Source organism: Diceros bicornis, chromosome 9, assembly GCF_020826845.1.
Source record: "Diceros bicornis minor isolate mBicDic1 chromosome 9, mDicBic1.mat.cur, whole genome shotgun sequence".
NCBI lineage: Eukaryota > Metazoa > Chordata > Mammalia > Perissodactyla > Rhinocerotidae > Diceros > Diceros bicornis.
The window spans coordinates 3,123,448-3,194,468 of record NC_080748.1 but is presented as its reverse complement, the minus strand read 5'-3'; the positions used below and the strand labels follow the sequence as shown (position 1 = coordinate 3,194,468).

The 71,021-nt window shown below is 47.5% G+C and overlaps 2 protein-coding genes across 7 annotated transcripts; both read left to right on the top strand.

Moving 5' to 3' along the window:
- Positions 1-26,486: 26,486 nt before the first annotated feature.
- LOC131410029 (ral guanine nucleotide dissociation stimulator-like 3) lies at positions 26,487-58,439 on the top strand. Of its 6 annotated transcripts, none has more exons than XR_009221128.1 (8): positions 26,487-26,556; positions 28,442-29,565; positions 44,517-44,636; positions 53,390-53,492; positions 54,421-54,549; positions 55,829-55,900; positions 56,985-57,166; positions 57,708-57,975. XR_009221128.1 is itself a non-coding variant. In XM_058547765.1 (5 exons), exons 2-5 carry the CDS (start codon positions 54,514-54,516, stop codon positions 57,736-57,738), a joined length of 321 nt encoding a protein of 106 aa, XP_058403748.1. In that variant the 5' UTR covers positions 53,183-53,492; positions 54,421-54,513; the 3' UTR covers positions 57,739-57,975. The 6 variants fall into 6 exon arrangements, 3 of the variants coding, with proteins under 3 accessions (XP_058403748.1, XP_058403747.1, XP_058403749.1); XR_009221129.1 differs by lacking the exon at positions 26,487-26,556 and adding an exon at positions 26,908-26,957; XM_058547765.1 differs by lacking the exons at positions 26,487-26,556; positions 28,442-29,565; positions 44,517-44,636 and having other exon boundaries at positions 53,183-53,492.
- On the top strand, positions 51,947-53,167 carry LOC131410030 (ral-GDS-related protein-like). The gene is made up of 2 exons (XM_058547768.1): positions 51,947-52,030; positions 52,800-53,167. The coding sequence occupies exons 1-2, from the start codon at positions 51,980-51,982 to the stop codon at positions 53,049-53,051; spliced, it is 303 nt and encodes a 100-aa protein (XP_058403751.1). The 5' UTR covers positions 51,947-51,979; the 3' UTR covers positions 53,052-53,167.
- Positions 58,440-71,021: the final 12,582 nt, after the last annotated feature.

Below are 71,021 nucleotides of genomic sequence, written 5' to 3'. Positions count from 1 at the left end.
TCTCCTATAACTCAGGAGTGCATTTCTCAAGGTCCTGAGAGCCATTGGAGGACAGGGTGTCTGTCTCCCAGACTCTGTGAGAGCAGAGAAGTGAAACTTTGATCATTTCCAACTAGCAGACACAACTGGCCAGATCACATTGCACTGACCAACACTCTGTAACTTTCCCCTCCCTGACTCTACTGAGCCCCTGCTCACCCCTCTGCCTGCTTCCTCATTCTCCCTTTCAAATGCCCAGTCACCTCTGTACAAATCAAATTGAATTCAGTTCATCCTGTTCCTTCTTCCCTATTGCAGTGGTATATGCCTGATTAAAATCTGTCCTGACCACTTTAACTAGAGCCTGGCTTTGTGTATACTGTACATTTAACACACATACAGATAATCCCATGCATATGCATACACACGCATATACAAACACAACCTTGGGCCCTCCAGGACCAGTTAAACTGACCCCATCTTATCAACAGAGTATTTAAGAGTTTTCTTTCAGGAACTGAGACCCCTCGTCCAGTTCAGACCAGTTGGGACCACCAACTCATCAACTGGGAGTTCACAAATGCTTTATATGTGACGTTTTTGACATCAAGGAGCTAAAAACTCCATTCTCCGATCATGGTAACACTGCCAATTTGTGAACACACATCCGATGAAGAGCCATGAAGCTTGACTTTGCTTGTGCAGATCATCAATTCCCTCACTTCTCCTTACTTCCAATCATGTACCTCCACATGTCAGACCACCCTGCCCTTCATCCCATAAATTGTGCCCCAAGCCCTGGATCAGGGCTTGAGATCTGAGACAGACACATGCCCCCTGTCTCCTTGCAGATCAATCTCACAAAATAAAGCTACACTTCATTTCCCAAAAGCTGATGCCAGAATAATTGGCTTTTTTAATGTGCATTGGGCAAAAGAACCCCAATATTGTGCAGTAACATCAATACATATATATACACTTACTGGTTGTTTTCTCTTTTTTATTTTCTTTGCTGAGGAGGATTCACCCTGAGCTAACATCTGTTGCCAATCTTCTTCTTTTTGCTGAGGAAGATTCACCCTGAGCTCACATCTGTGCCAGCCTTCCTCTATTTTGTATGTGGGTTGCCACCACAGCCTGGCCACTGATGGGTGGTGTAGGTCCACGCCCAGGAACTGCACCTGGACCACTGAAGTGAAGTTCTCTGAACTTAACCACTAGGCCATGGAACTGGCCCATCTCTAATTGTTTTGAAGATGTTACTAGATATGTAGTTGAAGTTTCACTATGATCTCTGGATTTTCTTGCTGCTCCTTTAGTCCCTCACTTCAGTGTATGTGTTTTTTGCTCCATCTTTCATGCTAGAGAAATTCCTCAAATATCAAGTGGTCCTTGGCTACCTGTTCATATGTTTGTGATGGGAAGAAAACAGCTGAGTAGGATCTCTGTGGGCCTGATGGAGCCTGTGAATGTCTGGACTCAATGTTTCTTCAGGGGTGTTGAGTGTTGAACTAGTAACAGGCAAACAATGTTGGTGCCCACACTGATCTCTAACAACTTACTTATTCCACACATTCCCACAATGACAGACATCCTCTGAACATGTGGAAATGCTGACAACACACACCCACACCCACATACACACTATTTGCAAATGACCAGCAGCATTCACACTGTAAACTACACGATAATGAACACTGATACTCAGAAGACACACACAGACACATACAGACCACTCACTGTCTCAGAGACCACAGTGACTTGAACTCTCTAAACACACACACATCAACAAAACACACTTTCACATAGATGCCATAATAGCCATGCACCCTGTGACCATACAGAATTGCTGAACACACACACATCCACACAACAAGGAACGTGGTTGTGCACGAGTGGGCTTGATCAAGAGGTTTTTCACACCTCAGCATCAACATGGACACCCCAGGGCGAGAGAGAGGGGCAGAGGGCACAGGGAAAAAATGTGGGGAGCTGTCAGGAGGCACTTGCATAAAGCACATATGATACCTACAAAGCTGGTTGCTAAATGACATATGACTCAAGGGTATGAGGACCCAAAAGGATCTGAAATGGTACAAAAAAGGTGACTGATACAAACCCATCACAAGATATTTAAATGTAAGGAACAGTGATATTTTAAAAGGCACTGAAGAGAGTGCATCAAAGCTTAGATATAATTCCAAACAATGAATGACATGGAATTCTGGCCAAAGAACAGCCATTATTGCTGTTAAAATTCCTATTTAAATGTTTCTTATAAAATTATAGAAATATTCCTTGAAAAATGACAAATATTCATTGGTTTAAAATATTTAAAACATTTCAGGATAAAATTACTGCAGGTTCCACTTTTTTTTTTAAAGATTTTATTTATTTATTTTTTCCCCCCAAAGCCCCAGTAGATAGTTGTATGTCATAGCTGCACATCCTTCCAGTTGCTGTATGTGGGACGCGGCCCCAGCATAGCCGGAGAAGTGATGCGCGCCCGGGATCCGAACCCGGGCTGCCAGCAGCGGAGCACATGCACTTAACTACTAAGCCACGGGGCCGGCCCCAGGTTCCACTTTTATTGAGTAGCTTTTCTTGGGCAGCTATAAGAGCTGGACAAAGCACACAACAGCTGTTTGGAGGGTTGTAGAACATCCTGTGCAAACAGGACTTGGGGGTCTACAATCTCTGAGACAAAGGAAACACAAGATTGTGAGCACCAGCTCCATGCGGCTTCTCCCCTAAGGCATTTGCTATTTCAATGGTGAGAGAAGAGAGTCTGAGCAGAAAGAGGAGGAAAAATGAACTGAAATTTGGTTCCAGCCAAGTCCAGTAACTTCTGCTTCCAGTCAGATGTGGTAAAGGCAGAGCAACAGTTAAACATTGATTTAATAAATACTATATGTTTGAAAACACCAAAGGGATGTGGAAGCAAACAGGACTAGATGAAATAAAATTTCAAAAAGGAAAGAGCCTTTTTAGGTGAGATTGCCAGACATGCCCTCACCCGGGGGAATTTGCTTAATCTGGACTCTGATAATCAGACCTGTCTTACCAAAAGACAATTGTAAGTACAGTCTGTCAGAATTGATCTATGTTAGCTTTTAAATAGCACAAGTTTTCTTTGACTGTTAATTTTTACTGCCTCCACTAGGAGACTCTATGTAGGGAAAGACATTGTATCATTTGCCACATGATCTCCAGAACATTCTTCAGTTTGGGCTGTATGACTTCTATAAATATTTGTTAATTGTTGGTTTCATGAATGCTATGGACTGAATGTCTATGTAATCCAATTTCATAAGTTAAAATCCTAATCCCCGACGTGATGGTATTTGGAAGTGGGGCCTTTGTGAGTTAATTAGCTTAGATGAGGCCATGAGTGTGATGCCCCCATGATGAGATTAGTGCCCTTACAAGGAGATGGAGGGCCAGAGCTCTCTCTGCCAGATGAGGGTAGAGCAAGAAGCTGTCCTTCTGCAAAACAGGAAGAGAGCTATCACCAAAAGCCACTCAGCTTGAACCTAGATCTTGAACATCCCAGTCTTCAGAACTGTGAGGAATGCACTTCTCTTGTTAAGAGTGCCCAGTCTAGGGATGGCCCGGTGGTGCAGTGGCTAAGTGCGGGTGCTCTGCTTCGTGGCCCCAGGGTTCATAGGTTCAGATCCCGGGCATGCACTGATGCACTTCTTCTCAAACCATGATGTGGCAGCGTCCCATATAAAAAGTAGAGGAAGATGGGCAAATACGTTAGCTCAGGGCCAATCTTCCTCAGCAAAAAAGAGGAGGATTGGCATCAGATGTTAGCTCAGGGCTGATCTTCCTCACACACACACACACACAAACACACACACACACACACACACACACACACACACACACACAAGCCAAAGATGCCCAGTCTAGGGGTCTGCCCCATGGCCTAATGTTTAAGTTCAATGAGCTCCTCTTCGGTGGCCTGAGTTCGGTTCCTGGACACAGACCTATACCACTCACCAGCAGCCATGCTGTGGGCATGACCCATATACAAAATAGAGGAAGACTGGCAAGGATGTTAGCTCATGGTGAATCTTCCTCAGAAAAATATAAATAAATAAAGTGCCCAGTCTATGATATTTTTGTTACAGCATCCCATACTGACTAGGACACTGACTGTGTGAATAAGTTCATTTAGATTGACGATCCTTCTTCTACATGACACGTTATTGTCAATCATTCCTAAATTGATGTGAGTCAAATTTCCCTTAAGATCATAAAGATGTTAAGACCCTTCTCCCTAGTTATGCACATATTGATACACATGAAAACATGTTGCGTCAAGTGCTTTATTGACAACTTAGTCTCACACTAGATCTTATTGGCCTTCAGTGAACCTCAGTGTTACAGTCAGTGTATTCCCCAAAGGGCAATAAAGGAAAGTCCCTGGACTGAAGAGGAGTCGGTATCCATCGTGCAGCTCCTGCCCTCTGCCCAGTCAGCTCCAGGGCAGGGTCAATTTACAAGATAGGCTTTTTTCCAGGCAGCTCTGTGTTTCTCCCAGCCTGTTCTCATTTAGGATGATCTCACCAGGAGGAATGAGTGGAAATTTGGAGGGAAGAGCTACAGAAGGCATCTCCCAGGGGAAATTCTTTGTGGTTACATGACCTAGAATATGGACACCTGACTGCTCTAATGTGTCCTGAAAATGGAACCCTTCCCATGTCTGCCATATCCTTCCATGTCCTCTTTCCCCTCCATCTCTCTGTTCTTGGTGGAAAAATTCCCTTGGCAACGACAATAAAAAAATGAAGGTAGGGAATGGCCCATTTCCAGTCTCAGAATTCTGTGAAATTTTACTGCCTATCCCCAGTCTCCCAGGACTGACACTCTTTTTATTCTTTTAAGATTAGATTACATTTTAATCTCCTTTAATCAGAGTTTTCTCTCATCCTTGTTATGTATATACATGTTCTAATACATAATATTGAAAACATTATTTTTGGCCCTACAATTTCCAGATTCACTCATAGTTGTTTTCTGATGGAAGCATGCATTTGTAATTATGTTTATAACTCCATTAACTATAGAAATGACTAAATGATGAGTAGTAATGTACTAATACAGGAAAATGGTCCATTTTTATTCAACATAAAGTTTCATGTTTTCATCAAGACAAATACATGAATACTTAATTGTTCAGCAAAAACTCTGTGTACAAGTAAGCAATTATAAATCTATTGGAGTTGGTTTACCTTGTCGATTATTCCTTGTTTCCGAATTGTGCATTCAGCATTTCCATGAACCCATTAGAATCCTGCATCTTTATCCTACCATTTTATTTTTTTTGTTATAATTTTTATTTATTTATTTTTCCCCCAAAGCCCCAGTAGATAGTTGTGTGTCATAGCTGCACATCCTTCTAGTTGCTGTATGTGGGACTTGGCCTCAGCATGGCCGGAGAAGCGGTGTGTCGGTGTGCGCCTAGGATCCGAATCCGGGCCACCAGCAGCGTAGCTCTCGCACTTACCACTCAGCCATGGGGCCAGCCCTATCCTCCCGTTTTAAATACTAGGTAATTGACAAAAGTCCACATGACTTGTTCAGTTGTGTGCTAGTGGATCCTTTGTAGGGTGTCTTCCCAGTTACGTTTTCAAATGATCATCGACAAAAGTCCACATTACTTGTTCAGTTGTGTGCTAATGGGTCCTCCGTAGGGTGTCTTCCCGGGTACGTTTTCCAATGTGAACTCCAGCTGATGGCCTTGTGACACTGATATAAATACTGGTGTCTCCACAGATCATGGGGCCAATGATGTGTGGTCCTTTACATAGTCATATATAACCTAATACTTTTCATCCTATTAGTGTAAGGAATTCTATGGAAGGTAGATTGGTGACAATTAACAAAAGATGATTGATTATGAACATGCTGTTAGGGAGAAAAATTGAACCTCTGGGTATAAAGGTTTACTTTTTATGCAATTAATCAGCCGCCCTAACAAACCCTGTTTATAGGCAGGTCTATATACATATATATATTAGATTAAGATTATGTCACCTATTAGTTTGAATGTGCTTTTGTAAAGTATGCCTTGTTTCTCTTGCCCTTTCGTACTGGGAGAAATATGGAATAGCTAGAAACTGACTGGATTACTCTGGTCTGAACTCAGATCATGTAGGGCTTGAATCGTTTAACAAATGAGCGATTAATGGCGGCTACACCACTGGGATCTCCTGATCCAACATCGCGGTCATACACCCTATAGTGGATATGGACAGTAAAATAGGACTGTGCTGTTTTCCCGAGGGTAACTTGTTCTGTTGATCAATATTTTGGATCAATAAGTGATAAAATATTTTGACTAGCTGGTCTAGATTTTAATCACTCAGAGGTTATTTTATTCTCTGAGGTCACCCCAACCAAAATTGTTAGTCCCTTTAAGTTTTGTTAGCCCTTGATTTGGCTTACCTTTGATTTTTTTTAATTAATTGGAGCTCCATAGGGTCTTCTCGTCTTTGTCATTCCCGCCTCTTCAGGGAAAGGTCAATTTCACTGATTAAAAGTAAGAGAGAGTAAAACCCTTGAGTGGCCGTTCATACAAGTCCTCATTTAGACAACAAATGATGATGCTGCCTTTGCAGGGTCCAGTCACTGTGGCCTTTACACCGTGTCACTGGGCAAGCAGTGCCTGTAACACCAGAAATGCCAGAGGAGATGCTTTTGGTAAACAGGTGGGGGTTGTGTTTGCCGAGTTTCTTTTACTTTTTTAAATCTTTGCTTGAATGCCTACCTGTGTTGGGTTAACAGTTAATGTAATAAATAATTATTGGGTTGAATTTATTTTATTGTTAACTTTCGGTGATTATCTATCTGTTCTAAGATTATGCAAGGAGAAATAATTCTTGTTCCTCATAGTAACAGTACTACTTCTATGAATTAATAGATTAATGCAGTATTAGATTAGGAGTTAGTTTCTGAGATTGAAATTAAGATAAGTATATTGTTGCACCTGAAGGCTTTCTTAATTGGTGGCTGAATTTAGGCCAACTAGTGTATTGTTTGTACTCCCTCTCTAAGGAAGGTTGTATCCTGTATCTAAAAGGCTGTACCTCTTTAGGGCTGAGTCTGGGGAAGGCAGGAGGCTGGACAAGTGTGGAGCTGGCTCTGGCCCAGAGGGATGAGCAAGAGACACAGGACACCTGCTGCCACACACAGCCACAGCAGACATCACCAATCAGTCACGACATGCTGGGCTGCAGAGCCCAGAGAGCCCACCAGTCCTCAACAAGTTGCACACGGAAGCCACTCCCGGGCAGAGCAGGGGGCAGTGATGAACCCATTTGCCATCCCAGCTCCCCTAAGACGTGCTCCAGGCCTCCTTTCCCCACTTACTCCGCCAGCTCCTCACTGTCCTCGGGACTCAGGCCTTCAAGGCCCGCCAGCAGGCTGCTCCAGCACTTCTCCTTCCTTACCATCGCCTCCCCTCTCTGCTCCCACTCTAGTTCCAGGGCAAGTTACCTGTGGCTCCTGAGTGCTGCTCCTTGGCCTGGAAGGGCCTTCCTTCACGTCATCCACCCTGTGCATGCCTACTTACCCTTCAAGACTCGACTCCAGTGATGCCTCCTCAGGAAGCCCTCCCTGACGCTCCATCTCCCTAGGCCTGCTCTGGGCCACCACTCTGCCTCCTGCCCACATCTGTCACTGCCTGGAACCTTGCTGGGCCCCATTCTCTGGTCTTCACGTGTACCCCAGCCCCTCAGGTGGGAAGGAAATTCTTAGGCTCAGGGCAATGGAGCAGATTCCTGGACTGTGGTGACACTGCCCACCCCAGGAGAGGTCATTCTTTGGGCCTTTTCCAGCTTTGGCCCATTGCAGCTCAGCTGGAGCCAGGACACAGGGAGGCTGGCTCTGGGCCCAGCAGATCACAGCGTCGGCTTAGGGAAAAGTTACAGGGGGCCACACAGAGGGGCTCGGGACAAAACTCCAAGTCGATGATACCCTTGCTAAGGGCAGCAGGGGCCAAAGGCAGCTGCACAGGCCACAGGAAGTGCTGGCGAGCTTTTCATCTGCTCCGAGAGTCCCAGGGCTGGATAGAAGGAACTCAGGAGGCCCATCTGAGGTGCAGGTCACCTCGGGGGCATGCAAGCAGAAGCTGAGGGTCCCACAGCAAGTGGAATCTGAAGAGGTGACCCTCAAACTCCTTGCGGCACTAACGTCTCTGAGTTGGAAGTCAGTCCCCTCAGTCACAGCCTCTAGCTGCCCCCTCACAGGGCTGTGCCTCACAAACACCGCTCCCAAGGAGAGTGGAGGCTGAGGGTGAAGGCAACCTCCTACCCGTGAGAACCGCTGTGATCACGGCCTCCCGCAAGGGGCCAAGGATGATGAGCAAGGGACAGAGGGACTGACCCACATGACTTCCCCTCGGATGCTGAACATGCTTGTGATTCACCAGGCCAATCAGTATCTGTCCTTCTCCTCCACTCCTCTCTCCCCAAAAGGACATGTCAGTGTTTACTATGACATCCAAAGACACATCAAGGGCATCTGGGAAGAATCATGTGTACATCTGGAGAGAAGGGAACTGTGAAAACCAGTAATATCTGCATCCATGTGTGCAGATACCGACATCTACATACAGCTGTCACATTCTTCCAGCAGCCCTGGAATACTCCACAATCATGCTGGCAGGTTTTGGCACATAGTAGCCAAACGAACTGGTGGTGTCCCCAAGTGCCACCACTGCTGGGGTCTACCTTGAGATTTGGGGGAGGCAGGGTGCCATGCCCCATCTCACAAAAGTCTGGCTGGTGTCCAGGAGGGTCTCACAGCCTTCGACAATCATGCCCTCCATGGCTATGTTTTCCTGGATGCTCTTTGTCTTGTTTACTTCATTGTACATTATCCTGTCAGGACAGAAAATGTCAGAGACAGGCTGCCCCCGTCTCTCAGGGAGAAGGGAATGCCGGGCGTCTGGCCAGACCTAGGAAGAAGGCCCGGCACCCAGGATTCTCAGGTGGAGCCTGTGGTCACAAAGGGGGAGAGAGCATGCATATTGAATGCCCGCTCTGCCGGGCACTCTATGGGCATGGTATCACATCATCCTTCTCATAGCCCAAGGAGACAGGTGTTGGAAATGGAAATGGAGATTAACAGCTAGAAAGCAGGTCTGATTTAAAAGTTTGAACCACGTGGAACTGAGACGGCAAAACTGGGAGGACAGGAGTATAGGAAACAACCTTTCTTCATTACTCTGCCCCCCACACCACTACTGGCCTTATCTCCATCCATAGAACTCCACCCACCCATCCTTCCTCAGGGCCTTTGCATTTACTGTTTCCACCCCTCCCTCAATGCATGTTATATAGCTGCTTCCTTAATGTTCAGGTCCTGGAATGGCTTAGTTTTGGAGCACCTGGCAATCCAGCTGGCTCAATGAAAGTCTGACTCCCGTAGGCTACAGCATGTTTGGTGGGAGCAAGACACACCTTGTCCCTTAATGTGAGAATAAGGACAACTCTCCTATTTGTCCTGTTCTGACTGCCGCAACACCCCTCCTCCAGGAGGTGACGCCATTTAACTGCTTTTTAAAAATAGCATTGGTGGTGGGGCCGGCCCCGTGGCTTAGCGGTTAAGTGTGCACGCTCCGTTACTGGCGGCCCGGGTTCGGATCCCGGGCGCGCACCGACACGCTGCTTCTCCGGCCATGCTGAGGCCACGTCCCACATACAGCAACTAGAAGGATGTGCAACTATGACACACAACTATCTACTGGGGCTTTGGGGAAAAAAAGGAGGAGGATTGGCAATAGATGTTAGCTCAGAGCCGGTCTTCCTCAGCCAAAAAAAAAAAACAAAAGGATTAGCGTGGATGTTAGCTCAGGGCTGATCTTCCTCACACACAAACAAATAGCATTCGTTGGAAAAGAGGCCTGTGAGTTGCCAACTTTGTTAAGAGCCTTGGTGGGTTTTCAGGAGTCTTAGGAAGATAGTAATTTTGTGGGGATGAGCATCTGGAGAAAGTACCCCACTTACTCCAAGAAAAGCACAAATGTCTTATTTGTCTGCTGATGCCTCAAATTCTACAACCACGACCAGATCACCAAGAGGGCTGCTTAATATGCATGGCTTCCAAAGTTCTCTAGTAGACACTGTCCAATTTAACCCTCCCAGCAAAGAGAGATGACACTGGTCGAGCTGGATCGGTGATTAACGAACTCAGCGATGAGCCAATTACTGGGCCCCTCTGACCCTCAGTGTGCTCACCTGTAGAATGTCGGAGTGAGGATGGAAAAGAATGCATTTCACGTGCTGACCTCAGGCCCAGCACACACGGCAGGTGCTTGAGTAAAGGGCCGTGATCACTGTTGCTAGTATCACTGGTTGCAAAGGTGTTATTATCCAACTATTATTACCCTTTGTTTTCTGGCTATCAGACTGTGGCATGGAGATGGAGTCTCTTCCTTAGAATCCTCAGTCCCTCCCTCCCAGCAATGCTCTTCTCAGCAGCCCAGTCCCTAGCCCTCTTCTGGAAGGGTCGGGGCACAGGGAGGCACCATTCAAGGATATGCTAGTTCTCTGGATAGGGATTCATTTTTGGAAGTTAGCAAAGGTAAACAGAACCATTTCTTTTGACGATGGTGGAGATTTTGCTGAGGAGGGCTGTATTTGCTACAAACAAGGGGGCGATCCCACAGTAGCAACACTAGTTTCACTGTTAGACAAGTGCCAGCTGCAGCTGCTCAGGACCCCTGCCAGCCCCGGCTGGGTTTTGTGCTGAAAGCCACACCGTCCAGGCAGCTGGGGAGGAGTTCCCAGGGCCGCAGTCTACCGGGGCAGCTGGAATTGACAACCTGGGTTACAGTGAGCCCAAGAGATGAGGTTCAGGAGAAAAAGCGGGACAAAGGCCAGAGGTAGGAGAGAGTCAGCCCCAGGGCAGGAGTGTTTCTGAGCACAGCCAGGGAGGGTTTGTTATCTGATGGCTTCCTGCAGGGCTGGGAGCTTTCCTCAGTCCCCCAAGGGAGAGAGAGAGGAGGATGAAAGGGCTGCTGTCAGGGCTATAGGAAAACCCTCCTCTGTGCCACTAGGGGTGTGTTCAGGCCAGATGCAGGGGATCAGGTGATCAGATGAGTAGGCTTCGGGAAAGGGGATCGGGATCTTAGGATAAATGCCTTGGCACTCATGTGCCTTCCTTGCTATGGCCCGCACCGGTACAGGGCATGCCACAGGGATGAGGAGCCTCGTTGGAGTCCCAAGTCTTCTCCTTGGGGAAGTGTGCAGGATTTGGCTCCTTGGGTCATGAGAGGACTGGGGTCTCCACCCCACAATGGTTTTTGTTAGTCTACAAACACACTCTGATTACATCTGCTCCCTGAATGAACCCCCACTCCGCGGCCTGTGCCCTGCCCTAGTCCAGCCTGGTCCTCCCTCTGCCCAGCTGGGAGACGTGGCCCTACTGGCTGCCTTTTGCTGGGCTCGGGAAGCCATTTAGGGCACTGAGTGGTTGGCAGGGCTGGGTACTGGATCCTACATGCTGCAGACCGACCCTCCTTTGCAGATTCTGGCAGCCCATCGTTGAGTACAAGGCTGCTCATCATCTCTTAGCCTCCATAAGGTGCAGACCCCAGGGCTCAGCTCTTGGTACGCACCTCGTTCCTGCCTAAACCTACTCCCTTGGTGATCTCACCAGTCTTGTGACTTTAAATACCATCTCGAGCTGATGGCTCCTGAATGGCTCACTCCCTTACACTTCAGACTCAAACGCCCTCCTCCATCTTGTCCCCTCCACCACTGTTGTCCATCTCAAGCTCAACATGCCCCCAGTCAAGATCCAGTGAAGCAAGAAAGATTTCCCCTCCACACCTGCCGATCCTGCCAGTTTTTCCATCTTGGTTAGCAGCAACTCCAACCTTCTGCTTGCTCAGCCAAAAACTGTCGAATCACTCTTGCCTCCCATCTTCTCTCTCCCCACATCTAATGCATCAGAAACTCCTGTTGGTTCCATCTTCAAAACACACCCCGAATCTGAACCTCCTCCTCACCTCCACTGCCACCACCTGGTGCAGGCCACCGTCAACTGCTGCCTGGGCTGTTGTAGGCGCCTCCTCCCTGGTCTCTCTGCTTCTGCCCCGGCAGAGGAAGGATCCCCCTGGGCTTTGGAGACTGAATGAGGGGCAGCGGAGGGGCCTTGACCAGAGGGCTGGGGCCTCTGACACTGGAAAAGTCAGGCGTTTGTCCATCCATGACACTGCCTGCTGTGACTGCACCCTTGGGCACATGAAGGCCCATCAGCCAGGACTCCCTCTGGGGCTCCTATACCACAGGTTGTGAGACACTGACACTGGAGAACAGAGGAAGTTGGCAGAGTGTCTGCGAGTCCCTGGGCGGATCCCTGTTCTGGCAGATGGGCCCACGTGAGTGCCCAGGGCCCTTCCTCAAACCCCATCTGTGCCAGGGACAGCACACCACCCACACCATCCCACCAACTGCCCCCTGAGCTTGAGCTGTGAACTCCTCAGATTGCTCCGGAGACCCTGCTTCCAGGTGGGGCAAGCTGGGGGTGCCCCAACCACCACCGCTTGGGATCCTAACCTGAACATGATATTTTAGCATCTGGGGCTCAGGAAACTCCTGCTGGGGAGCATCCTTAGCCCTGGCCTTTCCACTGATGGGGGCACCCCGGAGCCGGGCTCACCCAGACAGCTCCCCCAGTTTAGCCCTGGCATCGTCCAGTCTGTTGGCTCTATGTGCTCGTGAAAAGTGGGCCAGGAGCTCATGCAGTGTCAGAATGTGCCTGGGAATCTGCGGCAGGGAGAGGCAGGGGGACAGGGACAGAGGCAAGGAGAGAGACAGTGATGAAGTAAGTCAGAGAGAAAACAGCAATGTAGAGAGGGAGAGAGAGTGACCAAGTGGACGGAGAATGGTTCTCTCAGCAACCAGCACTCTCATGAGCAGGGATGAGGACGGACACCCACAGCACTTCTGATCTCAACTCTAATGTGGAGGATCTTCCAGGGTCTTGTTTGGGGCAAGAGCCCAGATCTTGATGCTCTAAGCCAGCAGGAGAAAGGGCCTGGAGGTGGGCTCAGTACCAGGAGCTCCCGCTCACCTTCCCACACTGCATGCTCTGTGGAGCTGGACAACCCTGCGGTCTGCTGGGTCAAGGGCTGGCCCTAACCCCATTCTCCAGGCAGCTCAGAGCTGGGGCCTGTTAGGGTCTGGGCTCTCCCGGCCATGGCTCCATGGTGCCCCCAGCTGTGGCTTGTTCCCAGCTGGGGCCCTCACTGCCATGGACCTCCAGAAGGCTCCCAAGGCATGTGCCCTCAAGGACAGGGCTAGGTGTCAGCTGGAACATGGGGTCAGTGAGGAAGATCTCCAGAACTCTCTCCTTGCAGTCAGTTTGGCCTCATAGTGCTTCAGCAGCTTGTCAAAGTCACTGTTCTGCTTGCAGTGGGCCAGGATCTGCAGGCTGTACTGGTAGCTGGAGACCAACTCCTGATAGAAATTGACCATGGGCAGCAGGATGTCTAATGGGTCTGCACGAGGAGTGGCTCCACAAGCCCTTGGTCACCCAACCCCACCCACAGAGGTTGAGACATAGTTCAGAGCTCCCACCCAGAGACACCCTTGACTTTGAGGATGATTCTGGCACCACTGCCCTATCCAGGGCCAGATAGTTGGCCCCAGGCATCAGGACACCATCAGAGTCACAGATCTTTATAGAGATGGGGCCCCATCTTGTCTGACACCTGTGTATTGGAAGGTCGGAGAGGGCTGTTGTGGGTGCTGTGGTGTGCCTCGCCGCCTGAAGGGTCTGAAGGGCTACCCAGCTCCGGAGTTTTGGGGGTTCAGCTGAGGCCTCTGTGGTCACTGAATTGCAGCTCCACATCCCCCTCAGCCCTGGCTCCCCCAAGAGGCCTCCCTCCCAGTGTGCCCCACCAGTGACAGAAGTGACTCATCCGAGGTCATAAGGTGAGTCAGTAGCTGGCCTGGAACCAGGTCTCCTGAGTCCTCCATTCCAGGGCTTCCCTCCACAAGACATGCCCTCCCGAGTCACGTCCCTTCAGCTGTCTGTCCCTTTATCCATTTGTCCCTGTCCTTCCACACCTCCCCAGGCTCAGCAACTTGGGTCTGCTGCTGGCCTGCTCTGTCCCAACCTCTTGGAAACACAATACCCTGCCTTCCAGCTCCCGAAAGCCCAGCCAATCTCCCCAAACCTGCCCTTCAGTACTTGATTGGCAGGGATGGGTCCACTGAAACCTCTGCTTATAAACTCCATTGAAAAAGAAAAACATGCCTCCTTTGCAATAAACTCTAAGTGGGAGCTTACACAGGGCATTCCACTACCCATGGGACGGCACCATCACCCACACAACTACAGGAAGTGCAGACCTCGTCTTTCTAGGGCCTCTTCCCATTGTGACCTTGGGGGAAAAGCGGGGCTCTCTGACTTAGGGAAGTGAACAAGAAAATGTCACACTCAGTGTGGGAGAGGCGCGATGCAGGTGGTCCTACTGTGCAGCCCTCGGGGCCGTCAGGGCGTTGCAGTCAGCTCAGAGAGCAGTGACGCAGGGTGGAAGGAGTGGGAGCCTTGACCGTGCTTCTACCTTTTGTTTCAGTCATTCTACTTTTGGAAACCTGTCCCAAGGAGACGCTCTCTCATAGGAACATTTCAGTTGCAGAGATGAGTGTTTCTAGTAACAAAAATTTGCAACAACTTTAAGAACCAATGATGGGAGATGGCTGCATGGATGATGGCATGCTCACAGGTACTGGAGGATCATACAGCCATCAAAAAGCATACTTTCAGCATGAGAAAACACTTGTGCTATAATGTTAAGTAAAAAAACAAACACATCAAGATTCAAATTCAACATTCATATATGTGATATTATGTAAATAAAGCGGGGGGAACATCCCAAGGTCTGTGCATAGAAAAAAATTTGAAGAAAACACAACAAAGTGTTTACAGTGGTTATCTTTGGGAAGGAGAACTATGGTTGGTATAGCTTTGAACATTTTCTGATTCTCTAGATTGTCAAATTTTCTCAAATGGGTCCATATATATAATTTTTAAAAGGGAAAAGTAGATAAGGAACTAAAAATATATCACTTCCTCCTAGAAAAACAGCTTTTGCCAACTTGTCTTTCCTCTTCTGCTCCCTCTGAGGGATTCTGTGTGTTTTAAGGTGTGTTTTACACCCCGGGAGGATGGAAGAGCTGCCAGCCTGGAGGAGTGGGCCCTGGAGAGGGACTTCTCAGGTGGATTTTGGTGCAGGTGGGGCTGGGGACCTCTACCAGGGCTGCCTCCTCACCCAGATCCCAGAGGGCCAGCTGGAGATGCAGGTCTTCAGGCCTTGGTCAAGATCTGGTGCAAACACACGATGGCCTCACTGACAGAGGAACCACAGGGTAAGCTCCGGCCACGGAGTTCCTGCCCCTCCAAGACCTCGCCCACAAGTCCAGCAGAGCTGAGGGGACTAGGGAGAGGGCAGGGGCTGCCACCACCGGTGGGACTCGAGCAGCCTTTCTCAAGTGACACCTTATGTGAAAACACCATCAGCGGGATGGACTATGTAACTTGTGGCCCACTGCAGAGAAAATATGCAAGACTCCTTAAAAAATGACAAAATTTCAAGATGGTGACAGCAGAGCACTAAACCAAACATAGACTTTTCTAAACATGGATCACACGCCCCAGAAGCTGGCAGAGGACGGGAGCTGCTCTCGCTGCCAGCCTTCCTGGCACCCTCAGTGTCCACCTGCTGCGGTGACCCCAAGGGATCTTAGAGGAACTCAGGGTTCTGGAGAATTCAGAGGAAATGCCACTGATGATGTGAAAAGAGCTAGGGCTTGAGACCCACACAGATCAGGCTCAAATCCACCTTATCCTGCTTCTCAGCTGTGTGACCTCCAGCAAGATGCCTAATATCTCTGAACCTCAGGTCTTTCCTGTAAAATATGAAGGTGAAATGATGTCACTCCTGTAAGTAATGGGACAATTTGAGGGCCTGGTACAGAGAAGTTGCTCAGTAAAGACTACCTCTCGACCACCCCCTTTTGTGGGGACAACTTAGAAAAGCAAAAACACCCAGATTCTCCCAAGCACATGCCCTGTCACCACCTAAAGATCCCTGGGTATCATGCCTTCTCACTGGCAGCTTAGCACCAGGTTGGGTAATGGGCCTCTGAGCACCCCTGGCAGCCACATTTGCCGTGGCTCCCCTCCCAGCACCCTCTTCCCCGCCCATGCTCCCCAGCCAGCCAGCTCCAGAACACAGCCCGAGTCTCCTCCCTCAGGATGAGCTGTAAGGATACCAGAGAGACTTCCTGCAGCCCCCTCCCCTCCCAACTGTTCCTCCTCTGTTCTTGTTCATCACCCTCAGCTCCTACCACCCTGGAGACCTGGGAACCACCCCAATGTGTCTGGTGTTTGAGCTGAACGACAGAGGGGAAGCCAAAGGGACTCTGTCGTGCACCCCATTTGTAGACAGGAAAACAGACCCAGAGAGAAAGAGTGAAGCCCCCGGGAGTCAGGGCAGCCCCAGCGTAGGAGCCTGTCCTCATATCCCTGCAGTGGTCTCTGTCTTTCTCTGCCACATCAGATGCCCCTCCCTAGTCCCATTCTCCACGTGTGCTCTCTGCTCCCTCCCTCTATGATGACCCAGCACTTTGGGTGTTGGAGTCCCCTGGTGCTTTCCTCTTCTGTGAGCTGCCACGGGGCTGTCTCCTCTCCCAGCAGTTTGTGCCCTGAGGGCAAACCCCCACCTTGGGGTCTCACTCTCTCAGTACAACAAGAGCAGGGGTGGAACGTGCTTAGTGGGCACAGAGACACACTTGAGCTGTGTGGCACACGTCCAAAGATAGTAGCTCAGGAAATCACAAACATGCCACAGAGCCAGCTCCCCTCCCTTTCCAGGGCATGTGGCTTTGTCCCCTCAAGGCCACTTGCTGAAGCACAGGATGAATGGGCTCTGACAATTGACGGAATGGAGCACTTTGAAAGCAAAATGGGACAGTTAGCCACTCTCCACTTCCGGGTTGCTAAAACTACACCAGCCTGTGCTTGAAGAGCGGCTGAAAATATCTAATGGAGAAATATTCAGTGTCAATGCAAGCTTTTCTATTTTTTCCATTCTCTGAGAACCTAGGCACATGAAATAATGGCTGTTCTTGGATCTGAACTCTAAAGAACTAAGGGACTCACACACAGGCTCATGGAGAGCTCAGAGACACGTGGATGCCCAACCAGCACCCTCACTGCCCTGATTTCATCACCCCCATGCCAGTCTGCTCTCTTTGCCAGTTCTGGGATTTGCACGTGGTAGCCTTTTCTCTTTAGGATTGTGGGGTATGCGTGTGGGTGTGGGTGTGTGGGTAAATGTAGTCTGTACGTAAAACTGATGGCGCTCTTCTCAGAGGCATCTACAGGACATCTACTCCCCTGGGACCAGAGCAAAAACCAGATGCAGTCAGGTCAGATGCTCTGCTGCCTGCACAGGCAACACTGGCAGTCTGGGAGTCTGATTTAAGGATTGTGCTGGGTGGGCAATGCTCTGGAGAGCTGTGAGCTTGGAGACCTTGCAGAAGCCTTGGGCCACGGCCCACCCCTGCTAGGAGCCAATGTCAGGATGGCCGCAGGAACCCCAGCCCCTCTGAGATCACAGAGACAGCCTTTCTCTTATCCTGAAGGTTCCTTCTGAGGATGCATTTGCTTTGGATCCAGGTTGGCTTGGCTGACGTCCAAGGCCTGCTCAGTTGACCTTTGTCAATGATGACCACGGAGAGTTGGGAATTCGGCTTATTATCCCAACTCGCTGGCTAGAGTCCAGCTCTGGCTACCCAACCTGGCTCAATGTCTGGCGTCTCAGCTGAGCCCTGCCCACTTGCCATCCCACAGTCTGGCCTTCTTGGCCCATCAGAGGCAAACCCTCATTTGCCGCATCCCTCGGCGGCACTGCTCGTTCGCTCCTGCCCCACCACAGTCCCCTCTCTGGAGACAGTGTCTTTAATCCAGAATGCATTTAGTCGGTGCAGTCATTGATGGAGGAATTAGTCCATGGTTTTCTCTCTTTTGTTAGCAGTCAAGGTTTTGCTAAAGATCTCTGTACTTCCTGTTTTTCAAACAGCTGCCACACAACTCAGTTCTCTCTCCTTCCTTCTCCATTCCCTCTGGCCTCTTCCAAGCCTAAGAGATGCCCATCTCTGTCTCCCTTTGTGCCAATCCTGTCAGCATGTCCTGATGGAGTTCGTGTGGTGGCACCATGCTGGGCATGGGTGAGACAGCCAGAGGGGGATAAGTCAGATCCCTTCACTGGAGGAGTTTCCAGCCTAAGAAAAGGGTCAGAAACCCACAGAGGTAACTTATACTCCAACAAGGTGAGGCCAGAACAGAGGTGGGCCCCTAATGCAGTGGGAGGGTCTCACCATGGAATCCACAAGTGCTACTCAGAGGTTTTGAAGGACAAAACAGGAGCCCAATTGGGCTGGCCCCGTGCTGTGGTAGTTAAGTGCATGAGCTCCGCTGCTGGTGGCCCGGGATCCAAACTGATGCACCGCTTGTCATGCCATGCTGTGGTTGTGTCCCATATAAAAGTGGAGGAAAATGGGCACAGATATTATCCCATGGCCAGTCTTTCTCAGCAAAAAGTGGAAGATTGGCATGGATGTTAGCTCAGGGCTGACCTTCCTCACAAAAAAAAAAAAAAGAAACTCAACATGTGTGCTAGAGTATAGAAGGAATTGGAGCAGAAGGGATGATGTGAACAAAGATGCAGAGTACAACAGGGTGTTGAGTTCAGGGCAGCAGGGGTGGGGATGGCAGGAGGAACATGGGAAACAGGACTCAAGGCATGGAGTGGGCCCTGCAGAGAGGCTGCCTGGGGAGGGTCAAGGTGGCCCTCTCCATGTCAAAGTTGGTTTGTAAACATGATCCCAAGGCTACAGTTTTACCACAAACCCTGAACTGAAGATCTGTGCAGTTTCTTGCAGAGTCAGCCTTCCAGGATTCTGAGTGCTCCCAAGCCAGGAAAATACCATGACCACCTCTAAATTCCTACCCTTCCCTTTGGGCTGCCTGAGCCGTCCCAACTTACTTCCAATCATAAATGGGAGAAAAATAACTATTAAAACAATGAAATGGTGCCAAACTGAGGATTCTAGAGGAGGGAAGGATTCTTCTCAGAAGAGGATGTTCCCTTTGTTTTAGATGGTCCTTGTAGCTTTTTGGTTACAAAAGATGAAGCCCAAGAGGACTCTTTAGATGGGAGAGAAGAGACTGAGCAGAGCTGGACAGTTTTGCTTAATAACTTTGCTTTTGTTTGGGTGTGATCTCCCGTTACCTCTAGGGAGAGTTGGCTGCTGGTGGGGGCTCTGAGTGTAGAGGGTATAGAGGGAGTAGAGACAGGGCCAGTGTCCTCGATGTCTGACCTGTGCACAGCCTGCTAAGAAGGGTCTAATGCCTGGTTTAAGGCTCTGCTGTTGTTGCCTTGAAATTCTTAAGAGCCCTGCATTTTCAATTTGCACTGGGCCCAGCAAAGTATTTAGCTGATCCTGAAAAAAGGTGTAGACAAGGGTATATTGGTAAAGGATTAATGACCAGCTCTCTGAAAGAAAAACTCTGACTGGTAGCACTGGCCAATTTCCATGCTGTAAACATTCCTACCTTGGCCCATTTTAAGCTACCAAAGAGTGAATAACAAGCTTGCAAGATTCTTGAAAATTTCACAACCGACTTGCAAGTTGGTGTGAGCCAGCTCCAGCACATCACTGGATGTAAGGCGAGGGTCTTGGCAGATAAAGGGATTATGAACACCCCCGCACCACCACCAAAATGGCAGTTGGGAGAGTGTGGAGAGAGGCCAGCGTGAGGAGAGGAGGTCAGCAAGAAATCCCTGTAGCAGGAAAGGCTGAGTGACAGGAGGGCAAGGATGTCTTCTATTCAGCTTTCAGCTGTTTTCTGTTTCAGTACTGGAAACCCCCTCGAGTGCATCTAAGCCTTTCAGAAAGTCTGGTCCATACTTGGCCCATGTTGAGGGCTTGGGGAGTGAAGGAGGAGCCAGCTGGGTGTCATTAGGGCTTTCCTGGATACTCTGGTTCTCCTCCTGGGTCAGGGCAGGACTGTACTGCCCAGGGCCCTGAAGTCGGGTGCGGTCATGTGACTCGCTGTGTCCAATAAAACTTGAGCAGAGTTGTCAGGCATCATTTGCCACATTCCTTCCCCTGCCCTGGGACTGGTGAATTTCCTGATGGTGGGAGCCCCGTCAGCCTGTGTCCCTGACTCTGAGTGAGAATTTTGTGGAGCAGAACACACAATGGACACACAGTGTGAGAGAGAAAGCATTCTTTGTTGTTTTAAGCCTCTGAGACTTGGGGGCTGTTTGTAATTGCAGCAGAATCTAGCTCCACCTGACGGACACATGGAGCGACCACAAGGGGGCAAGGAGCAGTCAAGACTGAGTGGAGACTGGCACTGTGAGAAGTGATACAAGAAGCCAGGAGAGCAGAATTGGAAGCCAGATGTGGCCAGGAAAATGGAAGACCCTGAGAATCCTCAGGAATACGTGGGATGGGGCTTGAGGGAGTTTTCTGGCTATCAGGTGACACAGTGTTTCCTGAATATGCACATTTTATATGGCCCGTCTCCCCAGCAAGGAAGGAATAACGTGTGTGGCAGGCACAGGCCACGGATCTACAGCCAGGAGACCCAAAGTTAAGCCTGGATTCCAGCGCTGGAAGTGACCTTGGAGTGACCTTGGATAAGTCCTTTCCTCTTCTGTGGACCTCTCAGTTCTCAGATCCCTCCCAGCTCTGACATTCTATGACCCTCTGTCTTTGTCACGGGCATCATTCATCACTTACTTGGCTCCTCAGCACCTCCTGCCTACCTGATGGCCTACTTCTTGGGAAATGGGCTCTGTTTCAACTTCCTGGAGCCCCTCCAGAACATACAAGTGCCCTCTGCTCTGCAGGGTGTGCGTGTGTGTGTGTGTGTGTGTGTTTGTGTGTGAGAGAGAGAGAGAGAGAGAGTGAGAGTGAGAGAGTGAGGGAGTGAGAGAGAGAGAGAGAGAGAGAAAGACTACAGCCAGAAAGGTTTACCAAGCTGATCTTGCAAAGTCTTACTTAGGGGCCGGCTACATGGCTTAGTGGTTAAGTGCACCCGCTGCGCTACTGGTGGCCCGGGTTCGGATCCCGGGTGCGCACTGACGCACCGTTCGTCCAGCCATGATGAGGCGGCGTCCCACATACGACAACTAGATGGATGTGCAACTGTGATATACACTTATGTACTGGGGCTTTAGGGAGAAAAAGGAGGACTGGCAATATATGTTAGCTCACAGCCGGTCTTCCTCAGCAAAAAGAGGAAGATTGGCATGAATGTTAGCTCAGGGCTTATCTTCCTCACACACACACAAAAAAAGCCTTACTTTAAAATATCGTTTTCCCTGGAGAGTAATATACTCAGTTGGAAACGTTGCTCCTAATTCTCACCACAAAGGCCTCTGCTGCCACGCTGACACAAACACACACACACACACTTTCACCAAAACTGACCAGTTTTGTGCTCTCCAGCACCAGAGAGGGCCCTGCCCTTTGCACCCACCCCTTCTCTGGCCTACCAACCCCCGAAAACTTTCAAGGCCATATGCGATATGAACCCATACCTTCTTTGGCCATAAAATGACTCGTTTTCTACCTGGGTTCACACTGCAAACTATATTATGGTGCCCATCACACTCTACCACAATCAGACCTTAAGGCTAGAAGCTTCCATCTCTTTGCTGCCTCCCACAGAACCTGATGTCCATTCATTCATCAAGTCCTTACAGAGTACCTACTATGTGCGAGGCAGAAGGGACAGAGTGATAAAGGACACCCCTGCCTTCAAGGAAGTCCCACCAGACCAGGTGAGGGACAGACACCTGAGGAGCCGGCTCTGCCATGGCATGCTGAGGGTGGGAAAGCTGTGGCAGCAGGGGTCATGGAGCACATTCTGGGATGAGAGTCCCCAGGAGGAGGCATTTGAGCTTGGTAGGATTCCACCAGGCAGGGAAGCGTGGGAGTGGCAGGGGCACTCCAAACAGAAGCCCCAGCATATGCAAAGGCCAAGGTGTGCACAGCTCATGACCGGGGACACTGGCTGGAGCCCCGAGTGATGGGGTAAGAGGAGCCTGGGGCAGAGGATGAGGCAGTGGTCAGCAGATCTTAGGCAGTTAGTGAACCAGTGAGTGAGTGAATGACACCATTGATCATGAAGCCACTAACCTGGTACTGGTCCCTAGACCTATTCCTTGGTCCTTAGCAAGGACTCAGCTTGGTTTCAGGGATATATGTAGGGCTAGGATAGATCTCAGACTGAACCAGATGGTTTAGACACGGGACAGCCCCGATCCCAGGACCCACAAGTAGAGTGGCAAGACTGGCAAGCAGACACACAGACCTGGGTTCTAGTCCTGGCTCTGCCACCTCCCAGCTGTGTGAGCTTGGTCAGGTGCCTTGAGTTCTCTGAGCCTGCTTCCTCGTTCCAACCTATGAGGATGGTTATGGGGACTGACTAAGAAAGCATCTCTGACAGTGCCTGCTGCAGTGTAGAGGAGGTGTGTGGAATCTGAAACTTTTGTTCAAGCTCAAGTTTCAAGCTGATGTGATCATTAGTTCAGAGCTTGACAGCGGCACCATAAGGTGGAATTAGCAACTTCAGAGCGTTGAACATTCTAGGCAGAGCTGGCTTCAAGGGCGTGTGATGGAGTCCTGTGCTCAGAAGGCCCCATGCTTGGGGCTTCAAGTTCTGCAGTTGCAACCTTGAAGTTATTATTTCTCTTTGAATTTGTTTTCATGAGAAACATCTGATGGAACAATGGAGCACACCCCAGGGGCTTGGAGCCTCAGCCCTCATGTGTTCCTGCCTACTGTTGCCTCCCTGGGATGGTGTCTCAGCTGCTTGCTCCTCACATGCCGGCACCCCCAGAACCCATGACCTCCTCTATCCTCTGTCTGGGAGCAAATGGGTGGAGTCAGCCAGGAAGACTCACATTCCACAGTGAGTCACCCTCCACCTTCTGCAGGGGCCTTGGGGTAGGTGCAGAAATGGCGGGTGCAGTGAACACCCGATCCTGTCTCAGGGCAAGGCAAGGAGACAATGCCTGGGCACTAGGTGGGTGACTCAGCAGGGGCATCTTGCCCACCCCTCATCTAGGTACCAAGTGTATCATGGCACAGAGTTTAGAGGAGGTTGAAGGTTGATATTGGGGGGTTGCCTGTCTGCCATGGGTGGGTTGGTGGGCTGTGAGAAGGGGAGGTCGACTTCCCCGACTCCACCCAAGGCCTTGAATTTTTCCCTTGCATCAGGCCCTACAAATCATGCAGCCAACCCTGGTTAGAATCTGTTTCCATTTTCCCATCCTCAGCTCAGAGTCCACGGTCCTTATGTGATGTGGCCAAATTGCTCTGAGCATCTGATGCGCACTGGTGAGATGAGGGGGGGAGAGGCAATCACATCATTCGGCGCTGGGGTAGACAGCTGGTGAGGGGCATCTAAGGGACAGAGAGCCAGCGCCTCCCAAGCTTTAATGTAAATGGCAATCGACTGGGATGTTGTGAAAGTGCAGATTCTGATTCTGGAGGTCTGTGCAGGGCCTGAGATTCTGCATTTCTAACATGCTCTTGCTTCATGGACCACATTTTGAGTAGTGAAGTTCTAGAAGCCTTAACCTAGGAACAGCGTGGCCTCCAGACTGATGCCCGGCAAGCCCCTGTAGGAGCTCTTATGACAGGCAGAGGGAACGACTGCTTAGAACTTAGCCAGCAGCCCACACTGTGATGACTCACCAGTAACTCTGTGTCCCCGGACACTTCAGCTGATAATGTGGGAATGCTTAGTCAATGTGGTCATCAGCAGAGTAATTAAAAACTCGCCCATAAATAACCTCACTCAATCCTCACAACTTTATCAGGCAAGTATAAAAAGGCTGCTTTATAGATGAAGGAATTGAGGCACAGATGATGGGGGGATGTACTCTAGGTTGCAACCGTCAAGTGGCAGAGGTAGGATCTGAACTCAGATCTGGCTAAGGCCCTTCCCACTCTGCCAGCATCACTAAATTTAAGTTTCTAGGCTGGCATAGCTGTGGCTGGAAGCTGGTCCCCCTGCCCATCATGTGCCCCCCCGATCTTGCAGGAGCCCAGAGTGTGAGGTGTTTGGCCTGTGCCCTGGGCCCCCTGGCCAGCCTCCTCTGCACCCCTAGCCAGCAGTCACCTCTGCCTTCAGCCACTCGATATTGATCTCCCCATCCTCGATCTGCTGCCGTAGCTGCTTGGCTACTGTCTTCTCGTCTCCATGATCTGCAGCAGGTGCAGATACTTCTGCATCAGCTTTTCACACTCCCTGGCCAGGGTCTGGTAGACGTGGACAGACAGATGTGGTAAGACACTGCCTTCTTGTCCCCCAAGAGATCCAACCAGAAATGGGGCTCTGCCACTGACTGCAATTAGGAGATGGTCCTGACTCCCAGATATGGTGTGCGGGGCATTGACCTGGCTGCTGTGCTGTTACTGACTGCTCTGGCTCCTTCTCCAAATCCTGTCTCACATTCTGACCTCTGGTCCTCTAACTGATCCTGTTCTCTCCCCTCTCCCTCCGATCCACATCCTAGGGCCTTTGTACAGGCTCACTCTCTTGTTAGACATAATGCATCTGCTGACTTGAAGTTAAAGTCAATGCTCAAATTGAACAACAAGGATGTGACAGCACATCTGTTTACAACATGGTTCACTGAATATTTTGAGTCCACTGTTGAGACCTACCACTCAGAGAAAGAGATTCCTTTCAAAATATGACTGCTCACTGGCAAGTGCTGGGGTTCCCATGGAGAGACTGATGTTGGTGTGTGCCCCCCTCCACACACGCACCAAAGTTAGGAAAAGTCTTATGACTCGCATAATAGAGGTCTCTGAGGAGAGCAGGGCCAGAATCTGAAGTAGCTCTGAAATGGCTTGAGGGAGCAAGGAAAGGAGCCTGGTCTGGGTTTTTGTTGTGGTTGGAGGTTTTAAAGAAAAATTATTTAATGACACCTGTCAAAGATGGTAAGGCATATTTTATTCAGAACCACTGTGATACGTAGGGACCACCGTGATGGGATTCACAGCGGGGGAGAAATGAGATTGGACTCTACTCTGAATGCAGCATGGGCAAGTGGGAATTCATGGCCAGGCAGCATGGTGGGGGTCACAGGATGGAAAATTACTAAGAGAAAAAACAAGTGTTGGGGTTTCTGGCTAACCTGACCTAACAGGATTCTTACCAAAGAGAGGCCAGAGTGATCAGACACCACCTGAGGGATGGTGGAGGAGGAGGAGGAGCCTGAGCAGATCTCGATGGTGATCAGACATACGGGTGGGTGTTCTGGTTAAACTGAATTAGCAAGGTTCTTGCTAAAACTGGATTTTACAAGGAAGTGTACAGACAGGCCTACAAGAAGGTTCAGGAGCCTGACTAAAGTTTGGTCAAAGCAAGAAATCTTTGCCAGGCGTGAGACCAGGGCAAGAGTTCTGCACACAGACAGGGATTGTGTGGTTGGATCCGAAGCCAGTTCCAGAGAAGGGACTTCTTAATCCTGGTGGGGAAGGAAAAAGCCTCCCAAGAACCATTGCCCCAGCCCCGCCCAGCACGCCCCTCCCCTCCCTGACTCCCTGCTGCCCCTCCTGCCCCAACAGCCATGGGCTTGTCAGGCCAGCGCCAGAGCACCGAGGGCGGATGGAAAGAGCGTCCAGACCCGCAGGGACCTGGTTGTCAGACGCACCGGTCTCACTATGGGAGCTGCCCCCACCCGCTCCACCTGAGGAGCTGCTCCCCCCGACGGCCCCGCCCCAAACCATGCCAGCCAGTCCCAGCGGCTAAGAGTCCAGGCGAGCACAGTCTTCCATGCTGACCGGTGCAGGTGCCCCTACCCGCGTCCCTCTCCCCGCTGCCCAGGAGAATGAGCAGAATGTGATGCTCAACCACTGGGGCCAATCCAGGTGAGCAACGTGGGCAGGGCCAGAAGTGTGGGCGGAAGTGCATCGGTCGCCACCTTGGCGTCCGGCGGGGCCCCTCTCGGAGGGCCGGCCACATTCTCCCTCCCCCCTCGGTCTGGGTCATTTGCTATGAACACCGCAGCAGCGACCCATCAGGGCAGCGGAACAGACGCGTTTTGGCAGCGCTACCCCAGGGTGGGTGCATCAGGCAGCAGTTTGCCTAGGCCCACAGATGTGGCCATCTTGCTTTACGGAGGACAGATGGGCACGCGCCGCCATCTTGCCATCCTGCGGGGCGTGGGGACCAGCTCCCACTTGCTGCACAGTGTCGCTTTGAGCCCTACTCTTGTGGCAGTCCCACTGTGGGGCGGAGAAGAGGGGGCCGGAGCCTGGCAGCATGACAGCCTGAGGCCCGGGATGGTGATCACTGCACTGCCGCAAACTGATCCCACCACTGGGCAACGAGGAGAAACAGCCATCTCATTCCACAGGTAACCAGCTGCTGCCGCCCAGTCAGACCCCTGGTGTTCCAGCCCAAGGCAGGCAGCACTCTGTGCTTGGGGCCTCGGGGCCGGTCCAGAAGGTGAGTGAGCGCCGGGCGCTATGTGGCCTTGGTCTGTGCCACTGTCTCTGCTCTGGGCACCTCGGGCCACTGCGGCCATCCCATGGCCACAGGCACCCACCTTATGGCCTCCACCACACTGTCACCCCCACCCCCTGGCCACTCTGCTCTCCACTGATTCAGGCTGGGGCCAACAATGTCAAGAAACAGGGTATTCTGGAAACACTCTTTCTTAGGTCACTATCTTCTTGCATTTGCCATGACTTTTCTGCTCTTTTGATGGCAGGGAGCCTGCCTTGATCTCTGAGATCAGGAATGTGGCTGAGCAAATGCAGCTTCTACCTCCAAATTGATACGCCTCTCAGATGCTCTGTTGCTAGAAGGGTCCTGGCAGTGCAGGGAAAGGTGGCTCTGCACTGGAGGTGAGTCCTGGAGAGGCGTCTGACTCTGCAGATTCTGCATGTGACAGCATCCTGGGTGGAGGAGGTTGCAACCCACTCCTCACTGGGAGGCTTACCCTGGGGACTCAGGGAAGGGGCTCCTCTCTTCACTTCTTCCTTGGGATCCCACAGCAAGATGAGGGGTTTGCCTTCCCTTTGGCCTGGCTCCCTTCATGAGGGCTTCTGGAATTCAGCCAGTTGAGTGAGTCCTTTCCTGCAGACTCTGCAATGGAGGTCCCAGAACAGTGCACTGAAGACATTCTACTTTGAAAACCTCCTGGCAGATCCTTTTGTTTCATGTTGCAGGTTGTTATTGAATATTTAAAGACCTGAATGCCACTTGTTGTCTTTAGTCTTATTCAAAGTTAACAGTGGTTTGTTTTAAGTCGGAAGTTGTTACAATCCATCCAAAGAACTAGTAATGTGAGCTTGTTTCAGAAGTCAGAGAACATGCTTTCTTGACAGTTTCCTTCAGAGTCTGTGTCCCAAAAGTTTTGTTACTGTTTTTGAGAATGATGCAAAACACTACAGAGAAGGTTGCTCTTGGCATGTGTCATTGTTTAACGTGGTATGGGGGCAAAGGAAGTGGGGGTCCTTTTGTAACTTGTCACAAAGCATTGAGAAATGTTAGAAGGTCAGGTTGCTTGGAACTCCCTGAGGACCTAGTATCCACTCGGCCTCATGAGGGTTAGATGAACTCAGGAGGAGAAGAAAGCCTCGAGAGAGACCCCCTTCCTCCCCATGTGCATAGTTTTCTCTAAATAGAGATTTTACCTTAATGAGGAGAAAAGATTATGAAGTGTCTTGGTCAGTACATTTCAGGGGCTGGTTGCTTGGTACAGGAAGCAGTTTTCCTCCTGGTAGTGGAAGGACAGGAGGAACACAGAACCACAGCTCTTGGGGCTGACCTCCTCTTGGCGGCAGTCCTGCATCCTCGGCTGCTTGAGTAGAGCTGGGGCCAGGCGCCCTGCTGAGTGCCTGGGAGGCTCTGCTGGCCGACACCTGGCCTGGCTTTGAAATAGGGGGACCAATCCTCCCCATTTTAGCACCCAAAGTCCTGCATCCCAGGGACAGCAGGAGGGTTGGACAGCCATGAGCTTCTAGGAACTATTTCTGAGGCTTCCTGAAGCCTTTCGTGTTGTCTTGGTGCCATCCTGTGCTCTCTGCCCGAGCATCTTTGTTCCTACAGGGCACTTACCACAACCTGGGAGAAGGTCTTCACCTTCCTTCCTTCTCTGCCCTACAGATGGTCAGCTCCTTAAGGTAGACAGTGGGTCTTTCATCTTTCTATTACAGTAATAACTTGCAAGCAGAGGTGTTCCTTAAAACTTTACTAAAGTTTTAAATGGGCAAAATTCCTAAGTGTGGGTGTTCCCAAAAACACTTGTTTTGCTTTTATAATTGATTATTTTAGGGGGAGACATTTAATTCTTTCTTTTTAATTACTTTTTCATGTATCCTTGCAGGCTCCACATAAAGGACTCAAAACGTCTTGTCCAGTTGCTAAAAGTTGTTCACAGGGATGACTGGACCCTATTAAGTATTCTTTCATCTGTAGTGAACATTTCACCAAAAAAAACTCTTGAACAGGCTGGAGGGTCAGTACTACATGTTAAAGCCCACGGCCTTGCCCTCCATCTTCCACCTGACTGAGAAGGAGGAGCTGAAGGCCACTGCCGCCCCAGAAGAAATGAGACCAAGATAGCCGCCAGGGACAAGAGGAACATGCCAGTGAAGCAGATGGGAAAGGAGCTTCAGGTTCATCCTCATCCTCGAGGGAAAACCTGAGGGCCCAGGAAGGGTCCCGCAAATTGAAGCGAGCCCTTCTGCAGGGCAAACCCGAACCCAATGCCACCCAGGAAGCCACCAGTCAGGAGCGGGCAAAGAGTCTCTGGAAGGAACTCCAGGAGACAGTGTGGTCTCCACAGCGTGAGGCAGCCAGGGAGATGCAAACAGGTCTGCTGTAGATGCTGGCGATGAGACCGCCTCTTCCCAGCCAGGGCCTGCTGGATAAGAGTGGCATTTCCGTGGGTGACTTTATCCCTCAGGATCTGAGGCATGCAGATTTATTGGCTGGCATCCTTCTTACAGTTTCTCCTCAGCACACACTCAAGAGAGGCCATCTGTCCCTCGAGAGGCTGTTGACCGAAAGAGGCTGAAGAGAGATGTGGAGCCCACCTACAGTGGGGCCAGCCTTGGGCCTGATGAGAGCTTGGCCCAGAGCCCCCACGTTCATCATTCACAATGATGCCTCAGAAACTCTCCCAGAGCCCCTTCACCCTCCAACAGATGTCACCCCGGAGCCAGCCGTGGAAGATGTGCAGGATGAACACAGCAACACCGGCCCCAGGTCCCTGAGCGGGGTCATCCTGTCAGCGCTGGGGCCTAAGAACTCCTGGACTCGCTGCACTCCTACTGCTTCTGGTCCCGGGGGAACAGGAGCACGGGTGCCGCCTGCAGGAGCAGGTGGAGAAGGACAGCGAGCTGAAGAGGGGCAGCTGCCGACAGCCAGGTGCACACGCTGCAGGAGGAGCTGGACGAGCTGAAGGGAGGGGCTCCCTAACTGAGCAGCCTGCTGCCCCCAGCCGAGGTCAGTCCTGGGGCTCAGGGCTCCCCCACTGCCTGCTCCTCATGAGGAGTTTCCTGCTCCACAGCAGACGGCCCCTGAGCACCTCTGTGTGCAGCATGCCTGCTGCTGTCTTGGGAGAAGGCTCTGCTGGTAGCCGCCCCTTGCACACAGGGAGCCCAGGCTGCAGAGCTCACCCCGCTCGCTCTAGGGTGCTCAAGAGGCACCGGTAGTTGTCAGGGTTTAGCAGGTGGGGAAGGAGGCATTGCAGGTCAGCTGGGAAAGCCAGACCTACTCAATGAATGGTGCCTGGATAGTTGGTTTTCCACTTGAACAGGAGAAAATCAGCTTCTGTTGCATCCCTCACACAAATGTAAATTCCAATGAGTTAGGATCTAAATGTGAAATAAAATCGACATAGTAAACTATTGGAAAAGTTATAGGAGACTCTTAACATTATGGGGAGGTGCTTTCCATACATGTTTTAATGAATATCCTTGAACTGAAGTCATTTTGAACATTTTAATAATTTCTTTAAAATTTGAAACATCTTTTTGAGTAGAATACATTCTCTTTTGTAAAAATTAAAACACTAGAGAAATACATAAGCTAAGAAGTGGTAAAAACTCCTATTTCTCACCTACCTCCCAACTTTTATTCCTTGTCGGTAGTAAAATTTGGTGTGTAATCTCCTCCACTGTTTCCTGTGCTTTACCTACATATTTCTCCACCTGTACAAATAGGTTGGATATATTTTTGGTGTGTTTCTTTGCTATGTTTCTGATTTTCCTGCTCTCTTACAGTTTAGTAGTTGTAAACATTGGTTTCTCGATATTCCTTACATATTGAGGGTACCATCTTTTCCCTGTTATACATCCATGGAAAACATTTTCCTACCACATTGCTCATTTAATCTGGATCAGTGCTTGTCTTCCCAGATGTCAGTAACACTTCAAGAGGGAAACGGGTCTATGTGACAGGCTATTCAGGATCTCCGGGACCCCTGGGGCAACAACCAGTAGGACAACCCAAAACAAGAAACAAAACCCATCCCGCATGTTTCCAGATGCATCCTATGGGAAGGACGGCTCCAGCTGAGGACTATTGATGTCCTGGTCAGAGTTATCCACTATGTTCTCATATCACGTTAAAGCTGTTTCTGTAGTTTCTCGTACCTGATGGTACAATTTGGTGCCTTTGTCTGTTCCTCTTGGTGCCTTTGTCTGTTCTTCTTGGTCAGACTGACCAAGGTTTCTCACTGTTACAGGTCTTTCCAGACAGCCAGCCCTTGACTCCATTGCTCAGGTCTATGTTGTTGTTCCTGTCTGGTGAATTCTCCCTTCATTCTGCTGTCATTGGTTTTATTGTGGTGTTGTTCTGGCTCTTGGAGGGAAGTGCTCAGCTTGCTGTACAGGTGATATTCCCTGATACCTGCAGTGGAGGCTGTGTCCTTTCTTCCGTCCCCTTGTCCCCACGTCATGGATTTGCCTCATGCTGCTCTCATTGCTGTTCATTTCTAAAGAGTTTCTCCTGTCTGTCTGGATTCCCTCTTTAACCTGAGAGATTTAGAAGGGTGTGGACAGATTTTCAAGTGGCTATGTTGGGGGAGGGGAGCCAATATTTTGTGATTATTTTTTACTTTTATTGCTTTAAGTTCCAGTAATATAGTCACTTATAGATTTCTGCTTTTTGGACTCTTTAGAGATTTCATTGTGGCTTAGCACACAGTCCATTGTGGTGACTGTTTCATCGTGGTTTGAGGAGAATGTTCGCTCTCCACTAGATGCTTACGTTGTCCCTGGGGCTGAGGCTAGATCTAGCTTTTTTGTGTTTGTCAGCAGATCTGTTTCCTAACTTACTGTATCACTTGACCTGTGGCTTTTTAAGAGAGGTAAGGTAGGTTTCCCTGTGGAAAGGGAAGGCACCTCCCTTGGGGTGCCTGTGTCTTCTTGTTTGTCCAGTTTTGCTTTATGTTTCAAGACCATATTGTTAGGTGCATAAGTGTCCCTGACAGTTATCAACACAGAGAACCCCTTTTTGTCCCATTTAAAGTCTTATTTCTTTATCTCCTTATTTTCAACCATATTATATCCCTTTATTTTATAACAATATTTTAACTCAACTTGAGAACCTTCATGTTTTTATAGAGCAATTTGATCTATTTACAATTGTGATTATTGATAAATTGGAATGTGAGTCTACCATTTAATTTAATTTTTAATTTGTTAGGTTTTCTCATGATTTTTCTATTCCTTTAGTGGGTGTCTTTCAGCTTTTAGGAACAACCATTTCTGCCTCTCTTTCTGTAAATGCTTAGAGTTGATCAGTTCCTGTGTTTTACACTCCCAACTCATCACCTTCCGGTCCCCGGCTTGAGAATATCTGATCTTAGTTCTGTGTTCTTATTTTCCCCATCAAGCAACCATGATTGGATGTAAGTATACGTTTTATTGGTTACTTTGTTCACAACTGTTTATTGTATCCAAATTTTTCCTCCTTTTGGAAAGATTTGATGCTATTTTGGAACTCATATGACAGTGAAATTTTGAGACGAATCGAGTCTGAGATAGTCCTTAGGTACTGATGCTGGGGAGCTAGCACCTAACCTCTTAAAGTTGCATCAGTGTGTCAGCAGAGTCGGGATGAGGTCAGAGATATTTAAAAACGTGGAATTGAATGAGGTTTCCTGGAGACACTGTAGCTGTGGAAGGGCCCTGGGCCCAGCCTAGGAGCAGGCAGTGTTTGCAGAGGTGTAGCTGAAGAGGGTCCAGGAAAGGGGCCTGAAATGGTGGAGCATGAAGTTGCAGGAACCATGAGGGGAAAGGGTATTGCAGAAAGGAAGGGTGCTCAGCTGGATGGGATACAGCTCTGATCAGAATGGAGAAAAGATGGCTGGACTCGGCCACATGGGATCACTGGTGACCTCAGTCTCCTTGAGAGGGTGAGAATAAAGCTGGGTCTAGAGTGGGGGAAGGGAAGCCATGGGAGGGCAGTAGGTATGAGGCACTTTATTTAAGAGGTTTAGCCATGAAGGGGAGTTGGGAAAGTGGACAATAACCAAAAGGGAGCATGGGTCCAAGGGAGAGTTTTGTTTGTAAGGCGGAGATTAGCTACAAGGTGTCTGTGCTGCAGGTAGGACCAGATGGGGAGGAGGAGTCTGCTGGGCCCTGAAGAGGTGCCGGGCTGGGCTCCTGTTATGAGAGGTTTGGGGATTCGATTGGAGAGGTAAAAGAAACTTTCCACTCCAAACAAATGGACTGAAGGTATATTTTATTATAGAGAGGATGGTAAAGGTGATAGTCCGCAAACAGATCTGAATAGGTCAAATAATAAGAGGGAAAAAACACCAGCTCGACTGGAAAGGGAAAACATCCCCATCGGCTGAGATAGCAGCACATTTGAATAGGTCATATAATAAGAGGGAAAAACATCAGATCTATCGGATAAGGAAACACTAGATCGACTGAAGTGAAATGACACAAATCAACCAGAAAGAGAAACACCAGGTTGACTGAAAAGAGAACACATCAGATCTATTACTTCACAATAAATCAATTACTCACAACATCCATGCCCCACTGCTGGGAGAGTCCTGTCAATTGACACTGCTGGGCGGGAATCACAGTCCTGGGCAAGGCGTCTCTTCCACAGGTGGAACTCTCACCGTGTCTCAGTCTCCAGCAGTTTATATAAGCAGTTACAGAGTTTACAGAGAGAGCATTCAATGTTCCCATGCACAAATGGTTATCAGTGGCGTACTAGCACTGAGCCCCACCCTCTGGCTATTGTCCCAGCCCAGTAGTTGTGTACGTGCATTGTTTACCCTGCTTATCCTCCCAGCCCAGCTCAGATGGCCAGTCTGCCCCAGGCTGCGGCGCTTGAAGGGCCTTGAATTTTTTACACATTGCAACCATCTCCATGGGAGAAGGGCCAGTTCCCACCATGCAGAAAGCAGCTTTTATATTTCTTTTTGTGCTGGTGGCTGTAGGTCAATGGAGCGGCCAAACATGGCTGTACTAATGTCAAGAGAGCTCCGCTGCCTGGTGACGGGCAGAGAGCAAGAGGACAGATGTGGTCGTGGAAAGGGCGCCCTGTGCCTCTGCTCCTGTATTCCTGGAGCGTGAGGTGGGCAGTGGTTGGGAGTGGAGGGGCGATGCAGAAGGTGTTAGGTGAACGGCAGGGGGAGGAGGGAGAGGGAGAGAGGACACTGTGGCTTGGTCTTCATGGCTCACATGGAGCTCCCCACTGGGATCTCCGATCACCAACTGTTGACTCTCTTTGATGTTTTCATCAAAATGTCGGCTCTCTTGATGGTTCCCAAGGCTATTATGAATTTGTTCATCAATGAAGGAATCTTTGGGTCATTTTTAAGGGATTCTACGTCAAAGGGGCTCTACATGTGTTTATTCAGTCCATCATCTGTACCCAATCCCTTTGTTTTTGGACAGATTCCATACAACAGAGCAGCCGAGCCAGTGGCCTGCAGGTTCCAAGGTTAGGGAGATTTGCCCTCCAGAAAGCCGATGCTGGTTGGTATTCTCACAGGACGTGGTGCTCTGTCCCTGAGCCCGCTCTAATTCTGGGTGTCATGACATTATAAATCCTGGGGCAGTTCTGTCAGGGCCCATGGTTGGCATTTCTGTGATTAGTGAGGGCAAACATTTTTCTGTGATCATTATCTGTCACTTCCCTGACTGTGCTGTCACCTGCCTTGCTCACTGAGCTCTGAACCTTCCTGGTAGAACCAGGACGTTCACTCTCTATCCAGTGTGATTGCACGTTCCCTCAGTGTACTTGCTTCAAAAATATCTGTTTTCTTCACATTCTTTGATTCCTTGTACATATAATCTAGATTTAATCTGGAGCTTTAAAAATGTTTTATTGTGGAAAACCTTGAACATACACAAATTAAACAGAAAAGTGTGATAGCCCCCCATGTTTCTATTACCCAGCTTCAACATTTATTAATATTCTGATATTCCTGTTTCGTCTATATTTCTACCCACTCCCTACCTTCCATTGATTATTTTTTAATTAATAGATTGTTTTTTAGGAAAGTTTTAGATGGACAGAGAAATTCAGCAGAGAGTGCAGAGCATTTCTCCCTCCTCCCCCACAGTTTCCCCTACGGTTAACATCTTGCTTGACCACCTGTGTTAGTGCAGTCCATTCCTTACAAGTGAGGAGCTGATGCTCATAGAGCGTTCATAACCAAGTCCGTAGTTTACATTAAAGTTCATTGTCTTGCTGTCATGTACTTGGATTTTGACAAATGCATAATCTCATGTATCCACCATGACAGTATCCTACGGAAGAGTTGGATTGCCCTAAAATCCCTGTGCTTTACCTCTTCGTCCCTTGCCCCCCAACTCCTGGCAACACTGATCTTTATACTGTTTCTCTAGTTTTGCCTTTTCTGGAATGTCGTGTAATTGGAATATATGAAAACTATGGAACAGTGTATATAGCCTTTTCCGGTTGGCTTCTTTCACTTAGCAGTATGTATTTAAGTGTCCACTATGTCTTTTTGTGACTTGATAGCTCATTTCTTTTTTTTTCCTTTTTGTATATTGAGTCAAAATATACATAACAAAAAGTGTTTCATCTTAACCATTTTTAAGTGTATACTTCAATGGCGTTAAATACATTTCCACAGTTGTACAGTCACCACCACTATTCATCCACATAACTCTTGTAAATCTGAAACTCTATACCTATTAAACAATAACCCTCCCTTCTCCCCTCCCCCAGCCCTTGGCAGCCACCATTCTACTTACTCTCTCTATGATTTGACTACTCTCAGTTCATACAGTATTTGTCTTTTTGTGACTGGCTTATTTCAGTTAGCATAATGTCTCCAAGGTTAATCCATGTATAGCATATTGGAGAATTTGCTTCCTTTTTAAGACTGAATAATATTCCATTGTATGGATATACTACATTTTGTGTATCCACTCATGTGTCAATAAACACTTGGGTTGCTTCCACGTTTTAGCTATTGTAAATAATACTGCTATGAACATGGGTGTACAAATATCTCTTCAAGGCTCTGCTTTCAAATCTTTTGGGTGTATATGCAGAAGTGGAATTGCTGGATCACATGATAATTCTATGTTCAATTTTTTGGAGGAACATCCACACTGTTTTCCATAGCAGCTGCACCATTTTACATTCCTATCAACAGTGTACAAGTGTTCCCATTTTGCCGCATCTTGGCCAACACTTGCTGTTTTGTCTTTTCGATAGCACTCAACTTAGTGGGTGTGAGGTGGTGTCTCATTGTGGTTTTGATGTGCATTTCCCTAATGATTAGTGGTGTTGAGCATCTTTTCATGTGCTTATATGCCATTTCTAAGTCTTCTTTCGCAACGGAGTCTTCAAATCCATGCCCATTTTTGAATTGGCTTGTTTTTTATTTGTTTAATTTAGGACTTCTCTGTATATTCTGGATACCAGTCTCTTGTCAGAAATATGATTTGCGAATATTTTGTCCCACTCTGTGGGTGCCTCTTGATGTACCAACTTATAAAATTTTCATGGAGTTCAATTTTTCCATTGTTTTTCTTTTGTTACCTGTGCCTTTGGTGTCATATCCAAGAAATCATTGCCAAGTCTGGTGTCATGAAGATTTAATCTCATGTTTTCTTCTAAGAATTTTCTTGTTTGAGGTCTTACATTTATGTCCTTGATCCATTTTGAGTTAATTTTTGTATCTAGTGTTGGATGGGGTCCAGCTTCAAGATTTTGCATGGGGATATCCAGTTTTCCCAGCACCATTTGTTGAAAAGAAACCTTTCTCCATTCCATGGTCTTGGCACCCTTGTCAAAAATCACTTGACCATATATGTGAGGGTTTGTTTCTGGGCTTGCTATTCTATGCCATTGATCTCTATGTTTGTCTTTATGACAATACCATACTATTGATTACTGTAGCTTTGTAGTAAGTTTTGAAATCAGGAAGTGTGAGTCCTCCAGTTTTGTTCTTCTTTTGCAAGATTGTTGTTGGCTGTTCTGAGTCCCTTGAGATTCCATGTGAATTTTAGGACGGGTTTTTCTATTTCTGCAAAAAATATCATTAGGATTTGGATAGGGAATACATTGAATCTGTAGATTGCTTTGGGTAATACTGACACTTTAACAATAGTAAGCCTTCCAATCCATGAACATGGGATGTGTGTCCATTTATGAACGTCTTCTTTAATTTCTTTCTGAAATGTTTTGTAGTTTTTATGGTGTAAGCCTTTCACCTCCTTGGTTAAGTTAATTCCTAAGCATGTTATTCTTTCTGATACTATTATAAATGAATTGTTTTTGTAATTTCCTTTCCAGAGAGCTCATGGTTCGTGTATAGAAATGCTGCCGATTTTTGTGTGTTGACTTTGTATCCTGCTACTTTTCTGAATTCATTTGTTAGATCAAACGGCTTTTTTGTGGAGTCTTTTGGATTTTTCTACATACGACATGATATCATCTTCAAACAGAGACCATTTTACTTATTTCTTTCCAATTTAGATGCCTTTTATTTATTTATTTATTTTTATTGCCTCATGGTTCTGGCTTGAACTTTCAATACTGTGTTGAATAGAAGTGGTGCAAGTGAGCATCCTTGCCTTGTTCCTGATCTTAGAGGAAAAGCTTTCAGTCTTCCATCATTCAGTAATATGTTTGCTGTGTGTTTTTCATATATGGCTTATGTTATGTTGAGGCACTTTCCTTCTATTCCTAGTTTGTTGAGTGTTTTATCATGAAAGGGCGTTGAATTTTGCCAATTGGTTTTCTGCATCAATTGAGTTGGTCATTTTTTTCCCCTTCATTTTCTGGATGTGGCTTATTACATTGATCGATTTTTGTATACCAGGAATAAATTTCACTTGGTGGTAGTGTATAACTCTTTTAATATGCTATTGAATTCATTTTTAATTGGCTAGTATTTTGTTGAGGATTTTTGCATCTATGTTCATCAGGGATAATGGTCTGTAATTTTATTTTCTTTTAGTGTCCTTGTCTAGTGTTGGTATCAGGGTAATGCTGGCCTCGTAAAGTGAGCTTGGAAGTGTTCCCTCTTTTTCAATATTTGACAGAGTGTAAGAAATCTTGTTTTTAATACTTCTTTAAATGTTTTGGTAGAATTCACCAGTGCAGTCATCTGGTCCTGGGTTTTACTTTGTTGAGAGATTTTTTTTTTAGATTTCTTTAAATATTAGTGACATATAACATATGTAAGTTTTAGGTGTTCAAGATGGTGATTTGTGAAAGGATTACCACAATACCCTGAGTTAACACCTCCATTCCCTCACATAATTAACTTGTTTTTTCTAGTGATCACTTTCAAGATCTACTCTCTTAACAAATTTCAAGTCTATAATATAGTATTGTTAATTATGATCACCATGCTGTACATTAGATCCCCAAAACTTGTTCATTTTACAGCTAGAAATTTGTGCAATTTGACTCACATCTCCCCATTTCCCCTAACCCCGGGACCCTGGGAAACCCATTCTTGTCTCTATTCCTTTGAGTTGGGCTTTTTTCGATTTCACATATGAGTGAGAATATATAGTATTTGTCTTTCTCCGTCTGACTTATATCACTTAGCGCAATGCCTCAAGGTCCATCCATGGTATCTCAAAATGCAGGATTTCATTCTCCTGCATGGCTGAATAATATCCCATTATATATTACATGTATACATATATCTCACATTTTCTTTATCTATTTATCCATTGAGGGACACCTGGATTGTGTCCATGTTCTCTGTTTGTGAATAATGTTGAAATGAACATGGGGGTGCAGATATCTCTTCAGAATAGTGACTTCATTTCCTTTGGATATACAAGCAGAAGTGGAATTGCTCATTTATATATATTTCTATTTTTATTTTTTTGAGAAAATTCCATATTTTTTCCATAGTGACTGTAGCAATTTACATTCATACCATCAGTGCACAGGGTTCTCTCTTCTATACAGCCTCGCCAACACTTGTTGTCTGTTGTCTCTTTGAGAATAACCATTCTAGCAGGTGTGAGGTGATATCTCATTGTAGTTTTGATTTCATTTCCCTGATGATGAGTGATTACGAGCATCTTTTCATGTACCTGTTGACCATTTTTATGTCTTCTTTGGAAAAGTATCTATTCAGGTCCTTTGACCATTTTCATATTGTTTTGTTGGTTTCTTTGCTGTTGAGTTGTAAGAGTTTCTTATATACTGTGGATATTAACCCCTTTAGTTTGCCGATTTTTTCATTTGCTATGCAGAAGCTTTTTAGATTGATGTCATCCCACTTGTTAAGTTTTGCATTTGTTGCTTGCACTTTTGATATTATATCCAAAAAACTCGATGTCAAGACCAGTTTCATGGGGCTTTTTTCTCTATATTTTCTTCTAGTTGTTTTATATTTGGTGTCTTACCTTTAAGTCTTTAATTCAATTTGGGATCATTTTTAGAGTGGTGTAAAATAGGGGTCCAATTTCAGTTTTCTGCATGTGGTTATCCAGTTTTCCCAACAGCATTTGTTGTAGAAACTATCCATTCCCCATGGAGTCTTCTTAGCTGACTTGTCAACTGTTAGCAAACTGTATGTGTGTGGTTTTATTTCTGGGTCCTTGATTCTGTTCTATTGGTCTAGATGTCTCATTTTATACCTGTATCATACTGTTTTTATTACTATAGATTTGTAATAAAATTTGAAATCAGAAATTGTGATGCCTTCAGCTTTTTCTTTCTCGGGGTTCCTTTGGTTATTGGAGGTCTTTTGTGGATCCACATGAATATTAGGATTATCTGTTCTATTTCTCTGAAAAATGCCATGGGAATTTTAATAGGAATTGCAGAGAATCTTGAGATGGCATTGAATAGCATGAACATTTTAACAATACTAATTCTTCTGATCCATGAGCATAAGATATCTTTTCATTTCTTTGTGTCTTTGATTTCTTTCCTCTGTGTCTTATAGTTGTTAGTTTCTAGATCTTTCACCTTCTTGGTTAAATTTATTCATGAGTATTTTACTATTTTTGATGGCATTGTAAATAGGATTTTTTTCTTTATATCATTTTTTTTAATAATTTTTATTTATTTATTTGTTCCCCCAAAGCCCCAGTAGATAGTTGTATGTCATAGCTCCACGTCCTTCTAGTTGCTGTATGTGGGACTCGGCCTCAGCATGGCCGGAGACGTGGTGCGTCAGTGCGCGCCCAGGATCCGAACCCCGGCCGCCAGCAGTGGAGCTCGCACACTTTACTGCTAAGCCACGGGGCCGGCCCTTTATATCATTTTTAAATAGTTCATTGTTAGTGTAGAGAAAGGCAAGAGATTTCTATATGTTGATTTTGTCTCCTGCAGCTTGAGTGAATTTGTTTATTAGTCCTAACAGTTTGGGGAGGAGTCTTTAAGTATTTCTCTACATAAAATCATATCTGCAAACAGAGACCACTTTGTTTCTTCATTTCCAATTTAGATGCTTTATATTTCTTTCTCTGGCCAAATGTCTCTGGTTAAGACTTGCAGCAGTATGTTGAAGAGTGGTGTTGAGACTGGGCTCCCTTGTCTTGTTCTTTGTCTTAGCAAGAAAGCTTTCAACCTTTCACTGTTCAATATGATGTTAGCTGTGGGTTTGTCATGTAAACCTTTTATTATGTTTAGGTATGTTCCTTCTGTAACCCTTTCTTGAGAGTTTTTATCATGAAGGGGGGTTGAATTTGTCAAACTGCTTTTTCTGATTTGAGAGATTATTTTAGGATTTTTATCTTTCATTCTATCAATGTGGTGCATCACATTCATTGATTTGCATCATGTTGAACTTGATCATGTTGTTTGATCCTTTTTTTGAGTTTAGATAGTTTTGTTACAATGTGTCTTGGAGAAGAATGTTTTAGTTTGAAATTTTAGGGTGACTGATCGGCTTCAGGACCTTGGATGTCTACATCTCTCCCCAGATTTGGGAGGGTGTCAGCTGCTACTTTTTTAAGTCAACTTTCTTTTCCTTTCTCCCTGTCTTCTCCTCTGGTATTTTAATAATGCTTATCTATTTCTTTTCAAGGTATCCCATAATTCACACTGCCTTTCCCCAATCTTATCTGTTCCTTTTTTTTCTTTTTGCTCCTTTGACTCGATGATTTCAGATGACACATCTTCTAGTGCACTAATTATTTCTTGTACATGGTTGAATCTGATTTAGAAGGTCTCTATTGAATTCTTCAGTTCAGTCATTGTGTTCTTCAACTCTAGGATTTCTGTTTATTTTTCCTTAACGATTTCTGTTTCTATGTTGAACTTCTCACTTGTTCATGCACTATTTCCTTATTTTATTTAGTAGTCTATCTTTGTTTCCTTAGAGTTTTATGAATTTCTCAAAGAGCATTGTTCTGAAGTCTTTGTCACATAGTTCCTATATCTCCATTTCTTTGTCGGTCATTGGAGTTTTATTCTTTTTCTTTGGTGGTGTCATGGATCTTTGATTATTCATGATCCTTGTGACCTTCCATTGGTGTCTGCAAATTTGAGGAAGTAGGCATTTCTTCCACTTATTACAGACTGGCTTTAGTAAACCAAAGCCTTCACATTCAGCCCATCTAGGGGTCCTGGGTAGGCCATCTGGTGGTGTCCAGGGGCAGGCTTGTTGCTGGAGTCCTTGAGCAGCCTGGTACTGGGGTGAGTGGAAAGCTTGGGTCCACGGTATTGTGTCTGGCCCTGGGCACAGCTGGGACCCTGAGTTCACGAGTAACCCCACTGGACCCTGGTTTGGCAGGTCCTCATTGAGAGCCTGTGACCACAGGAGTCATCCAGGGCCATGAGAGTTGGCCAGAGCTGGGATGATCTGAGAGTCTTGGCTCACGGGAGCCTGCCAGAAGCCTGTGCCATGAGAGACAGTTTGTGCTGGTGTGGGCCAGAAGTCTGGATTCCTGGTAGCCTGGGGCCACAGGAGCTACCTGAGATTGCAGGAGCCAGCAGGCGCTGGGTCAAGATGGAAGACTGGGTTCATGGGAACCTGCCAGTGCCTGGTGCCATGGGAGCTGCCTGGGGCCGCCTGAGTCAGCAAGCACCTGGGTGGGCTGGGGGCTTGGTTCTGCAGAAGCCTGTCAGAAGCCTGGTTCCATGAGAGCTGTCTATGGCTGCTGGAACTGGCAGGTGGTGTGCTAAGCCACGGGCCTGAGTTCCTAGTAGCCCCCGGGGAGCCTGGAGCCATGGAATCTACCTGGGGTAGATCTCTTAGAACTCAATTATAAAAAACAAAGAAGTTTGAAATGAAACTTCATTCAAAGAAATTTGAAATGAAACCATTTTCATTGGTTACCCAATGAAAATGGGTAACTAGCTGCAATGGACATGTCTCCAGGTGAAACACAGATGGCCAATAAGCACTAGATAGATGCTCAGTATCATAAATCATTAAGAAAATGCAAATTCAAAGCATAGTGTGATACTATTTCACACTCAAAATGAAGGCTATACTCCACATAATGGAAAGTAACAAGTGTTAGTAAAGATATGGAGAATGGGAAACCCACATACATTACTGGTGGGAAAGTAATTTGATGCATCCACTGCAGAAAACAGTTTGCCATTTTTAAAAATCTTAAACCTAGAATTACCATGGACCAGGAGAGTCACAAGGTTGGTATGTCCAAAAGACCATTGGAAACATATGTTCAAAGAAAAACTTTTCCATGGATATTCAAAGCAACATTATTCACAGTGGTCCAAAAGTGGAACAAACCCAAATTTCTATCCAGTTATGACTGCATAAACCAAATGTGCCCTATTCATAATATAGGACATTATGGAGCCATAAAAAGGAATAAGCTACTGCTACATGCTCGGCCATGGATGAACCTTGAAACATGTGTGCTCACTGAAGTCGTCCACAAAGGCCACAGATAGCATGATGCCATTTGAATGAACTGTCCAGAATAGGCAAATCAATAGGGAGAGAAAACAGATGAGTTGTTTTCATGGGCTTGGGTTAGGAGAAAATAGTGTGAATGAGTATGGGTTTGTTTGGGGGTGTTGAAAATGTTCTGGAATTAGTTAGTGGTGATAACCACACGACATAATCATTGTACTAAATGGCACTGAACTGTATACTTTAAATGCTTACAACAGTGTATTCTGTGTTAAGTAGATTCTCCATAAAAATTTTGAATTATTTAAATTAATCAGGGTATTGATTAATTTTAATTTAGTTAATTTAAAGTTGGTTGGGATAGTTAATAAGCGTAATTAATAGAGTTATTAGGGATAGGGCACATTGTAGCCAAGAGAGTAAATATCCGATGATGGCTATAGTAACAGATCCTAAAATTGTACAAGCAACAGTCTAAAATCCAGTCTGTTTCCATTGTCGCCAACTTGGAAAGACCAGCCATGAAAATAGGTCAGTGATCTCGGGGGCCTTGGGTATCTTTTAAAAGATTTAGGTAACATTACGCAATATTTTAACCTCTTGGGCCATCTGGTGGAGGTAGGTTTGAACTTGTGTGTTGATGTACATTCAGCAAGTGGTTCTAAGAAAGGCAAAAACCCCTCCTTCGTTGGTTGGTATAGACAATCTAGGGCCAGGCCATTCTCTAAAACCATTTAGGCAAGAGACTCATGAGACTGTTCCACAAGGGCTAGGATAGGGTCTTATGGAGTTGTTGTCGATGTTGGGTTACGGTTTTTGATACTTCTTGGTTGCCTCAGTTACCTGATTTTGCGTGGGTAGGGCCACCGCACCTGTGTCCAGTCCAGTCAGTCAGTCCTAGTAGAACTGAACACCCAGTCCTATAGGACTGACAGTGTCTCTATGGGTTGGTGGTAGCCAGTCAGGGCAGGAACCTCAGGGGACCTGCAACCTGAGGGAAGCAGGCTGAGATAGAAACAATGATGTATTGCAGAATATAGCTTGGAGAAATCTGCTCAGAGGGCTGGGGAAGAGAGAGCCTCACTGTGTGAGAGCCTTGTGATATCAGCCTACAGTAAAACCCAAAAGTGGATGTTCCTGGTGTGAAATATTCATTACGGCCTTTGGAAGTAAAACCAGTAATTTGCACCCATTCACTAGTTACCTATGCTATATGATTTCAGGGGGTATGGTTAAAGTGTTTGTCGGCCAAGATCTGTTTGGGCCTGAGCACAAAATCACCAAGGTGGTCTCGAAGGCTACCCCAAAATGACTCCTCAAGGAGCAGTTGGGGCAGAAAGTGGGTGGAGCATTTTGAAGGAAGCCTGGGGCAAAGATGTTGTGCGATTGAGTTGGGTAAAACTGAGTGTCTCCGCAGGGTAAGCCCTTCAGCTGGGGTACAATAGGTGATTGGAGGCCAAGTGACAGACCCTGCGGCTCCTGATTCCCAGTGCACGGGCAGGCCTCTCAGCCCATTGGACATAAATGGTGGTGGTGTTTGTGAAGCATCTTGATGGCAGTGTGGAAAGTATAGGCGACGTGTGGTGGGAGACGTCATGATAGTGTCGGGAGGAGCTGTGTGTGAGATTACGGTGTTGAAGGGGAAGGACTGGAGGCAGGTGCAGTGGGTGTGTGACCAACAATGGTCAGTGAAGGGACAGCCGGGGGGTAACTGGGGAAAGCAGGGACCAGCAGAAGTCATGTGTTTAAAACAAGACACCAGACCCAAATGGAGCCGCTTAGGCTATGCCTCACATAAACAAGTCGAGACTTAATTAGACTTTTGGCCCTCCCAGGAATAGAATCTTAAACCAGTCAATCAGGAATCACCTCATGCGCGGCAGGTAGGTCATCTTCCTGATAGAACCCTGCCATCCTCTAAAGGAAAGTAACCTTGCAGTAACCAACCCGCTTTTTTATCTAGTGTAACTTCCTTGTTCTTGCTCCCTTCTGCCTATAAATTCCTTCATTTTGTAGAACTCCTTGGAGGTCCTTTCTCTCTGCTAGACTGGATGCTGCCTGATTCATGAACTGTTGAATAAAGCCAATAAGATGTTTAAAATTTACTGAATTTTATTTTGTTTTGTACCAGTTTGGTGGCAGCAGTGGGATCCAAAGGAGACGCCTGATGGCTTCGAGGATGAGAAACAGTCATTGGTACCAGCAAAACCTTTGAGTTCTCCATCTTTTTCACTGTTTCTGAGGGCTGTGGGTAAGTTTCTCTTGGATCTGAGATCCACTCTGTTTGCCTTGACCTCCTGATCTACCTGGCTTTCCAGTCCAGGGTCAGTGGGTCAGTCTAGACTGACAGGATGCTCTAAGAGAGCATCAGTCTTAGCACTTGGTTAGTCAGCAGTGCCAGGCAAAGTCTTAGTGGTTCAGCTTGAGCTGCCAGATGGTTCTGCCAGGAACCCGAGTCCCTGGCCCTTAGTTAGTCCACAGTCCCCGTTTGTTGGGGTCTGCTGGGTGAGTCTGCAGTCTCCATGTGTTAGGGTCTGCTGCTTCAGTCCGTGGTTCTTGCTAATGGAGAGGAGTGGAAGAAATGTGTGCTCCATGCACATCCAATCTTTGAAAACTTCCTGCGTGCATTTTACATGCATTTTGACCTCTGTTGACTGTTGATGGGTTCTAAGGAAATGGGGAAGGCACAGTGAGGAGGAACTGTGGGTTTCTTCACGACTACCTCGAGGAGGGCCCCCCCCCCACCTGAACAGCCATCCGGCACTATTAGAAATGAAAGACATCCGATCACCGTGGATTGGAACACTCCTTATTGTGACGGTATCAACATTATCCAAAGAGATCAACAAATGCAGTGCAGTCCTTATCAAAATCCCAAGGGCATTTTGTGCTGAAATAGAAAAAAACCCATCCTAAGATTCTTATGGAATCTCAAATAAGCCCAGATACCAAAAATAATCTTGAAAGGAGATACTAAGTTGGAGGACTGATTCTTCCTGATTGAAAACTTACTATAAATCTACAGTATCAAAACAGCATTGTCATGGCATAAAGACAGCCATATTGAGCAATGGAAACAGAATTGAGAGCCCAGAAATTAACCCTCACCCATGTGATCAAATGATGTTTGACAAGGGTGCCAAGATTATTAAATGGGGAAAAGTCTTTTCAACAAGTTGTGCTGGAAATAGTGGATATCTACATGCAAAGGAATCAACTTGGACATTTACCTAACACTGTATACATAACTTGATTCCCAGTGAATCAAATACCTAAGTGTAAGAGCTAATGCTATAATACCCTTAGAAGAAAACATAAGGCAAAACTTGACAAGATAGGATTTGGTAATGATTTCATGGTTCTGACACCCAAGAGCAGCCAATAAAATAGGAAAATACATATGCTGGACTTCATGGATATTAAAAAGTTTTGTGCCTCAAAAGCCATTATCAACAGAGTAAAAGCACAACCCATAGGATGGGCGACCATATTTGCAAACCATGTATCTGACAAAGGCTTAATATCCAGAATAGTTAGAGAACTCCTAAATTCAACAACAAAAAACAAACAACTCAAATCAAATTTGAACAAAGTATATGAGTAGACATTTGCTCAAAGAAGATATGCAAATAACCAATAAGCATATGAAAAGATGCTCATCATCAGTAATCATTAGGGAAATGCAAATCAGATACACAGTGAGAGACCACCTCACATTCATTAGGATGGCATCTATCAAAAAGAAAAAAAAAAGAAGAAGAAAAAGAATAGAACCACTGTTGGCCAAGATGTGGAGAAGTTGGAACCCTTGTGTATTGTGGTGGGAATATATCGTTGCTTTAGAAATCAGTATAACAATTCCTAAAAAAAATTAAAAATATAATTATATAGGACCCAGCAATTCCTATTCTGGGTGTATACCCCACCAAGGAGTTGAAAGCATGTTCTCAAAGACATATTTCAACACTCATGTTCATGGCATCATTATTCATAATAGCTAAAACATGGAAGCCACACAAGTATTGTAATCAAGGAAGGGCTTACAGCCCAATGCACCCATTAGCCAAACAGGATACCCGCTCTTGTAGAAGGGGAAAAAGCTTTATTACGAGGTTGGCCAGCAAAGAGACGAAGGTTAAATCTTTCTCCCCAATGGGCTGTTGAAAAGGGCTTGAAAAGGGCAAAGGAGCGGGTGCAGTAAGTTTGGGAGCAGTCCTAGGCATTTTGTGCAAGCACAGATTTTCATGTTCTGTCACACATCCCACGTTCAAAAGATGGTGTCCTTAACATGATTGGCAGGGGAGTTCTTGGTCCCCCAGTTCATCCTCCAGTCACTTATTTTGTGCAAGCACAGATTTTCATGTTCTGTCACACATCCCACGTTCAAAAGACGGTGTCCTTAACATGATTGGCAGGGGAGTTCTTGGTCCCCCAGTTCATCCTCCAGTCACTTATGCAGTTGCAGTTTGAGTCTTGCAAGCCGTCTTGTTGTCTCATTGGTTCAAAGTAGTTGAAACTTGCTTAAGGAAGAGAAATGGAGTTTCTGAAAAGCAACTCTCGGCCCAAGATTAAATCCTTAGTAAATATCATATGGGATATGGCTTAAAAAAGTAGTCTCCAGGGTACTGTTGAGAAAAATCTGGCTGGGGCCCCATTTTATTTTGGGCTTGGTTGTGGGCCTTGCTATGGTATCTGTCCAGGGATGTATGGATGAGCAAAATGTGCTATATACATACAATGGTATATTATTCATCCTTGAAAAATGAAGGAAAGTCTAATATACGGCACACCATGGATGAACCTTCAAGATATTACTCTAAATGAAATAAGCTAGTCACAAAAATACAACCTTGTGTGATTTCCCTTCTAGAGCTTCCTGAAATCACCAGATTCAGAGAGACAGAAAGTAGAATGGTGTTTGCCAGTGGGTGGGAGGAGGGGGAATGGGGGATTATTCATGAATGGGTATAGAGTTTCAGTTTTGTAAAATGAGAAGTGTTCTGAAGATGGATCGTGGTGATGATTGCACAGCAATATTAATGTCTTCAATACACTTCAATACACATTAAAACATACTTAATGTATCTATGGGGCCTGATGACTTGTCCTGGCCGAGCACATGCTTGTGCTGTTGCACATCTTACCCCTCACTGTGCAGTTGGGAAACTGGCCTAGAAAGAGGCAGGTACTGTCCCAGACCACAGGAGGTCATCAGAGTCCTGAGGACTAGAGAGAGCTCCAGCTTACTTGGCCAAGGCTCCACCTCTTCCCTCAGGTTTCCTTTGGCAATGAGTGGCTTTAAGATCCTAGAGGATTGCTGCGCACCCTTTTCCATATGGGGTCATTTTCCTCTCCTCATCATCACACCTGCACAGGCACACTCCGTCATACTTGACTTCTCATATGGAGAACACTGAGGTGCAGTCAAGAAAGAGCTGACACCGGGGATGTGACAAGAGGCAGGAGGGAGAGAGGTTGGAGGCAGCTCTCCCACGGGGCAGTAGCATCCGTTCTCCTAGATTCGTGCACAGGGGCCCAGAGATGGGAAGAGGAATCCCTAAGGTTCCTAGGTGTCTACCTGTTCCAGATCCATCCCTGGCCCAGCCTGGGGATCACAGGACTGGGGTCCTGCAGTCCACCTCTGTGGGCACCCAAAACTGTGATGAGCCCATCCTCCCTTTGTGTAGGCATTGGGAACAGGAGAGAAGATCTCAGTGAGGGTCCTCCTGTATAAAGTGGAGTGCATCCAGCGAGTGACTCCAAGTGTTCCATGCACTCACTACATGTCTGTTGGACTAGGTTCTCTGTTGATGACCTACTGTGCTCTGAAACCCTGAGAAAATGATTTCCAGCCCCTGGAGATCCTTTAGAACTGACGAGGCTAGGGGGCTTGGGTGGATGAGAACTGAGGATAAGGAAGAAGATGCCAGAGCACTGGACACCAAGTCCAGAGTCCAGGGAGAAGACTAATCCTTGTTGGACCCTTGCGGTCCTCATCTGGAAGTAGGGGAAATCATTGTCATGGCTGCAGTTAGGATGCCTTAGGAGTGAAGAGGACACCTGGTGGGGAAAAGCAAGAGAGGTGCACGGTAGGCTCCCGAGATTCCTCCCACTCCCTCGAAGCTGACAGGTCCTGCTGCTTTACCCCTGGGACCCTGGAGAGCATCTGCCTTGAGGACACCTGAAGAAAGATTCCTTTCTGTTTGGAGTTCCGGCCTGGGCAGCAGTGCTAGTTCTGGCCACGAGGGGGCGGGCAGCCTCTTGTGTCAGTGGTGGCCAGTGAGTTTTTGCTTTTATTTTTTTTCAGTTGTATTGAGGTATACTTGATATACAGCACTAAGTTAACATTGCTGTGTGGTATATTTGAAACTTGCTAAGAGAGTAGATCCTAAAAAGCCTCATCATCAGGAAACAATCTTTTTTTCTGTTTGGTGATTGATGTTAACTAAACTTATTTTGGTAACCATTACATAATATATATATATATCAAGTCATTCTGCTGTAATCCTGGAATTTACTTGGTGTCCACTGAACTATTCTTGAGCTCCTGGAGCAGCGAAGAGTCAACCAGAGGTCTTTCTGGCTGTCCCCCTGCCTCAGAAACAACTTGTACCTCCTATTACTAGTGTTCATCTCCACAATGAAAGTTGGTCAAAAGCAGGGGGCGGGGTGCAAGATCTACCCATATACTCATTCAGCAGCTGTGTCCTGAGCACTCACCCTGTGCCAGGTGCCCTGGTGGGCTGAAGTGCAGGATGAAAATGACCAAGTGGTCCCTGCCTGCCGGGAGCTCACAGTCTAGAGGGGAAATGGACAAAAGCAAAGACATGAGAAAGAAAAGAGCAAGTGCTGTAGAGAAACACATCAGGGGGCTGTGAGGGAGGGCTGGGCGTCACTGGGTAGGAGGGTCTGAAAGACCTCTCTAGGGTGACATTTTCTGGGACCGGAATGACAAGAGGGAGTCAGCCTTGCACAAGTCTGGGAGCAGTGTGTCAGGGAGATGGCACCACTGGTCCTGAGTCTCACAGGCAGAAGTGAGTTTGGCCAGAGGAGGTTAGAAAGGTGGCCAATGCAACTGGAGGGAGGCTGGGAGAAGAGAACAGGAGCTAGGGTGGAAGGTAGGGCCAGGGCCTGGTAGGCTGTGTTTGTTACCTTTCCCTCTCTGACTTCATTGCCCCTAACCTTGCATTTCAAAACAACAAATGTTGACAATCTCACAATTTGTGTGGGTCAGCAATCAGGCATGTTTTAGCTGGGTGCCTCTGTCTCAGTGAGTTTAACAGATTGGGGCTGTGGCCTCAACTGAGGCTCGACTAGGGGAGGACTGGCCCACAAGTTCACTCTCAGCCTTCAGAATTCATTTTGTATTGAGAGCCTGAGTTCCTTTCTGTCTGTTGGCCCAGGCACTCCCTTGCTTCTCTCTTCAATGTGCCTCCACATTGGGCAGCCCCAATACACCGGTATTTGATTCCTCACTTCCAGGGATTTGACAGAGTGAGAGAGAGAGAGATGGCACATGAGAGAGGGAGTAAGAGGAAGTGAGAGACATTTTTAGTTAAAATTTAGACAAGACATCCCATCACTTTGGCTCTTATTATGTTCAGAAGCCAGTTACTAACCTCTTTGTGGTTCCACGGGGAAGTGTATAACATGGGTGGGGCTTACTGGGTACCACTGTGGAGGCTGCCCACCTCATAGGCCAAGATGAGGCACTTCGGTCTCATTCTCCATAAAACAGGAAACAATTGAATGGTTTTATGCCACAGATGGCAATATCTGAATTTCCATTAGTTGCAACCCCCTCATGGTGTTGACCTGAAAATGAGGCCAAGTTGGAAGTGACTGTCCCAATATCACATTCTTGGAGCCCAGGCCTGTTTTGAGTGGTGTTCTGTACTACATCCCACCCCTCCTTGTTATTCTTCCATCTCTAAGTTTGTGCCTTAGGTACATGTGACACCAGCCCACAGGGGTAATAGATATTATCTCATATACACCGGGTGATGTCCCTAGGAAGTAGATTCTAGCTTGATTCCCATGGTGCAGGTTTAGAGACTGGGGAGGACCTGAGAGGCACAGGGACTATCCCAGGATGAAGAAATAGTAAGGAAAAGGAGGTCTGCATTCATCTCTGTCTCCTCAAAACTAGGTCCCTAGTTAGGTTTCCAGGGACCTGTGGGTAGGGCTATGTGGTCTCATTGTGTACAGTTCAAGAGATGACGTGGGGTCATAGACCTCAACAGATCTTAGAACTCTGGTAACCAGGCACCCACATTGCCCCATCCACCTCACTTGATTGGAGACAGTCAACAGGCAAAGATGTTTTGTTGTTGTTTCCCAACTTTTGGAGGATCTGGGCTCAAAAAATCCCAGAAAGAGAATCTTTTTGGTAGTTGGCGATGTTGGCTCAGCCTTAATTCTTGACGCCTCTGGGCATCTGGCAGGAGGCTGTGAAAGGTAACACGGGGCAGCCCAGGGGAGGCTAGTGCAGGCCAGGGCACAGCTGTGATCCCACCTGATCAGCCCCACACCCCTTGCCCCTCTTTGTGTGTGTGTGTGTGTGTGCATGTGTCTGTGAGGAGGAGAGAAGGCAGGACATAAGGGGCGGGTCATTCCTGAGCAGGTGCTGGTTGTTAGGTGTCGGAAACCTAACAGCTAGGTCATGTTCATACTTCAGGCCATGCCTGGCAGCATGAGAAGGTGAGCACCTCTACTCATATTGTTACCGAGCACTAGAGGATTCATCTCCTTCCCTCCCTGACCAGAGTTCTTTGCAGAGATGCCCCTCTGTGCCTGAACTGAGGAACAGATATTCTCTTGGTGGTTGGCCCCAGTGGCAGTGTGCAGGCAGCCCCTGATTTCTTCTGGCCCAGTTCCCAGGCAGTCTTTGCAGAACTCCACTCATTAGGTTGTCGAGTAACTGCCCAATGGTTTCAACTCCACAAACTCACTAGACAAGGGGCAGGTACATGAGGCCACCCACACTTTCCAGTGCTGCTCTGAGATGAGAGCAGGAGCAGAGGGTCTCCACACTCAGGAGCTTGAGATGATGAGGTTGGACTAGATCTAGGGAGGGACCAGACTCAGGCTGTCCCTTTTTGAAGCTAAAGGGGATGTACATGAATGTCACCTTGCCTGGCTAGGAGATGAGCTGCCGTGACCCTCTTACCCTTGTCCGGTGTGAGCTTCTGGAGGCCACTGAGGCAGAGCCAGATGGTAAGGGGGACTGCAGGCTGGGTATTCCTGGAAGGGAGTGGGATCTTTCTTGTGTTTAGAAGGTCACATGGAAAGTCAGCTATGTGGGTGAATCTTTGTTTTTATCCCACTCCAGCGTCAGCTGCTGAGCTCCAGCCAGCGGCAGAAGAAGAGCAGTGGGCAGTGGTGGAGGTAGAGCTGGCTCCAGCTCCGTTGACACCACCCCCTCTAGCACTGGAGCCAGTGTCCCCTCCACCAGCAGTGTTGGAGGTGGAGCAAGGGCCAACATGGGCTCCAGCAGGAGTAGGAGCTGCTTAGCTAGAGTCACCTGGACCATCATTTCTAGTGAGAAGTCCATCTCCACCTGTGGCTCTTAAGGAGCGTGAGAAGCTTAATCTCATGGCCTTCCCTCCTAAGCTGGTGGTGGAGCAGTTTACCATGATGGATGCGGTGAGCAGCTGGGCTTTCAGGGTGGTGTGGGGCAGGCCTTCCCTCTGCTATCGTTGCCCCAGACCTGATCCAGACTCCTATGATCTGGGCCCAAATCCAGGCTCCACCCTTTACCAATCATAAGACCTGGGCAACTTTCTGAACACCCAAGCCTTTGCTGTCCACCTGCAGACCGTGGAGGTGGACATTAAGAGGACCTGTTGCACAGAGTGACTGTGCCAACTCCATGAGGTAGAAGAGATGGAAAGCTGGGTGGGCCCTGGCCCATCTGTGCAGGGAAGGGCTCACTGTGTACAGCCTGGACCCTGGTGGCCCAACCGTCTGCTCAGGAGTCTCAACAGCCTCAGGACTTATTAGACGCCTGATGTGTACTCCACTACAAGGGAGACAGACAAGGCCTGTGGGTGTAGCTGCCACGCGGGGATGTGCATCAGAATGTGGAGTGGGACCAGAGGGGGGATCAGGGTATTGGAAGATGCCCCCTTGGGATGAGCCTAGTTGAGCCACCATCTGGAGCTTGGAGTTAGCCAGCACGGGCTGGGTTCAAATGCCCCTCTCCCTTCCCTGCCAGTATTGGGTCCTGGGTCATCCTGTGCTGGGTGTCCTCAGTGGACAGAGAAGAAAAGCCAGGGACTGTCACAAGGCTCAGGCCACATCCTGAGCTTTCTGAGCTCCAGCTCTAAACTGTGACTCCTGTGTGGGACTTTGGGGGCTGTAGGCACAGACCTGGGGTGTGGCAGGGCTCGGTGACACTCCCCCTGTTCTCCAGGAGCTCTTCCAGAAGGTGGTGTCCTCTCCGTGTCTGGGCTCCACCTGGGGCAAGAGGAACAAGCCCGGCAATGAGCACCAGACACCCAACTTCCAGGCCACCGTCGACCACGTCAGAAGGGTGGCCAGCTTCGTCATCATCCCCTGCCTCGGGGACCCGAGCAAGACAGCCCAGGACAGGGTGAGGGTGGTGGAGCGCTGGATCCAGGTGGCCCAGGTGTGCTGTGGGAGGCCCAGTGGAGCCCCTCTCTGAAGCCTTGGGAACTGCCTCTCCACATTTATCAGCTCCCAGGATTGCAGTGTGTGGTCTAAGCCCCTGCACAGTCCCTAGGACCTTCCTGCCAGGGGCCCGCTGACTTTAACTCCAGGTCCCAGTGAGAGGATGCTCACTTCCTACCTGGCTCCTTCCCTGGGTTGAGCTAAAATCCTGCTCCCTGTGAGTGTTACTCTTTGGGTCCTAAATGTGCCCTTCTGGGACTCCCTGAGCATCTGTCTCATCCAGGAGGGGAGATTTAAATAGAAGGGTACTGAAGCTAGAGCAAGCTGGGCTACAGTGCCCCACCTCACAGCTCATTCTCTTCCCTTCCCCAGGAGTTCGAGATCCTGAAGAACTTCTTCTCGTCCTGCACTGTCAACTCTGCTCTGCAGAAAACCTTCACAAGCCACCTGAAGAACACACGGGGGAAGTTTCCCGGTGGGTAGGCCTCTCTCCATAGGAGGACCAGGGTGGATGGGGGATCTCTTGTATGTCTGCCATTGGCCCCTCAGTCAGCTGGGAACTCCTGGGAGGCAGCAAATGCTGGGGACAGGGCCTGGGCCTCGGCAGGGGGTCTCTAAACCTTCCGGGGTCCTTAATGCACCAGTTCTGCTTTAGGACTCGGCTTCCCTAAGTGTCAGGTACTAAGTTGAGCCAAATTGGAGATTTTCAAGTGTTTATAGCAACAGAACCCCATGCCCAGTTGAAACTCAAAGCAGTCAAAACAGAGCTGTTCTGTAGAACTGGGGAGTGGAGACCCCAGTGACCAACAGGAGAGCCCCCTCCCAGTACCATGAGACCTTAGCGCTCAGAGGAGCCCAGTGAGAACACTCCTTCAGGCAGTTTGAATCTCTTGGGTTTGCAAAGAAAAGGGATTTGCATTCAGACCCCTCACATTATTCCTAAATTTATCCCTCGTTCTTTCCCCTCCCCTGAGAGAGAGCTCTGAAAATCTTAAGGAACTCAATAGTCAAGACAAGTCCTTGAGCAGAGACCTGATGATCAAGGTAGAGTGGAGGCTGGGGGTCTGGAAAGAGAGGAGGGGTGCGGAGGAGGGGCACTGGGCAGGCTGTGGTTTTGATAGTTTCTCCCTTGAACTTTCTCTGAAACATTCCCGTCTATCTCATCCAGATTAACAAGCAGAGGGATCTGTTCTGCCCATGGGCAGGTGGGGTGCCATTTGTGGGCGGGAGGCCCTGGTCATGAGACACAATGGTGTTGGCTGGGCTGTTCCAGGAGGAGTTGCCGAGCTGGCGCCATCAACAGGTCTCTGGCTTCCATGTATGTCCATCCTGCTGGATGTAGCTTCTTCCAGGCTGTTGGGTGGTTGGGGTGGGTTTAGCCCTCAGCCTAAACCTATCCTCAGGAAGCCAGGACCCTGCTGCTCCTTCTATCTTCACCACATCTCCAAGGGGCTGCATCCTGCCTGCCCCAGGGATGTGCGTGGCAGAGGATTCCCATGGCCCAGGTGGAAAAACAGGCTGCTCATCCTCAGGTGAGAGATGTGTGTGCATTCTGGGACTCCCCACTGGACCCCTAGAGCAGTCACTTCACTTGAATCAACCACAGGAGTCTAACCTGAGTGCCTGGTTGGCAATGACATATGCCCCCAGTGGCTTATGAGAAGCGTCTAGGCAACTGATGGATTCTTAGTGGATCCTGCTGAAAGGACCTTAGGAGCTTCATGTAAACGGGGAATCAAAATGTCCTGTCATCCCCTTCTCTGTTGATCAGAGGTGGCACCTTGGAGGTCCAGTTCTTGAGTGGATAAAGAAAGAGTTCAGGGGCCGTCCCTGTGGCGCAAGCGGTTAAGTGCGCGCACTCCGCTGCGGCGGCTCAGGGTTCGCCGGTTCGGATCCCGGGTGCGCACCGACGCACCGCTTGTCGACCTATGATGTGGCAACGTCCCATATAAAGTGGAGGAAGATGGGCATGGATGTTAGCCCAGGGCCAGTCTTCCTCAGCAAAAAAAGAGGAGGATTGGCAGATGTTAGCACAAGGCTGATCTCCTCACGAAAAAAAAAAAAAGGATTCAGTGCAGGGGAATGTCCTGAGGCGTTCCTTGGGGAGGAGAAGGCTTTGGCTTGGCCTCTGGCCCAGCCTGGGGCCCAGACACTCCACGGGACTGGGGCAGGCAGGAGCCACTCAACCAGACTCCCAAGACACCCCGTCCTCTCCATCCATGACTCAGCCCAGGACCAAGCTTTGAGAGCTCAAGGGACAGGACTCTTGTCAGTGGTGGGGCTGGGGGTTAGGCAAGGATGTTGGAACAGGGCCTCTGACTGAGAGGGGCAAGCGGCCTCTCTTCTGTGGGCCCCTGAGCAACACACTGCCTATGTTTGGGTCTCTGTCTCCTCATCAGGGAAATGGAGGGATGGTGATTGTGTGGTGCAGGCCTCACAGGGTGGTGTTGAGGTAAGAGGGAGGAAAGGAATGTGGGAGCTTTCTGCCTACTCCACCTGGAGGGGTGAGGGCCAGAACAATGATGACAGTCTTGTGACACTGAGTCCTCATGAGAACCTGTGTGGTAGCCGGAGTTCTCACACTTTCCAGATGAGGAAACAGGCTCAAGGAGGCCAGGCCACAAGCCCAAGCTCACACCCAGAGTGAGAGTTGGAGCTGGGCTTGTTCTGGAATCACAAGACCTTGGAGGATGGAATGACATTGGTACCAGTTGACTCAAGTCAGATGTCCAGTGTCGGAGGCCAGTGGTGCTGGAGAGAAATGGGGTGAGGGGAGTATGTCCTCACTGACACTGTCCTCGACCCTGGCAGGAGGGGCCCTCCACGTTTGCTCCCCCAGAGAGCAACCCCCAGAGAGTGCAGGAGAAGCAGCAGCAGCGGCAGGTTAGTGTGCCTGTGGGGGAGGGGCTCTGTGCTCCCAGCTGGAGGCCTGAAATCAAAAGATGAGGGCCCTTCATCTTGGTGCCACAGTGTCTGAATCCCCCAGTAGAAGTGACCAAGAGGAGGGCCTGGAAGAGCTGGTGCAGGATGAGTGTGTTTTGGGGAGGGCAAGGGACTGCACACCCTGTGATTTGCCAGAAGCCGGCCCTGGGAGGTGAGGAGGAGGAGTGTGGTGTTCTTGGGGTGTGAAGGGAGTAGGAATTGACGGGAGGCTGCTGAGGGTCCTAGGCTGCTCCTCGTGGGAACCCTGGGGTGGGCCAGGTGGCTGAGTGTGGGGACTTTTCAGGAGAGGGTCTACATGGGGTCGACTTGAGAGCAAAGGTTCATCCCACCCACACCCAGATGTCACAAGGTGTTGTCCCCTATCTTGGAACTCTGCTCAGTGACCTGCTGATGCTGCACCTGGTGATGGGTGACTATTTCGAGGTGGGTGCACCTGAGGTCTAGGCAGGAAGGACCAGGATTCTGAGCCTTGGGATGCGGGAGCCCCCGAACTGAGCTCTGAGTTCTCAGCACTTGGCACATCTCCTCTCATGAAAGCCTTGCAGCCACCGCTGGCAGCTGGGGCATCAGGCCTATTTTAGCGATGAGTGAACAGAGTTTCTGCCAGAGAAACCCATTCCAGTTACCCAGGCTGGGGAAGCTCAGAGTTGCCTGATGGCAGAGCTGCGTGAGGTTTTATCTGAGCTGGACTCAGCCTGTAACTCCCATGTTGCCCATGAAGGGAGAAAGAAGTCGGCCCCCCCCAAGTCAGGAAGCACATAAGTGCCTGAGCAGTCCCCTCTGCCTGAAGCCTCAGCCTCCAAGTCTGTCATCAGAGAGAGTTGTGCTGCCAGGTCCCTCAGTTACACCCCCATGTCCTCCTCCTCTGGAGCCCAGAGGCAAGCCTAGGTCCAAGTCCTGTTTTCTCTGCATGCCTGGCCCCCTCTGGGGATCTGGCAGTAGTGCAACATGAGAAGGGGTGGGCATAGGGAGCTAGTCAGGCTAGGGGTCTTTGTCTGATGTACTCTGGCTGTCTACCTTCCAGGGGAATGGGATCAACCTTGAGAAGAGTACTGAGGAGCAGCTGTGGCACTCCCTGCAGGGGAGAGGAAGGAGGTGGAAATCAGAGACCTTCTGGGCAGAACAGTCCTTGGCTTCACCCGCTGTATCTTACATTGAGTGGAAGAGTTTGATACCAGAGAAGTGGGAGACCCATCCAATTGGCGGGTGGGTTGAGGGGAGGATGGCATCAAGGAAATCTTCCTGGAGGAGGGGTTGATTATTCCCATTCTGAGAACTGGTAGATCCTGGATGGAACTGGAGGGAAGGATGGTTTCCAGGACTGGTCCCCTGCCCCACTCCTCACCTCCAACAAGACCCCTGCAGCATCCCCCACCCAGGCCCTGTCTGCATCCTCTCCTTCCCTCTGGTCCCAGGAATACCGAGTCATGAGGGAGATCCTGCTGCTCCAGGAGGCTGCAAAGAATTACAAGCTAGAGCCCGAGGGAGCCATTTGGGGCCTCGTTCCAGGACATGGAGTTGCTCAACGAGAATGAGAGGTGAGGCCGGGCAGGAGTTGGGTGAGGGCAGGGGTGGACTCTCCCTGTTGGCCAGTCCAGAGAGCCTGTCTCCATGGTGCCCCACTCATCCCCCAGCCTGATTACATGGTGATCTCTGGGACACCCAGACTCCAGCTGCTGGGCAGGCAGTGGGGGGACCCCTGAGGTGTGGTTCCTGGTAGGCTCACAGGTGCCTCTCTGTCCTGTAGCTACACCTTGTCCTGCCAGCCAGAGCGCTAGACCTAGTTGGCCTGCAGAGTACGCAAGGCCAAGAAGAACCGGCCATCATCAAGGTCAGGGGTGAGTGAGTGTCTGGGCCGGGGTGACTGACTCCTAGGGGTTCAGTAAGGCTTTGGGCTAAGCGTGGCCTTGGGGAGTCGGATAGCTGGCACTGGGATCCCAGCTCCACTATTGACCAGTCCTGTGACTGGGGTGACTCTCTTCAGCTTCCTGAGACTCCGTTTCCCCCTCTGTGAAACAGGTAATACTAAATGATCGCTCACGTGGCAGGGACAAATGGGGTACTGGTGGCTGACAGCACTGAGCACAGGGTCTGGAGCACCCAGTGCAGTGGGGACATGGTGGGGGGCCATGATTCTGAGGGAGGCCACGCAAGATAACCCGACTCTTCTACTCAGCCCCCAGGCCCCAACCCCGAACCCCATACCAGTGGCCGATCACAGCCCCATCCTCAGCAGCGGGGACACAGCTGGGATGCTTGCGATGCACAGGGTCAGCTCCTCCCATTTGATGGGAAGGGGAGCATTGTAAGCTGATTCCTGGGGTCCCCTGAAGCCCAAGAGAGAAGGGATGACCCCATCCCAGCTCCCTGACATCTCTACCTCAGCACCTACTCACCCATTGGGGAGAGACAGTGGTTATTTGTTGTAAATAATAAATGACATATTTGAATATTATATTAAAGTCCTGTTCCCTTTACAGCTTGGGAGTTGTGGTGTGGTTCTGTCGCTTTCTGTAGGCATGTGAGTGAGACACAGAATCTCACATTTCTCCTTGAATCAAGAACTCTTCTGGGCCGGCCCCGTGGCTTAGTGGTTAAGTGCGCACGCTCCGCTGCTGCCGGCCTGGGTTCGGATCCCGGGCGCACACCGATGCACCGCTTCTCCGGCCATGCTGAGGCCACGTCCCACATACAGCAACTAGAAGGATATGCAACTATGACATACAACTATCTACTGGGGCTTTGGGGGAAAAAAATAAATAAATAAAATTATAAAAAAAAAAAAAGAACTCTTCTGAGTCATCAACTTATTGTATGTTGGAGAAGGGAGAAAGGCCAGCCCCCTTTTTGGCTAGTGACATCACTCCCAATTCCCCCTAACTCCGAGAACAAGTTCATTTCAGTATCATTCAGCCGCTCCAGGGGCGGACACGGTCCCCGGCCCGTTCTCCTGGGATTTAAAGGTTAATGGTACTTTCACAGGCAAAGCAACAACCACTGAAATGTGGATGTCTTTAAAACAGCACTACCCAGGACCAGGTCGTGCCATAGGCAGGGGGTGCCTTTCTACATTCTGGAGGAAGAAGGAATGTTTTCTGCTTCTCCTGTTGAGGTTTCTTTTGACCAAATTTTAGGAACTTGTAGTTTTCTAGTTCAATCTCTGGAATTGCATCAGCTGTAAGTGGGGAAAACAATGTAAAAAGATCAAAACATGCATGTGGAGAGGACAAGGCCCGCAAAGGTGATTTGCAAATGGACTAAAGGCAGACAGGACTTTCCCTCCTGATACCCCTCTAGTGCCTCCATGTTCACCACTGACCTAGAATTGAATCCTGCTGGGGTCCATGTCCAGGACTGTGAAATCTGTTTCCTGCTGTTTTGTATCCAATGGGAAAGATCTGTGACGCAGCTTTAAGTCTACCACTGGGCCTCATTCCATAAACACGACCGACCGCTCTCTGTGAACCAGGATTTCCAGCACAACTGCCTTCCTTATGCCATTCACTTTAGGGCAGAAATTCCCTAGAAGGCTCCCAACCTCCTCCCTGGCTTGGTCTGATGGATCCCGGGTGAGCTCTGCTTTACCAGGATAAGGGACCATAATCCTGACCAGTGAGTGACCCCACACTGTCCCTTGCTGTCCAGGTGACATCTGAGGCCGTGTCATTCTGAGGTCCATGGTCTTAGACAGTCCTCCAGTTTACATACTCAGTGTTGATGTTGCCAACTTGTCCAAATGGGGCAATTTGGCCCGAACCATTAAAGTGTGTCACCCTTGGGTGGTTGTGTTTTTTTCCCCTGTCTTGCGCTGTGGTTACATTACAACCACCTGATGGGTTGTGAACCCTGTTTGGAGCTTTGAAAGATGAGGCATGACAGGGGTGTGGGGTGGTCCAGCAGGAAATGCCACGGAACAGATGATCCATGGTCGTGCATGAACACAGACTTAGCAATTAAAATACTGAAATGCTTCCCATCTGGTGGTGAATAGACACTGCTCTGACCTCACACCGAGAACCCACCCCGTGACCAGGAGCTTTCAAGGGGTTACCAAGTGGCATTTTGAACCTCATCCCTTGGAAACACCCTGTAAGACAAGAGCCAGATGAATCGCTTGGCACTTGTGAGTTATCGCCTCCTTTCTGATGGCTGCAAGTGTCACCCAGACACACAGGCTGGACTCTGCCAGGGAAGCCTTCTCAGGACAGGCAGAAGCTGAGGATGAATCCTGGTTCCCGGCATCCCAGGCCCTTCCTGACAGGGCACAGCCACCCAGGAAAGTGGTTTGGTAATGGAAAGACTATGAAGGCAATACTTCCCCTCCAAAGAGAAAGAGAAGTACCAATAGTGAAAGCTTGATTCCTCAAATAGTCAATTAAATCTCAACAAGCAGTGAGTTCTTGTCAGATTACTGATGCCGAAAAATGGTCTCTTGATAATAGCATAATCCCCCAGCTGCCATGTCCATCTACATGAATCAAATTTCCAACACATATGGATCTAAAAAACTGAGGGAAATCTGGTATTTCCTTAGATGCAACTCTGAAGTAGCATGCAAGAAGGAACACAAAAATGGAGACCTAGAAGTAAATATCTAATTTGAGAACATAGACATCGAAGTGCTTTGGAAATAATATTTTGGAATCTATTGGAATATTACACAAAAAGAATAATCCACTTTAAGTAGGTTTTACTGTGACTGTATGGGGAAAAACTGAATCATCCTGTGACGTTGATAACTCGCTGCTGACTTGAAAGTACAAATAAATAAAGTACATAGTAAAGGAAAATGAGAGAACAGCATGAAAAAGGAAGATCTTTCTCTCCTCACCTGCAACTCAACCTCTCACCTCAGAAAGAAACCACTGTCTATATTTTCTATTTCACGCAGCAGAGTTTAATAAAAGAAACGTATTGTTATATTTCAAAGTTTCAAGAGCTCAAAGCACAAAAACATTTGGGATGCTGCCAAGAGACCTCACTGAGGTGCCTGCTCCATTTCATCTGCTGTCAAGACGGCCTTCTTGGCCCCTCACTTTCTCTGCCTCACTAGCAAGTCTGTCCGCCATCAGTGCTATCACCAGTCTCTCTCCTGTGCTCTTCACTGCCCTTTCCTCCTTCCTGATACCTTCCTCAGTCGCCAGAAATTGTTGGCAGTGGAGCTGTGGAATGCCCAGATCAGCTCCTGGAATCATCCCTGCCAAATCTGAAGACCGGCAGGAGTGGGCATGGGACCTGGAGTGCAGACCACCTGCGAGCACACCTGGCAGGGATTCACCTGTGTGACTAGGTGCTAGGTTTTGCAACCCTTTGGCAAGCTTGAAAGGAGTTACCAGTTGTCCTGCATTGCTGCAGGCCTGGAGTCCTTGCAGTCTCTCTGGCCAGCAGACCTGGTGGGGCTGGTCCAAGGTGTCCTCCCAGAGACCCTTCATTGCCAGGATGGGATGGAATTCTAGTACCCAGCCTCTTGAATATGTCACTGGACATCCTTATAGGGATGGAGATGTTTAAACCAGGCTTTGGTTTGGACTGGATCCCACAGTTATGCTGCTTCCTCTGTGAAGACGTGGCTATCATCCTTCTTTTCCTCTTACCCTACAAAAGTAAATCATGAAATTGAGACAAATGATAAAGGAAGCCTGCCTTTTTAGGACAATTATCCTGGCTGTTTTGTACTTCCACCCTCCCTCTATCCTCTGGGAATAGATCTGACCTGTGTCCCGGGATGTCATCAGGCAGATTTGCATCAAGAACAGAAAGCTCAAGGTCAAAACTCAAGGCTACTCCAGATCATTTCTCCTCCCCCATCCTGTTAACACCCCCTCCTTGTTTGAGTGTGTTTCTATTCTTTTCTTGTCCTTGTCACTCTCAACCTCATAAGTCCTGGCACTCTCTCTCAGGACAGTCGGTCCCCAGTCCTTTACTAAATCCCAAATCCTACCATTTCTGTGTTTTCTGATTACTCATTTGCTTAATCCATTGACCAGTTGGTGTTCATAGAAGTTAAATCAATAGTGATATTATCAACCACCCCCTGTTAACGACTTACTCCCATATCCCAGATGTTCACATAATCCAAATGGTTATGTTCAAAAGTAAATAATTCAGAAAACATATTCACCCACCACAAATTCCTGATCTCTAATATTTTTATTCAAACACTCATACAGTAGATACCTGTGCCTCATGATCAGAAGTAGTGCCAGATCACCGATCCTCACCTTAATTTCCTCCTACACCTATCAATCCTGGATTCCATGGACTATGATCTCAATAATTTCCTTGGAATAATAAAAAATTCCTTACCACTCATTTATGTTGTAAACCTCCAAACCCAGAAGATCCCAATTATCTGCCATGCCGCAGCTACTGCTGGTCTTATAACAAGCTGAAGAAAAAGCATGAAACATGATCTTTTGGTACCACTGTAAATACAAAACCATCTGTATCAACTGGGAAGCATCCATAATGCCTGGAAATCTTGTTCTCTTTTTTCGTGTTGGCTCAATAACAAGACGATAAATCAATTTAAAAAATGGGCAAAGGACCAGAGTAGACTTTTCCTAATGAAGACATACAAGTGGCCAACAGGTGTATGAAAAGGTGTTCAGCATCACTAATCATCAGGGAATGCAAATCAAAACCACAATGAGCTATCACTTCACACCTGTTAAGACTGCGATTATCAAAAAAACTAAAGATGGCAAATGTTTTTGAGAATGTGGAGAAAAGGAACCCTTGTGGGAATGTAAACTAGTAAAACCATTATGGAAAACAGTATGGAGCTTACTCCAAAAATGAAAACTAGCATATTATCCAGCAATCCCACTTCTGGTATATGCCCACAGGATTGAACTCAGGGTCTCAAAGAAATACCTGCACTCTAATGTTCATTGTAGCTAATTCACGATAGCCAAGATATGGAAGTAACCTAAATGTCACTGACGGATGAATGGATAAAGAAATGGAATATTAGTCAACCTTGAAAAAAGAAGGAGTTCCTGCCATTTTTGACAACATGGATGGACCTAGAAGACGTTATGCTAAGTGAAATAAGGCAGACAGACAAAGGCAAATACTCATTTATATGTGGAATCTTAAATAGTCAAACTTATACAAGCAGAGGTTAGAATGGTGGTTGCCAGGGGTTAAGGGGATGGAGAAATGGGGAGCTGATGATCAAAGGATACAGAGTTTCAGTAATCAAGATAAATAAGTTCTGGAGATCTAGGATATGGCATAGTGCTTACAGCTAACAAGACTGTACTGCGTACATCACATTTGCTAATAGTGTAGATACTAAGAGTTCTTACTACACAATAATAGTAATAAAGGAGGTGAGAGAAAACTTTGGGAGGTGATGGATATGTTTGTGGCCTTGATGGTGGTGACAGTCTCAAGGGTGTATACTTATGTCCAAATTCATCAAGTTGTATATGAAAAAGTATGACATCATCATTGATTCTTCTGCACCTTGAAGTACGCCGTGTCCTCATCACAAGAGAAAAAAATTTGTAACTATGTATGGGGACATATGTTAACTGGACTTATTGTGGTGATCATTTCAACATTTATACAAACACTGAATCATTGTGTTGTACCGCTGAAACTAATTTAATGTTGTATGTTAACTTTACCTCAATAAAAAAAAAAAACAACAGAAAAAACCATTTTAATATTGTAAATGAGTTCAGTGAATCCCTGAAACTGCCTCATTCCCATATGAGAGTTACAGGAAGCAGAGAGGATGAAGTAAGATGGAAGAAAGTTGTACAAAACACTATTCAAATCAAAATCATTTAAGTTGATATCAACTCCTTGTGGCAAAGTTCTGTGAGCACCGATCTTCTTTCACATTTTTCCTGGAAAAGCATACCTTCAGATCCAACCCATAATAGTTTCCTCATTTGCTCTAATAAGAAAATTTTAACTTAATAAATAAAACCAAAAGCAACCCTTATGTATGAATAAAGTTAGTGAACTTTACAGAGAAAAAAGCATATTTGGACAATCTCAATAAAGGTAACAGAAGAACGGAATGATGATGAAGTCTCATTCAAGCTTACCTTTGAAAGCCACTAAAACCAGGTTATCTTTTCAAGAATGTGTGTAGAGCTGACAACCTTGGAAGATAGAAATAGTGGCCTCCTCTGGAGCAAAAGGCAGGCTTGCTTACTCCCCAGTATAATAAAAATAACACCCTTCCCCAAACCAAAGGTCAGCAGATTTCCTGCCTCTTATTGAAGATTTGAGTTCCTTAAGCTCTGAGTTCTTGCAACCCTCTGCATGTCTCCTGACCCACTGTGTATCATCCTGCAGGAAGTGGGATTTAGTGAACCAGTGCAAATGTTGATACTCTGGCCACTGCCATTGCTGTGTCATTAAGTCTTGTGTCTCTGACCCATGGGTCTCGTATCTTTTGCCAGCATCTGTAAGACCATGGTAGCTAACTTATTCGTTTGCAGGTAAGGTAAAATATCAGACCATTGACAGTTCCAGACAAGCCCTTAAAGTAGCTAGTAGTCTTAGGAACAGAGAGCTATCCAGAACAATATGCATGGATGGTCTTCATTGAAGACTTCATACAACCAAAACTTTAATAAGTCTCTCTGACCTCTTTTATTTCTACCTCAATTAGAAGGAGAGGCACCAAGCTTTATAGACCTAGGGCTTGTGCAAGCCACCTGGAGACCTAGTGACCAGAAACTTCCCATGGGGAGCAAAGACAGATGGGCATATTTCCAAAATGGACCCATATGCCTCCCGATCATCCAAAAGACAGTACATTATCTTAATTTATGATGATTTGATTCATTAAAATCTTGTGATGGGCCAAAGATACACTTCTAAGAGGAATGAGGCACATGGCAGTTGTAAGCAGATTAACACATTTGGTGAATATCAAACTCTGAATTAACTTTAGTGTTCTAATCAATCAAAAGGTACAACAAATTTAATTAGGTAGATTAAATGATATTTAATGGTATGCCTGATTATTACTCTGCAATAATGAACAAGCAGCTCATGTAAATAACTATAATTGGTCTTTAAAATATGATAGTCAGGACTGTTTGAGATAAGCTGGAGAGAAGGAAGGGGAGAAATAGATAAAAGCTAGCTGCTCTGACACCACTCTCAAGACCCCTGGATCTACATGTAACCCAGGAGATCTAGGCAGATGGCTGTGTGCCTAGATCCTCCTGCACTGTGGTTCTCAGGGATGTCACAGGGCTGAAGCAGCTTCCTGAATCTTGTTTACACGTCCACGTGTACAATACCCTTGACCATGGGGATGAACCACCATTCATTCATACCTTACACCCCTCTAATTAAAAATTAGATTTCAGAATCATTGTACCATTACATGATAATTTATTCCTCAAACTTGTAGGATGGCGAGCTAAAAGAAAATCAAATTTCAATGGCTTCTTTTCTTTGAAGGACCAAGATGTTCTTTCACACTTAGAATCTGGATTAGAGGATAAATCCATAAAGTCAATGGAAACAACTTAAGAAATGGACAGAGGGATACTTCATTCATGTATACACAGTAATCACAGAGACTTGAGGATATCAAAGGAAATTCTTTATTAAGAACCAAAGTTATGGATTCCTATCTTGGGTTCATTACTTTGAATTTTTGACCCAAATCATATACATTTATTGGACCATGTTCAATTCTATGATCTTTAGAAGATGCAGCCTACAGCTGAAGAGAAACAGATACAACACCAATATCTTACCCTCTCTGAAGCACAACTGAGAGCCCCTGGAGTCAGATGTTTTCTAGACAAGAAAAAGTCATTCTTCCTCTGAACAGAGAGAGTAGTGGCTATTCAAACATTCAACTTTAAATTGTTAACGTGACTTGTTAGATTGTGATGGAGCAAGCCTCATACCTTCTAAGTTTCATGATTTTTCTCCAGAATACTGAGATGGATGACCTTAAAGTCCAGTTTCCCCATAAATGTCTTTATTCAGTGATAAAATTAAATTCCCTATAAAATAATTCCCATAGGGCTGGCTCCGTGGCTTAGTGGTTAAGTGTTCTGCTACTGGTGGCCCGGGTTCAGATCCGGCATGCACTAACACGTCGCTTCTCCGGCCATGCTGAAGCCACATCCCACATACAGCAACTAGAAGGATGTGCATCTATGACGTACAACTATTTACTGGGGCTTTGGGGGAAAAAAAGGAGAAGGATTGGCAACAGATGTTAACTCAGAGCCAGTCTTTCTCAGCAAAAAGAGGAGGATTGGCATGGATGTTACCTCAGGGCTGATCTTCCTCACACACAAAAAATAATAATAATAATAACAATAATAATTCCCATAAAATTGTTAAAAATATATCATAGTCTCTGACCAAGAGGAAACAAGGAAAATTGAGCAGTTGAATAGCAGTGTAATAAACTCCATGCAAGGATCTTACTGTAGCATTATGTATAATAGTGAAACTGGACATAATCCCATCTCTATCAAAGAAGAGATAAACAGATCATGGTATTCCTGTTCTTTGGAGTACCTCTAAAACTTCTAAAAAACTAAGTTAGAGTGGCGAGCACTGATAAGGAGAGACATCTATGATATATGGTTTGGGAAACAACAAATTGCAAAATGATGTAGTTATGTCATTTATGTTAAAAAAACTTTATGTGTATTTATAAATTCATAGGAAATGCCCAGAAGAATAAGCTGCAAACTCTTAACAATAGTTCCTTCTGAGTAGGGGAGTGAGTTTGCAGGGAAAGGGATGGATGGGGGAGGTTTCACTTTGCTCTACACAGATCTGGGTAATTTCACTTTTTTTACAGTATGTAACTCTTTCATAATTAGAAAAATGAGTAATGTGACCGTTTGGTGCAGGGCAACAACATTATGTTCCCCAGTCTCTGTACTGTATGTTACTGCACAGCACGGACTGTAAGAGAAAGCCCAGAGAAGCAATGAAGACAAAGAAGACATGACACCTGCAAAAAGTCAGTGGAGTATTTCTACATAACAAACCTTCCAGGTGAGTGATGGTCAGTATCTTCCACTGCTCCAGCTCTCCCAAGAAACCTAGAACCTCCCCAGGGTAAGCTGGAGGACCATGCCCGACTAATCCACTCCCTGCATGGGGCCGGTTTGTGCAGGGTGACTGCCATCAAGCAGAAAATGGACTCAGGATGGGGCGTGTGCCTTTGGAGAGGCTGGCAGAGAGGCACAAAGTGGAACACCAGCTAAGTGCACACACCTGAGAGGCGGAGTTCCAGGTGGAGACTCAAAATGTACCAAGAAACTGTGTGAAGTGAAGGAAGCTACTCAACCTCTCTGAGCCTCAGTGTCCCCCCCCTGTAAAATGGGGATCACAGGCCTACTTCACAGAGCTGTTGGGGAAGATACATAAAAGTGTCTGTTAGAATCAGTGTCACATTATTAACAAAGTCGTCTCTGACTTCAGAAAATCGATGAAAAGAATAATGTTGATGACCAAAGATGAGATGCCCAGCTTCGTAAGCAGCCCCAGCAGCATGAGAATGAGAGGAGCTCCGACTAAGCAGGGTTCTTCACAGCTCCACTGGAGAGGATAAACGTGGGCTACACCAGGATAAGGGGCTGTTGTACAGTGACTTGTGTAGTGAGAGTGGGTCCCTAAAGACACTGTGAAATAGAGTTACACACAGTGGCTCCTAGGAAACAACTACAAAGCAATCAACACAGCGGATAGGCGTGGGAATGGGGCAAGCAGAGGAGGGTCAGAGCGACAAAATCTGATGGAAGACACTGAACCACGATGAGTTCCCAGCTCTGTCAACAGCTGCTGTGGTTGCGCCAGGAGATCAAACGCCTGAGACTGCTATTGTGGGGACTGCTGGGAGCACAGTTGTCACTGCGGCCATACCCCTACAGCAGTGCATCAGAGCACACACACTCTGAGACTTTCCTCTCCATTAATCCTTGTTTTAAGATGATGAATATTCTCATGTTACAATGTCTCCTTCCAACACTTGTGGACCAGTGTCATCAGAACCCCCTGAAGAGGGCACAGGCCAGAGTAGGATGGAACACTGGGGGCTGGGGGAGCGGCGCTGCACCTGACTACACGGACTATCACCTGGGCCTATTGAACACGAGAGAAGAACCCGAGGATGTGGTCTAACAAGACTTCCCTATCTTACCACATTCAGAGACACTACACACTCTCATTCTTTCTTTACAAAACTGTTAAAGAATTCATGTGTCATTAATTCATAAAGAGGCAAATTCTTGACAAAGTGACAGGGTCCAGTTTCCATGACCAGGTTTTTCAGTTGTTTTGATAATATCCCACATTCAGGAATCGGAAATGTAACCTATTGGGATGTGTAATATAAACAGGGAGTTTTTTTCATGTAGATCAACGCCCAGATTTTTAGGGACGACATAAATCATGAAAGCTGCTAACCATTCCTCCACAGGTTTCAATAAGACATTTAAGTTAATTTACCAATCTCAGGAAAAGAGAATTTGGCAATTCAAGTTTTTTGTTTCTGCATTCAAACATACAGTACAGCTAAGAGAATGAGCAGAAAAAAATTAACAGGAAGGTCTTGCTTGCATTTTATCTTTTGCAAATAAGCAAGATATTTTATGCTCTGTTCCTTTCACAACTCTAATCAATTTTTAAAGAATATGGTACCTCTGACTATCCCTAGGCATGTTTATGTGGGAACCTTGCCAGAATCCAAAGCAGAGATGTTAAAGGTGACGGGTTTCAAATGCTGCCCAAGTGCTGTCTACCTTGAACATCCCTCTCCCAAAGCTGGATGACTAGTCTCTTCCTGAGTGATCAGAGTCGCCATTCGTGTCCCTGAGAGACTGGCCACTCAGGCCTGAGCTGAGATTAGGTGATCAATCTAAAGGGCAAAATGATTAAGCTATTCTCGTCTTAAGGTTGCTGCTTTGGAGGCCACTGCCCTGGAATGCGTTGGTGAAAATGGCCTACTAGATACTTGCCTGGGAATTGGGTTGTTCTCCTCTGCTCTTAGCGGATCCTGGGGAAACCAGTGATTAACCTCACAGATGCCTTAACTTCCACACCTGTGAAAAAGGCAAGAAAGAGCCAGTGTTACCACCCAGCAAAGCTCTTAAGTTGTACTTGCAAGACCAGCCACAAGGGGGAATCTCTCTCAAAAGCTGATGAAAGGATGGCACTTTGGCTGGAGAAGGCAGAGGGCAGCAGGCAAAGTGGAAAGTTTCTGGGATGTCAAACCAGTTCCCATAAGCATTTTAGAGAAGCACCTGGCCCTGGACTTGGTAGGGGGCTGTGGAAAGACCCACAGGCACGCAGGTGGGAGGAGGAATCAAACAACGGAGGAAGGCGGTGTGGAAGAGGCACGAGTCCGACTTCTATTTTGGACAAAACCAGTTGCACGCTGCAGGCCCTTGGCTGCCCATGCAGCCGCCACATCCTCCTAACTCCCTGGTCCCGCTCGTCCCGTCGCATCCCTCTGGGATTCAGTCCACGTGCAGCGGGTGCAGGACCAGAGTCCTGAGTCAAGGGCGGTGTGTCCCTCAGCCAAGCGCACACAGCCCTGTTCCTCCCCCCAGGGTTAGGCACCGCCCCATGCTCACAGCCTCCTGGGATTTGTAGTCCTGCGGTCCTGCAAGCTCCCAGCATACACAGCTAGGGGCCCCAACTCCTACCTTGTCCCCCCGCCCCTGGTCCCCATCCCTCTGCTTCTCCACCCCACTCTCTATTCCGCCTCTTCTCTATACCATGACCACTCTCTATGCCCTGCCCACCCCCCAGAGTATGCGCAGTGTGGTTGGGCTACATCCCTTGAGGCCAGCACTCAGGTAGGGGTGGGGCTCACCAGCCTGGCTATTGCTGAGGATGCTTGCAGCCCTCCTGGAAACTTCCTGGCCAGTATTTGAAGGGTAAATTCTATATCTAAAATGGAAATATTGGGTGCCTGGGATTCTGGAATTTGCCTTTACAAGGCCACCTGTCCTATCATCCCCTCCATCCCTCCAGGTTGCCATGATCCTCCCTCTGGTTCCCATGGTCAAGGTCGCTGCAGAGATCTTTCCCTTGGACCTCGCCCACCTGAAGGGCCCATACCCATCATAAAAACTCAAAGCCATGCCACTTGCCAAATTGAGGCAAAAATGGAAAGACCCAGGGGGACACGCAAGGATGAGGGCATTAATAGAGCCATCTGATGATGTCATGAGTGAACGTGTTCCACTTTAAAACAAAACATTGCTGTTATTCTGAGATATTGAGTTAGGATCTTTGTGCAAATATGAAGGATTTAAAATGTTTATTGATGTATAACATGAGTACAGAAATATATGCAGAAATCATCCATGTAAACCTCAAAGAATTATTACAAAGCGAGCACACTTGTGTGACCAAGAACTAGCACCAGCTTCATTCCAGCGCCAACAATCCATTTCTCCCTCCTTCCTCCCAAAAGGTAAGCGATATCTTACCAGCAAACACTGTATATCGAGTTTGTCTTCTTATACAAGTTTTTTATTACAGAACAATTTAAACAATATACAAAATAAACAAAATAGCATAGTAGGCCCGTCACCCAGCTTCAACAACTACTAACTGTCAGCCAATTTTGTTTCATCCACATTCCATCCCATTCCCACCTCACTTTATTATTCTTTTAGTCCTTTGTGTGTGGGGGGTGTAAGATGTACGCACACTGAAAGACACAACTCTCAACTGTACAGTTTTGGCAAATAAACATGCCCATATAACCTTCACCCCTTTAAGAATAGAATAGTTCCATCACCCCCAGAAAACTCCTTCCTGTTCCTTCCCAGGCAATTTTTTCTTTCCCCCGAGGCAACCACTGCTCTGGTTTTTTCATCATAGGTTCATCTTGGCTGAAATCATCCCAAGTGTTTTGTTTTCTGTCCAGCTTGCCTCCCTCAACACGAGGTTGATGAGACTCACCCAGCATGTGTGTGTCAGCGTTTGCTCCTTGGCATGGCTGAGGGCGTTCTGCTCTGTGGTTGCCCTACAGTGCGCTCGTCTTGCAGGTCATCTCCTGTGAACATTCTTGTACAAACCCTTTTTT

Excerpts from the sequence above, each read along its gene's own strand:
- LOC131410029 (XM_058547765.1), top strand. The coding sequence starts at position 54,514 with ATGGCCCAGGTGGAAAAACAGGCTGCTCATCCTCAG. Across the intron at positions 54,550-55,828 it reads AACAGGCTGCTCATCCTCAG|GAGGGGCCCTCCACGTTTGC; the intron begins GTGAGAGATGTG and ends CGACCCTGGCAG. Across the intron at positions 55,901-56,984 it reads AGAAGCAGCAGCAGCGGCAG|GGGAATGGGATCAACCTTGA; the intron begins GTTAGTGTGCCT and ends TCTACCTTCCAG.
- LOC131410030 (XM_058547768.1), top strand. The coding sequence starts at position 51,980 with ATGGCCTTCCCTCCTAAGCTGGTGGTGGAGCAGTTTACCATGATGGAT. Across the intron at positions 52,031-52,799 it reads AGTTTACCATGATGGATGCG|GAGCTCTTCCAGAAGGTGGT; the intron begins GTGAGCAGCTGG and ends CCTGTTCTCCAG.